We start from the raw sequence: 59,945 nt of genomic DNA, 5'->3' as shown, positions 1-59,945 counted from the left end.
GGTTATTATGTACACTAATCTCTGTACAACTGGAAAGTATTTCTTCACTGCTTTGTTTACTTGCTAAAAATACACCTTTTTTTTAACGATTTATGAGCACAGGTAACATTTGGCTGCTGCACTATGAAGTTTCACACATTAAGTGCTCCTAGAAGATCTGACTGAAAAATTCCTACAAATCACAGCAGGTTCCTCAGCCTGCTGAAGCCTTGCACACAGGAGCGACGCAGTCACACTTTCCCACAGGAATGCCAGAAGGATCACGTTTTTAGTAAGTTCCTGTCCCTCCGTACTCCCAGCTCACCTGCTTCGGCAAACACTGACAAGCTGCCTGACTGCTGCCCGCTTGAGAGCGTGTTTGGCTACTTTCAGCTGATCAGAAAGACTCTGACTGCCAAAACTGCTGCTGAATTGAAAAACTAAACAGATTTTCTCATCTCAGTAAGATTGGTTTAGGCCAAGATCACTGCAGAGAAAGAGATTCTGTAAAACTTAGTGGGATGGGGTTAGTAATTTTCCAACCCATGGTATTTAATCGCGTTGTTCCTAATGACATACAAATGTGCAACAGGAGAGTTAGATTCCAATTCAGAGAGGAGTATGTTTGACTCCATTTTATGTTAACAAACAAAAGTAGTAACATACTGTTTTGTTGCTGTAACTCAAACTCCACGACCTGCTAACTGAAGTTATGCTGCTTGCACCAACAGGTTCCTCCTCCCCTCACACCACAATGTGAACGACCTGTGCCCTCCCCAAAACTGTGCTAGCTTCAGCACAGCTGTACAGGCTGTAGAACAGCTCAGGATTTAGCCTACAGCAACTGGCAATTCCACTTTGAGGTGCAGTTCCTACAGAAGAACAATAGCACTTTAGAATTTTATGTTTTTTAACTAAGAATTTAGGTACCAACACACAAATGCAAGTTTTAGACATTAAAAAAACACACAACCCCCCCCCCAAATAAACTCAAATTCCTTAACTTCAGACTACTGTAAAAATAAACATTGATTTACATGCCTAAGCATTTACATAGTAAATACACAGCAGAAAACCTAGAGGCCTTGAAGAGAAACTTCTGATACGTAAAAACTGAAGATAACAGCCCAATGAAATTACTACTGGAATGCTGACTGAGAACTGTCTTGATTTTGTTGACTCAGTATAGAAACACCTGCATTTTCTTGAAACTATTCTTAACCAGCTGAATAATTCCTGTATTGGTCTATCTGCTTCTTAACAGAGGAGACCGATTGTTCTTCTTTATTTCTATGGTTGACTTATTTTACACAAGTATAAAACTGTTTTGGTTTGGTTCGCTGTCTCGGAACACAGCATATTGTTTTCATGTAACCCAACAATGCCATAAATCTATTTCTTTTAGCAATAGACTTCACCGTCTGGCAGGTTTGGGCATTATATAAACTTTGACAGGTTTGCTGAAGGGTATGGTCCCCTCTATGCCATTTTCAGATTGTGGGAGAGCCTCCAAGCTCTCGCTCCAGGTAGATTTAGGAATTTTAGCAGATGCTTTGCTCCTGTTGGAATTGTAAGCCAGCAGCAACCGCACTTCAATCTGACACGGCTCTGCAGAGGAAAAAAAACAAACAGAACAATGCAAACATGACCATCATCACACAGGGAACAACCAACACCGAATGAAATTTTATCTTGTGTATGCTGGGTAAAGCACAGAGCCATTCTGGGCTAACCAGAATCTGATGTGGTGTTTGAAAATACAACTTTGTCCTTACATTCAGCACAGCAGAACTAAGCACCATTTCAAACACCCTCCCCTTTGTCATAGCTTAAAAAAAAAGAGTATCACGACTAACAAAGTTATTTGGTTATTCCAACCAAATAAAAATATAGCTAGCAAGACCTGCTAGTTCTATGGTCTTTTATGATTTTATTATTTATGGCAGGATCAAGTAAATCTAGATGATGTCTGGTAAGACTCACAGCACAGGAGGCTACTTGAAGATTCTCCTCTGTTGGAGGTTTTTACACTGCAAGACAGCCTTTTCCCCTCCTTAAACATCTCAGTGGCTAGACAGATATTCCTAATACTGTCCATAAGATGATTTCAATTTGTTCTTTTCCCAGTGGTTGTAACAAAAATGGGCTTTCAGTCCACGTAGTCCAGCATGCTGCTCAGAGTCGTACTATATGCCCATCAAAATCTTCCTTTCTAGACTGAAAGATGTAATTCCTTTAGGTTTTCTGTGTGTACTTGTACTGGTTTTGGCTGGCATAAAGTTAATTTTTCTTCATAGTAGCTCGCATAGTGCTATGCTTTGGATTTGTGACCAAAATGGTGTTGATACACAGGGATGTTTTAGCGATTGCTGAAGAGCGCAACAACCACAAGTTTTTGCACTTTTACTCTTCTGATTCTCTGCCCCATCGCGCTGTGGCGAGGAGCGAGCGACCACCAGGCAGTGTGCGGGGCTTAACTGTACAGCGGGTTAACACACGACAGGACTACACTACTGAAACCTAAATCAAACCTACTGAAACCCACAGAATTTTAAGAAGCGATGCAGTGGTACTCCAGCTGAGACATCATCAGCACCAGAGAGAGCACAAGAAATAACCTTGTTCCACAGTTACCCCACAGTTCAGCTAAGACCTCCCCGAGACTCACCTGTTCACCATACTGTCAGCTCTTATTTGTAGCTTGCAGTCACCCCTGTTGCTTCTGCTATACACCTGTCAGTCAATCTGTGCTTTGTATTGGGGCATTCTCCTTCTTAAGCACACACTTTTTATTGGCATTCAGTTAAGTTTCAATGTCTTGAATTAAGGCAATTTCTCCAGTTTGAATTCTCACCCTGTCCTCTGAAGCCCTCCCAGCTTGGTGTCCTCCCCACGTTTTATATACCCAAGTGCCAAATGTCAAAGTGAATAGTTAAAATAATGGTATGGGGAGACACCAGAACAAAATCCCTTAGGGCCATACTTAAAATGCCCTTCCAGTGAACGCTGCAGAAGTAGAAATAAGGACTTGATTCAGCTCCCTCTGAGACAGGATCAACCTTTAAATCCAGATACCTCCAGTCATAAAAACAATACCGTTTTTCCTTCTCCAAAACAAAACAAAGATAGCAGGATAAATGAGTACACCATGGAAGTACATTATAAATACGAGTACATGAAAGAACACGGCACTAAACAACTCTGTTGGTTAAAAGAAAAAAATAAATAAATCACCAAAACCTATTAATAAACTGCTCAGAAAATAAAGTACTCATAAAAAAAAAAGCCACATTTGAATAAACGTGAAGGGATTAAAAGAAAAAAGGACAAAGGGAGCTGCAAACAAATACTCCCTGCTTTTGTTGTTTGAAGTCCACCAGCCAATTACTGAAGCACTTTCAGGGGGAAGTGTGAATGCCAACTGGGGCCGAACAGGAATGTTGGAGTCACACATTTCACCAGACCTAAAGGGTGTTTTTTAGGGCATTAAAAGGGTGAAAGTTTAATCAGCAGTGAAATTATACTGTTGAGTACACACAGTTCCAAAGGTTCTCTGCCCTGCTCAACTACCTGTCAGATCTAAAACAATGAATTACAATGAGTCAGCTCACCATGACACCCTGCCTTTGAATAAGGCTGCAGACCTGACTCCTACAACTGATCTTGCTCTGCACAGGAATGGGTAACCTCACCTCGAAGACGTGCTCCTGCGTAAGGGCTCCCAGTGCCGGAAGACTGCGTGCGCAGCCCCCAGCACCTTCTCTCCCATGACAGCAGCCCTGTGAGCCAGGGGGATGCAACTCCTCAAAGGCAGAAATCTGAGCAACACTAAGGGCAGCACCAACAACAGCCGTAGACTCCAGGATCCTCGAAGCCCCCAAGAAGACTGTGGGCTTGTATGTCTTACGTGCAGGAGACCGAGATCAAGCAAGACACATTCTTATCTTAGAAAAATGCAGCAACACCATCACGTGAACTTGTATCATTAGCATTACCTGTCCAGGCTGTGTGTGAGAGGTAAACCTGAGTTATCAGCCTGTGCCTTCCAGGACCAGGATTTCGAAAGTCAGCTGGTTTAGGATGGATTAGCTGTGCTTGTCCATCTGGATATAATACCTATAAGAAACAAACAAACAAAAAAGGAAACAACTGAATGACAACTGGACTGGGGATTTGCACAGCGTGCATTATTTAGTGTTTTCTGTTTGAGTTGGGAAGGCAGAGATGTGTGCTTTAGCTTGGAGACAGGAGTCCAGTAGCCCCAGATTTAACAGCCACACGCTGGGAGAAAACAGCAGAGGGGAAAAATGTGCACTGACATCAGCTTCTTCCTCTGCATTGTAAAAAGGTTTTAATCTCTTTGTTACACAGTGAATTTGCATCTTTTACTTGGCATCATACCACACCTACCTCCTCAGCTGCATTTGAAACTAGTGATTCAGCAGTGGGAAGAAAGACAAGTTGTAAACAGAGAGAGCCAAAAGCTTGTGTATTTCTGTACCACATAGAACAGCTTATTTTGCTCCTCCTTCTCCCACTACACAAGCTGGAAGTTCACCAGCACTTACTTGTGCTCATGTCAGTAACGTGCCCAGACCATGTGAAAACCACATATATATGAAAACCACACCAAGCTGAATGGTGCAGTTGACACGCCTGAGAGACGGGATGCCATCCAGAGGGAGCTGGACAAGCTTGAGGCATAGGCCCAGGTGAACCTCATGAGATTCAACAAGGCCAAGGGCAGAGTCCTGCACCTGGGTCAGAGCAACCCCCAGTATCAGCACAGGCTGAGGGTGAAGGGATGGAGAGCAGCCCCATGGAGAAGGACTTGGGGGTCCTGGTGGGTGAAAAGCTGGACATGAGCCAGCAATCTGCACTCACAGCCCAGAAGTCAACTGTGTCCTGGGCTGCCCCCAAAGCCGCGTGGCCAGCAGGGCGAGGGAGGGGATTCTGCCCCTCTGCCCCGCTCTGGGGAGACCCCCCTGCAGTGCTGCGTCCAGCTCCGGAGCCCTCGGCACAGGAGAGACATGGACCTGCTGGAGTGGGGCCAGAGGAGGCCCCAGCAATGCTCCGAGGGCTGGAACAGCTCTGCTGGGAGGACAGGCTGGGAGAGCTGGGGGGGCTCAGCCTGGAGCAGAGAAGGCTCCGGGGAGACCTTCTTGGAGCCTGCCAGTGCTTAAAGGGGTCTGATAAGAAAGATGGGGACAGACTTTTTAGCAGGGCCTATTGTGATAGGACAAGGGGTAACAGTTTTAAACAAAAAGAGGGCCGATTCAGACTAGATCTAAGGAAGAAATTTTTCACAATGAGGGTGGTGAAACCCTGGCCCAGGTTGCCCAGAGAGGTGGTAGATGCCCCATCCCTGGGAACATCCCATGTCAGGTTGGACGGGGCTCTGAGCAACCTGCTCTAGTTGAAGATGACCCTGCTCATGGCAGGGGGGTTGGACCAGATGGCCTTGAAAGGTCCCTTCCAGCCCAAACCATTCTATGAAAGCACAGAGTAGTGTGTGTGGAGCACAGAATGGCATCAAAGTGCTCAAAGCAAACTCTCAGCAACTGTACACAAGTCAACTCAACACACTATATACAAGCCAGTTTCTAAACATGTGGCTAAAATACAGAAATCCAACACTGTTACTAATAAAGTGCACAATTATTTGCAATTTAGAAGTATTGACATCCTTAAACAAACTGCCCCCAAGACACGCTCCTGTTTGCATTTATGTCAAGCAACAGCTTACCTGCACTTTAACGGTTCCTTGGGGATCCTGCACGTGTTCCAGAGTTGCATCGACATCCAGTGCCACTACCAACCCCGATGTAAACCTCAGAGGATTATCAGACTCACCGGTAGGCTCAATGATATTTGCAGTAGCTCTGTGGAGCTATTAGGGGCAAAGCGGTTGGCAAAAATAAGGTGGGAGAGGCAGAGGAAGAAAGAAGAAGAAAAAGACAGTCATTACTGTTCTTGATGGAGAAACGGCGCATCAACTTTGGATCCTTTTAGATACTGCCAGGAATTACTAAGTCTTCTGTATTTTTAGCAGTAGTCCTGAGGATGCTAGGTAAGAAGAAGAAAGCTTTTGAAGAAATAACACTTGGGACTGACCAGGAACCCAAATCCTACAAGCTTCATGGTATATTAGAAACTAGTTGGATGCTAAGACAGCCTGCAAGGATAGTGCATTTTAATTCTCTGTGTTAAACTGACCTGCTCTGGAAGAGGAAGGTGGAGGAAGGTACTTTGTCGCAGTGTTGTCTGAAGAATCTTGACCACTTCTGAAGGCTTGGATGTCACAAGTCTGGGCATTAAGTCCAGCAATTTATCTACAAAACTGCCTTGCATATGTGGGAGCTCAGAGATGAAACATCTGTGTTAAGAATAAATTAAAAATCAAATGCTTTTTTCCCAACATTTTCAACAGTATTGTTATTTTCAGCCAAGCTACTTAATGCTTATATTTAGTTATAATGACAGAATTAGATGTGTACATTCCTCTTCTGATGCACATCTCATAGATAAGATAAAGATGATTTTGGATAGCTATGTTGAGACCATACCTTGTGCTCAAACTGACAACATGAAGGGCTATGCAGGACTTACTTCTTCGGTCCTTCATAAACACATAGCCTAGCAGGCAAAGGAACCTAGATTCACAAAAAAAGAGCTACAGACATTGAGGTGCTGAACACCACCACATTAATGAGAACCAGAAACTGCAAGGATTCGTCTGCTCATTGCACATGCAGCTGTAGTGCTATTTAGATAGTAGGAGTGATAATTAAGTGAGACCACAGGCAATTCCAGTGCTCTGCATTCAATCTTGGTGTCTCAACAAAGACAGACAGCTGGGTGAAAGAACTATTCCTACTGGCAAGTTGCCTGGCAAACTTCTGGAATTGGTACTTCTCAGGGAAGACCTGCATATGCCTAATTCTTCATGCTGTGCACTTTCAACTGGCTACAGCCCTCAGCACAGGAGAGACAGGGACCTGTTGGAGCAGGGCCAGAGGAGGTCACCAAAATGCTCCGAGGGCTGGAACAGCTCTGCTGAGAGGACAGGCTGGGAGAGCTGGGGTTGTTCAGCCTGGAGCAGAGAAGGCTCCGGGGAGACCTTCCTGCAGCTGCCAGGGCTTAAAGGGGCTGATAGGAAAGATGGGGACAGACTTTTTAGCAGGGCCTGTAGCGACAGGACAAGGGGTGATGGTTTTAAAATGAAAGAGGGTAGATTTAGACTAGATCGAAGGAAGAAATTTTTCACAGTGAGGGTGGTAAACCAGTGGCCCAGGTTGCCCAGAGAGGTGGGAGATGCCCCATCCCTGGGAACATCCCAGGTCAGGTTGGACGGGGCTCTGAGCAACCTGCTCTAGTTGAAGATGTCCCTGCTCATGGCAGGGGGGTTGGACTAGATGGCCTTGAAAGGTCCCTTCCAACCCAAAGATTCGATGATTCTAACTGGAGAGCTGACTCATTACAGGATCTAACATACCCACACCCCCAATACGCAAGTTGTCTGACCTTCTGCTCAGCAAAGTTTCTAGAATGGCTTTTTCTCTACCAATATTTATAAGAGTATTACTTATTACATACGAGGAGAGGAATTTTAACAGTAAATTGGAATGGGGGAGGTGGGGGGAAGCTACTGCTAAAGGTCAAGAACAGAGAATAGAATCCACTCTATAGCTTGGGACAACAGCCTCTCACAATAACAGCATTTGTTTTTTCTTGTTCTTTATATAGAAGGGCTACTACTCTACATCCCTGTGTGCAGAAGACGCTTCGTTAAGACTGAGTCACTGGTAGCTTATCTGTTTTTATCAGCAACTTTTGTTGTGTTTAGCAGTTTTGTAAGCCTCATAACTACTCATGCAATTTGGTGAAAAAAAATGCAGCACTTCTGTAGGCAAACAGACTTGTGAACAACGGGCTCTCCTCCCCACTTGTCAAATCCAGTGTCATGCTCTACCTTCACCTAGAGTTGAGTCCATAAAGCCTGGATAGGAATATCAGGCATGCCCAAAATGGCTGCAGGTCCTACAGCCCTAGAAGTGAGATTATTTTCAGGACCCTGGTGGTGCTTTATAAGAGCTCATAATCCATAATTTCAGGCCCCTCACTACAAGAAGGGCACTGAGGTGCTGGAGCTTGTCCAGAGAAGGGCAACGAAGCTGGTGAGGGGTCTGGAGCACAAGTCTGATGAGGAGCAGCTAAGGGAACCAGGGTTGTTCAGTCTGGAGAAGAGAAGGCTGAGGGGAGACCTCATCGTTCTCTACAACTACCTGAAAGGGGGTTGTGGTGAGGTGGGTGTTGGGTCTCTTCTCCCAAGTAACCAGTGATAGAACGAGACAAAACAGCCTCAGGTTGTGCCAGCAGAGGTTTATATTGGATATTAGGAAAAATTTCTTTATTGAAAGAGTGGTCAAGCATTGGAATGGTCTGCCCAGGGAGGTGGTGGAGTCACCATTTTTCAAAAAACATGTAGACGTGGCACTTCGGGACATGGTTTAGAGGGCATGGTGGTGTTGGGTTGATGGTTGGACTTGATGATCTTAAAGGTCTTATCCAACCTTAATGGTTCTGTGATTCTATTCTACAGAAGCCTCTACCACCAGATTGGCAAGGGTGGAGAGAGAAAAAAAAAAAAAAAAAAATCACATTCTCCTTTGTACATGGTGGCCAGGCAGGACTACACATCCTTGTGTTCCTATGACTGCCACTCCACAGACAGCAAATTTCAACTACTCCGTCATGGGATGCAACTGAATTCTGGCATGCTCAGGCTGCACAACCTAGACACAGGGATTTCACATGTCCAAGCATTTATAGGTGACCTTACAGCTCGCTGACAAGATCTATCATCATCCAGATTCTCTTTTGTGGAATTCATCACTGCCTGTAGGAGTTACATTTCTGAGAAAAAGTGATGTGTTTTGCTGATCCTGAGACTCATGTGAAGAACACATACAAAGGAAATGAGTAGTTCTAGTCATTAGCTACTAAATAAGCTAAACATGAGGGAATGGGTAGATTGGGCTCCCTTTTCTCATCCCTTAACCAGCCACAATTGCCAAGCATATGGACCACAAATAAATGAGAATTTAATCAGAACTAGAGGCAGAATTCTGCTCACCCAACTCTGGATACCCATGTCTCTGGGCTAGCTATCCAATTCCCTTGTGAGACAACAGAAAAAACCTGGGCATCCCTAATCTGACCTACTTTAGACATCTAGATTAGGGGGCAAGATGAAAGAAATATCTCTCCAGTGAGAGGGGAGCTGAGTGAGTGCTTTGTAAGCAGTGGTCTACAAAGAAGCGTCAACACCTGGGTGAGGTAACTCCCACCTTCAGCATGTAGACGGTTCACATTCTCATTTACAATTTAGAAATTTAGAAAAGGGAAATTCCCTTTTTTGTCGTACTCCCAGGAAAGCTCTTCCATTAATCGCACATTTAGGATGGAGTTTACTTCTTGCTTTATCATTATCTCACGACAGTAGTCCCCGACGTGGGACAGCAACAGGGGAAGGGAGATGCCAAGAGATGCAAAACAAATGGAATATTCCCTGATGACAATGGTGGGGGGAATTTCTAACAAAGTGAAGAAGCAATGGAGTTTCTCACCTCTGAAAGGAATCCACTTCCTGTAGGAATTTTTCACACATCCCAAAAAGGGGTTCCACTCTGTAATGAAGATAACATTCCTTGCTTTAGTTTTGAAGAAAATTGGCTCTATGGTTATAAACATTTAGGTGTTTTGGAATCCAGTTCAAGTTCCTAAAAACTAAAAGATCTTACAAAGTTAAGGCCAGAAAGGTGTTCCCCACAAAAGGAGAAATAAAAATTGCTATCTTCCTCCCCACATCCATATCCCCCTCCCACAAAAAGTCATCTGCATAAGGCACTAATTAAGGTCTGAAAGCCACTGCTAGAAAAATACTAACTTTCCACCTATAAAACAGGAGGTTAAGAGAAAAATACATGTGGCAACACAGTAAATTGATGGCAACAAACTGGAAACAAAAGTAATCAAGTTAGGACACTAACCACCTTGCTCTGACTCCACCAACAATTATTTCTAATAGTTCTAATTCTACAACCATCCAAACCCATGTGTAACTTCATTGACCTTGGCAGCCAGAACGGACCACAAAGAGCCTCTCGTGTTCCCTAAGCTGTGCATACACATGAGCATTTTGTGTTTAATTCATGCGAAGATTAGCTGCAGATCAGTCAAAAAGACAATTATTTCTGATACTAAAAACTCAGCAACTAATACTTAAGGAAGCAAACACAATTAGTGGATTCTTTGGTAAATGACATTTCCTCATTTAAATAGGTCCCAAATATCAAGACACACTCTACAACATTTTTAACTATTTATATGTTCATAGCCGAGAGAACTCAACCCCCTAAAACATGTCTTCCTAATAATTTTGTCATTTAATTTAGTATTGTGCCACTCTACAGCTACACCAAAGGCAAAAGAAGGCTCTTCATGCTGGTAGTTTAAGAAATGGTTATTGGCATGCCGTGATGTTTTCTGTGTCTAGTTTATCCTTGCTGGTGGTTTTTTTTTTTTTTTTTTTTTTTTTTTTTTTTTTTTTTTAAACAAAGCTTCAGGAAACTAAGCTCACAGTTAACCCTACGAAGGTCCTTTCACCAGGTCATCCTTACCCTCTAGTGGTTCGCGCAGTCACTATAAGCTGTAACGCCTTCGCTTGCAGTCTCATGTGGTGAATAATGACCACTTGTCTACTTTCCACACCGCTGTACATGAACTCCATTTTATAAGTTTCTTCCAAGATCTGTCAGACAGACGCCGCAGGGGTAGCAAACCATCAGACTCTGTTAAACTTTTGCACAAGCATGATCACAAGATTCTGGCATTTTTCCTCATACTGAGGAATATATTAATCCATAAGCCTCATTCTTTTGGTGAAATTTTTCACAGTGTGAAGTGGCACCTAATCCTAAAAGGTTATCTTGGCTATATTAAAGAAACAATTCATGAAACTTGGCCTGAAATCAAGCACTCCCTCCATCGGCAGTCTATTTTTTGACATTGCATTTTAGATTTCTAGGGGTAGAGCACTCACCGACTCCCGCTGCCTAGTCTGGAACACAAAACGTGAGCAGCACAACAGAGCAACCTCAATGGTCCTGCTCAGGTTTACATTTTTGGAGGTGTATTTGACAAAATTCTCTTGGAAACAACTTCACATTCAACAATGCTTTGTGTACTGCAGCTGGAGATGGGAACTATCACAAGATAAGTATCATTCTGGGTTATTTCAGATACACAACTAAAGGCTTAGACAGCACATTGCAGTTTTAGTCATCATACTTTATCTGTCGAATAGATAAGCTTAAGTAGACAAGAGAAGTGCTCAAATTAGTAACAGTTGAGTTCAGTATGACTGTATAGAGACCAAGAACTTGCAAGTCATTTAATAGGAAATATCTCCTCACTTTGCACTGAGGGGAAGTGTTCCGTGTTCACAATAAACTTCCCAGGGCATTCACATGCTACTGAGAAGGGCGCTCAAGACACAGTTCAATTAGAGAAGATACAAAAAGCTCATCGGCTTTTGCTTCTCCTATTGCTGGAGACAGCTGTCAACAGCATAGAAGGTTTTGATGCACAGCAGTACCTGCCTCTTATTACATCTTCATTAACTGAAGACTCAAAATGTCAGCATAGTTTCCCAGCAGATCCATGAACTTGCTTTTACCCTAGATTTGTTTCCGGATTATTTAATAGCTTACTTTCTCCTTTACCTTTTCCCAGTGCTTAGTTTCAGTTTTTCCAGGATCAGATCACATTTATACATCACAGAATCAGATTGACTCAGGTTGGGTGGGACCTCTGGAGGACATCTAGCCTGGTCCTCTGCTCAGAGCAGGTCTAATTAGACCCAGTTATTCCGGGCCACATCAAGCTGTGAACACTTCCAAGGACAGAGATTCTCCCCACCTCTCTGGGCAACCCGTTCCAGTATTTTAACCTCTCTTACAGTAGATTTCCCTCCGCCTTGTATCTAATCAGAATTTCTCATGTTCCAACTTGTGTCCATTGTCTCTTCTCCAGAGCAGTCTGGATCCATCTCATCTGTATCCTACGATGAGGCAGTGGCAGACAGCAGTAAATCCACCCTAGAGCCTTCTCTTCTCCAGGCTGAACAAGCCCAGTTCTCTCAGCCTCTCCTTGCAGGGAATGTGCTCCAGCCCCTGACCACCTTGGTGACCCTCTGCTGAACTTGCTGCAGTTTGTCAGCAGATTTCTTCTACTGGGGAGGCCAAAACACAACACAGCCCTCCACACACGGTGTCCCCAGAGCTGAACAGAGGCAAAGGATGACCTCCCCAGACCTGATGGCTACATGCTTGCTAAGACAGCCCATGATGCACTTGGCCGCCTTTACTGCCTCATGTTCAACATGTTGTCCACCAGGATCTCCACGCTGAACACCATGAGGTTCCTGTCATCCCAATTCCCCAGCCTGTCCAGAGCAGCCTGAACAGCAGCCATGCCCTCCAGCATATCAACTGGCTCCTCAATTTGGAGAAACCTTATCACCCACTTATTCAGCCAGAATCCTGCCAGCCTGGTGAAAAGGAAACGATGGGACAAAGCATCAAAGGCTTTGCTAAAGTCAAGGGACAGGACATCCACTGCCCTCCCCTTGTCCGCAGCACCAGTCCCCTTGTCAGAGAGCAATGACATTGGTCAGGCACAATTTGCCCTTGGGAAATGCATTTCGGCTGTTCCCAATCACCGTGTTGACCTTCACTTGTTTAGAAATGTCTTTTAAGAGGACTTTGTCCATAACTTTCCCCAGGAATGAGGCGAGGCCGAGCAGCCCAGTTTTCTGGATCTTCCTTTCTTGCTTTTCTAGAAGAGGGGTGCGATGTTCGCCTTTTTCCACTTGTCATGAACCTCCCCCACTCGCCACTCATCTTTTGAGGATGAGAGAAATTACTCCACTTTGGGGAACTAAGATTTACTTGGACAGACTACAGCAGTGGAAAGTCAGAAGTGTATTATTGTTGCATGGCCAAGGAAGGGCTCATATCCAAAGACTCGCCTCCACACAGCCCCAGCTGCTTCTACCTCACCTGTTTTGCTGCAGCAGACGCTAAAGCATTCTGTTTCAGGTACAGAGGAGCTGCCACGTTCCACAGCTTCTCCTGCAGGGCCTACAGAAGAAAACCATGAAATGATGATAAATACTCAGTTCAGTCTAAATATTATAACCCTCTGCTAGATGGGCTTAGGAGCAGGGAAGATGCCCTGTCTCTCAGCTGTACATCAACAGGTTGTTTGGAAAAGCAGACCAAAGTTTTCTTCTGTGCTTTTAAACACAACACGGAGAACAAGGCCTCCAAAATATGTATTGTTCTACAAATACACAGAGATACCTATACAACTATAAAATACAAAACAGAAGTTGAGACTAATATTAACAAAGCTATGAATTCAAGACTGGCTGAGCCAAACTCTTCAGTGCTTTTTAAGGAGAACTTTATGCAGAATGAAATATGAAAAACAATAGCCTACTGCTTTATCACCTCCCTGAGACCAAGATCAGGGCAATCTCACATTGCAGGCAAAAAGTGGAAATAACAACAACTGTCCCCAGAAACACATCTACACAGGCGTATTTCTGAACTTCCCTGATGACAGCCTCTGCCCAACCAAAGATCCTGGAGTTACTAAGAATAAGTGTAAATCAGCCACTGATATCTGTACTATAAAAAAAGCCAGAAAACCCAACCACACCCTATTTGCTTTCTGATTTATGTTTAAAAAAAAAATTAAGAAAGCTTGAGTGAATGATTTAGATCACTGCCTCCTTTTTGAAGCTGCTTGTCCTTAGATACAGCTACACACAGAGTTGGCTATAGGCAGAGCTCAAGAACATACAGCCTAGGCTGGCCCCAAAATCCCAGCTAACTACCCCTAAAAATCACCACGTATGTGAAGCCTTTTAAGGTCTGGAACCTTTTGAGCTTTGAGAGGCTGGGAAATGAAGATACTCTTTTCCCCAACACAGCTTCTGTTCCATTGGGGAAAGAAGCAATTGGAAAGAAATCTACTGAGAAGGGCTGCTCTGACATTTGGGTTCTCTGCCATATCAAAATTTTTAATTGCATGATACTATGAGTTACTTTTCATTTCAGTCACATCACTGATGTACTGATTGTTCTACAACCTGAGCCAAGAATGGCTTGTGCAGCATTTACCCCACTTCTTCCAAACAGAGCACTCCGCCAGACACACAAGCCACCTGGTTCACTCCAGCCAAACTCTGGAGGAGGGCAGCAAAGCCACCTCCAAATCCTAGTCCTTTGCCTGGACAGCACATTTCACTTTTGCCAAAGTTTTGGATTTAGCTAGGGTTGTACTGAACTGTAACACCACTCATCTAAAATACCTTCTCTGGGTGATAAATGTATTCCAAGGATTTGAGGGCTGCCATGAGATATTCCAAGCAGCAGCTATGCATTTAGCAGTGAAACTGAAATCTCCTCCTGGTTTTACATAACAAAGCTTGTAAGTCCCTTCTGGAGACCTGTTTGTGAGTTCTTGCTTTACATGTGTACAGATTACATTCAGAATGCTAAGTTAGTCTCCTGACATTCTTTAAATATTACCACCAGTTTATAGCTTGAGAAGTGAAGCAAAAAAATCAGTTCCTGTTCACAGCAAGAAGCTAACTTTGAAAAGTGTTGCTGTCATAGTGTCAAAATAATGACTTCACCTACTAATACCAAATAGATAGATCGTTTTAGCACTGTAGAAGAAAGCACGACTGACATTTTGCTCAATCAAGTCTAAAGAATTCATTTGGCATTGATGCCAAAAAAAGCTGTCTACAAAACATTGTCTATAAAAACTTCGCTTATAGCAGCAGTTTAGCAAAAAGCATTCCAGTGGCCACAAGCAGAGAAAAGTTACTCTCGTAACATAAAAGGCTACAGAGGAGTTGTCTCCATTGTGATTTCTGTCAGAAAATAAGCTCTGCAGTGGCAAAATGCACATGAACCAACATAAGTCCCGGGTACAACAGCAGAGATCTGCACTGGCGTACTCATTGGCAAAGTTACTACCTAGATTATTTGCCACAGAAGGGAAGCGGGAATACAAGAAATCCATGGAACCTGTGCTTTCATCAGACATCAGTTTTCAGCAAAAACAACAAAACATGAAAGTGCCCTGCTAAGATGGACTGGGGGCATTTTTGAAGAACAGCCCAAATACACAGATGAAGTCAAACCTTGATGAGGAGCAGCTGACACTGAAGGTAAGTTGCAGTGAAATCTGCCATCCCTGCCAGTTCTGACTGCAGTTCTCCAAGCCTCTGAAGATCACTGAAGCATGTGGGGGGAGGAAAGAGAAAACAACATTGAGACAGCAAGCAGATTAATCTACATGCACTCAGAACGCAGCAACAGTGACGCTGAAGCCAGCTATTCCTGCAGCTTGCTTTTTCTTATCCTTAGAACACGCACCAGAAACAGCAGCAAAACACGCGCTGCAAAACAGTTTGCACCTTGGGACTTGGCATCTCCTTTCTTCCTGGAGGCTGACAGGAGCACAGCAGTGGAGGCAGTAAGTCTGTCAACCCACATTACTCTGCAGCCCTACGGGAACCATACAGCCTAGCCGTTCCAGATTTAACTTAAAACACTCCAGACTTCTACAGCAACTAACGACCCATTTGTGTTACACTGCTGGGAAATCTAACTATTGGCTAGGAAAGGTTGTTTGGAACATGTCAGGCTCACACAACCAGGCATGTATGAAAAATATAGCTGCCTTTTTACAGCAAGTTGAAATCTGATGTACTAGTATTTGCCCAACTAGCTGTTGTGTGTTGTCTGGTATAAGTATTTCTTGTAAATCATACAGCAATAGAAGTAGTTTTTAACCTGATACAAAAAAAAAAAAAAGACAGTTAATAGAACCCAAAAAGGCTTTAGTTCTCTAAGACATGTTTTAACATCAAAGGTGTGTAATAAGAAAACAAAACTCATTTTTTGTTACAGAACTGAAAATAGGTTGGATGATGTGGTTTCAACACATCTCTGTTCTCCTCTGCATTTTGCTTTGATCCAAAGTGTGCTAAAATTGTCACGCTACTTCCATATTTTTAATAATACAGTAGGAAACATTTTTGCTTCAGAGGACCTTTTCCTTTTGTTTATTTTAGATTTATCTTTGCATTTATGATGCAATTCTGAAACTGGCTCTGCCAAACCAGAAGGTTGCTGAGGGCTGACACATTCAAAAAACCCCATGACATTATCTGTGTGATTTGCAGTCAAAAAAAAAATCTCTCCTAAGCAGAGGGGCTGCGCTTTCCTTAAATGTGACAACAGTAGAACCAGCCTGAGCCTTACACAGTGACTCCATTTCATTTCTTCCCAGAGAGAAGAGACTCCTGGGTGCTTAATTCCCATGTCATACTTAACGCATCACAACACACTAACAGGGCACAGGATGTCATCTCTCAGCTAACAGCTAGGCCGATATTCCATTTCCCAGTCCTCTACAGATCCCAATTCCACTAATTCCATTTCCTTACAAATCTTAAACAGATTTCAACATCCCTGCAAGACAAAAAAATAAACTAAAATCTTGTTGTATAGATGGAGAAATGAAACCACAAAGATCGATTTGCTAAAAAGCTTGTCTTGCAGTGTCAGCTGCAGAGCCTGGGGGAAGAGCGTCCAACTTGAGCGTGGTTAGAAATGTAAGTCCTAAGTAGACACCAGGGTTGTGTTACTTCCCCTGATGACAGTAATGATAAAGGAGGAGGGAGTTATGTCCCACCGCAGAATCCACTGCAGTGAGCTTCATCTCCTCTCAGCAACCAAACTGTTGGTGCAGTAAACTCTCGCCCTCTGCAAAATAACCTTTAACATTTTTGTTTGTTTGTTTTTGTCTTAAAGCCTCCCTTCTCTTAAGGGTGGAAAACATTAGCTGGTTTAGTACAGTTCCTGGGTGGTGATCCCAGCAGGAAAAAAGCCAAGCCAGTAATTTCCATCGACTCCAAAGCATTACTGTCCTTTATTGCATATGTCACACATGCAGGCATCTCCGACACGGTTCCTACACTCAAAAACATTCACAGCCTGTGAGGTTTCCAGACCTTCATCATGCCTCTAAGATTCTGGATGCTCTGCCAAGAGATTACCTGGTTCAAGCATTTAGTGCATTAAACACTCTGAGGCACTGTTTTAGGCTGCACATAGTAGCTTCAAAACAGCTGAAGACAAACCATATAGTTTTCACAGTGGGGTTTTCTGTGGGGAGCACACTGCTTGTTCACCACTGCAGGTGGGTGTGAAAGCGATTTACAGCTACACGTACAGAAAAGGCAGCTATTCGGGGGGAAGGAAAAGCATAAAGCTTTTTAGAATTCCATGTTCCAAACAAAGGATTTTAGATTGTTTTTCCAACACTCCAAATAAGGCTCTTTTCCTCTTACCAAGCAGAGGAATCACATTGAAACACTTTTCAAGTGCTTTTGTGTAAGTTAGTCTAGAGATGAAATGGAAGACACAGCATAAACCCCACATTCAGAAGCCATCCTGTACACCCTTCTCTATACAACAGCAGGCAGCAACATGCAATAATATTGTCTATTCCAGGAAAATCTCTCTCTGATTTTCAAACTGATAAAGAATGCCGAAGTCCTTTATAAGTGGGACTGGTGATAAGAACCCCAACAAAACACCAGAAGCAGGTCCTATCCTGCTGAATGAAAGACTACAGGACCTAGAAATTAGAAGAGCAAAAGGGGACCACCTCTCTCTTCCTGTAAAAATGAAAGAAAAAAACCCTGCACACGTACATTAAAAATAATATGATCAAAATGAGGGACTCATACAGGGTCAGAGACTAAGAATGACACATAAGGCTGTCTTCCTGAAAGTGTATTTTACCATAAATGAACAGTCCAAGCAGATTGCCCTTACCTGACTCTTACCATGCTCTGAAAAGATGTTCCCCTAAAAACACACACTGATTATTCAGTGGGGCAGAGCCAGAGCTGAGACTATCAGGTTTGTTTCAAACAGGCCATGAATATCTCTTTATCACAATGCTCTCTAGAAGAAGTCTCAGGCTAAGTGCTCGACAGCAAAGTACAACACATATTCAGAAGCAAAGCACCTGCTTCAGAGAAATTGTGAATCCTAACCCATCTTCCCATGAACAGGTCTTGTAGCCTTACCGGATGGTAAATTCCAGCAGCTCCTGTATGCCCTGAGGGTCCAGGTGCTGAAGGTTGTAAACCCTCTCCAGGCTCTCATGCAAGAACTGCTGGGAAGGATCTTCATGTGGTGTAATACTGGGAGAGACAGGGGAGGACACCAGCTTTCTACCTGGCAACTAAGCAAGAAGAAACACATGCGTACAGAAATGTCTAACACAAGTAACAACGCTGTAAAATGCTACCTCATTATTTAATTGAGAGCTCTGATTTATTTCTCAAATTCAAAATTTATAGCAAGGATTTCAAGCCTACATCTTTTATCTTTGTTAATTAATACTCTCCATTTTATAATCCACTTGCAGCTAGAGATCTTCAGGTTAAACTTCAACATCCCTTTGAGGGAAACATCTTCCTAATCTATGAACTATGACTCTGTGAAGGCAAGGGAAGTCCAAGACCACACAAACCACAATTCATTTTACGAGCTGTAATAAGACTTACAACCACCCTCAGTCCCACCTGTACTTCCATGCAGGAAAAACATGCTTTAAAGCAGCAGGGAACACACCTCACCCGCGAGTAAACTGTTTAGGTAGGACTCAAGTCAAATGTTGGAAGATCTACAGAGGCTAAGCTCCCCTTCCCCACACAGTCAGAGCTACAGAAAGCTCTCAGAAACCCTGTGCTCCCAGTATTCTTTGCTAATCAGCAAACTATGTGCTATTCTCACTTGAATTCTTCCCAAAATATTACAAAATCCATATTGTTACAATTTAATATTTGGCTCTCCTTACTTAATGTACGTTTCAAGATTCATGCGCTGCTTGGGAGAAAAAAAAACCCAAACTTTTAGAATCAAAGTGTTACACACTGACAGACGTGGAAGAGACCAGCAATATTCGTAACAGAGTGGCGAAGTGCAAACCAAGTTGGTTCAACTTACTCTTAACGGAGGGACCAGATGAGAGAGACTGTCCCGAAGATAGGCATAATGTCTGAATGTATGATCAGAGAACAGGGCAGGCATTGTTGGGCAACTTTTAGCAGCGTTAAAAATCAGAACCAGAACAGCAATGTCTATTGAAATGGACTGTTAAAGAAAAATACACAACAGCAAGAAGAGCTCCTTGGGGATGGCAAGTTAAAACAACTCCTCAACAACTCTTTCTTTGCTGGAGATTGTTTAGGAAGTTCTTTACAGTTGGCGAATGCTGAGCAAAGCCCAAAGAGGCAGCTGTCTGAGCAGATGAAAGCCAAGTGCAAAACGCAAACATTACAGGATGGGCCATATTGGTGGAAGGATGCTACTGCCAACGTGGCATGGCTCAGAGGCAACACAAAGGACAGGAGCCAGGGATCAGAAATGCAGAACACGCTCATTAGGTGGAGTTTCACTCTTCCTAAAAGCTTACACTGTCCTTACCAGTTTGGTACCCAGACACCACCTAAAATTAAACATTCACCCCCAGCTCTCTGAAAATTGCTGCATTTCCTGTGAAGCCCTGAAAAACATCCCTCTTACACAAACTTGGAACAAACTAAAGAATCAAACATGGGAAGATAATTCTGGAATAGAAAAACCATTTTCACAGTCCGAGAGCCTAAGAAATACAGAGGGCAGCTAAAGGCTTCCATCAATTAGCCCAAAGGCTGGGGCACTCACCTGCAACAGAGTGACCTCAAGTACAAGACCTCTAACAGAAGAGTGTAAAAGGATCCCAACACAAAACCTACGATTGTCTGGGCTCTTGCCTGCACAGGGAAGAAGTAGGTTCAGCCACAAAAGGTACTGAACCCACGTCTCTCACCTCCTGAAAAATCTTCTGCATCCATGGGCTGCCAAGCTTCCACTTAACAAACCAATTTCTCCTCTTTGCCCAAAATTCATTCCAAATTTTCAGCTGAAGCTATTCAACTAATCTGATTCAAATTTGCTAAGTGCTTGGAATTAAACAAAACCATATTTTTAATTAACAGTTTACACTGGAAACATACCATTCAGGTCTACCTTGTAGCTTCTGGCTCCCAGGCCTGCCTTTCACAGAATTTATCTCCATAAAATTTGGTAGCAAGTTACCTCCAGAACATTCTCTCAAATAATATTCTTTGCCCCAGGGTAGGAAGGTGCATTGAGCTAAATAACAGTTTTCTCCCCTCAGCATTGTTCCTTCAATTTTCAACTCATAGGGCAAGTTTACTACTCATTATTACTCAGCTATGTGATTAGGGATTAATCTTTCTCTCCACCTGACTCTAGCCCTTTTAAATTCTCACAAATTCTATAATCTGTATAGAAGTTCTAGCTGATGGCCTGTAACTGGTGGGAGAAATAAGGAGTAGCTTCACAGAGGAAGAGGGTTGTTCCAGTCTAACTTCTCTCAGCATGCACCAGAAGTAACATTACGTTCTGCAATCGCACAGAAGGGAAGCAAGGAGAATGAACAATGGGAAAACGGTATGTCGCATTTGCAAGGCATCTCCTATTGTTAAGGATAATGGTATAACAATAAGAGTTTGTGTTCTAAGGCACTAGAAGAGCTAACATTAATATAAGGATTTCTGATTTTGAATTCTTTCAAAAAGATGATAAATTTATAGTATTATGGGGATTTGGCCACTGCTGTACTCTTAAGAGATGGTGCTGTTCTATACACTGCACAACAGTGAGGATAGCAGAAGTTTTACCTAAAAAGAAATCAGGCAAGGAAAACCACTCTTCTTCATTAAAAGCTATAGCATCTTCAAAATTAGTGCAAACTAGACAGATGTTTTCACATACAAGGACTCAGCTGCAAAGCCTAAACCTTGACAAATTGCTTGATAAACAGCTTGTTCATCACAGCATAAAAAAAGTACCACATTGGTATTTATGAGGATGGTTCCAGATAAGAGTTATCCGACCACTTGCTGGGTAATAATACTAAGTGGTAAAAGGATTCAGAAACAGCTACCAGATTGTTTGCTACAGTTTGAAATGGTTTAACAAATGCAAGCATCAGGAAAACATAAATAAAATCTATTACAGTCAAAACGATCACGTGGCTTCATGAAAAAGATACAGGCTGGGTCATCCATGTCTGGTTCTGGAGTGTCAAAGAACGGATGTGTGCTCAGCAGCTCAGGGACTAACGGAAGCACCAAAGTGGGGTGCCTACTTCCCAAGAACTTCAAGCATCTGAAAATACACAGATTGAAATATTTCTTAGTAAAAGCATTGCAAAATACAACATTTTAAAGCATTATTACTTTATGTTGCAGCGGCACTCTAAGGTGCTGGTTAGCATCAAAACCCTACTGTCCAAGCCTACTGTCTCTTCAAGGCTGAGTATTTGCATTGATACTCAATAGGATCAAAGAAAACTGAGAGGACAGCTTGAAAAAGCAAGAAGTAATGAAAATTGTTTATTTAAACTGCCCAAGAAATACTTAACACCTGGAGATATACAACCCAAGAAAAACTTTCATACTAAACGTTAACAAATGAGTGTATTTTTGTCTTCAGAAATAAAGGAGTGAGGAGGTAAAAACCTAACCAAATAACAAAACTCGAAAATCCCAAACTCCACAAACAATGTAAGAGTACACTGGAAGACAAAGCAGACTAAAATAAGAGCTTCCAATAATACCCAAGAATTCCATCTCAAACCATGTGTGCTGGAGAATCCCTTCCTTTGTTGCTTCCATTAAACAAGCAAAAAAACCCCACACAAACATTCATTATTTTTGCTCAGACAGAAAAAGACCCTCCAACAGCACAATGCCACATAGCCAGTCCACTTGTCACAACTGATACAATCAACTGGTGGTAGATATTACTATTTAATGCAGTGTCCAGTAAGCACAAAACATTAGTTGCATAGAAGAGGTTTTAAACTGAAGGGTGAATTCATCTTTTCTGGGAATGCTTTGAGTGCTTATAATAGAGGGCTATTTCCAGGAGTGGTCATCAGTTCTGGATTCCCAGTACAAGTATCAACAGGCAAAAACAGAGTTTCTACATTAGTCATGAATATGTACAATGCTTAGTATAGCCACTATTCCAAATATATATAGAATAACAGAATTGTATACCTGCAATACCTGTTACCTCCTTAGCTACCTCAACATTTGCCTAACACCTCAATTATGAAAAGCATAGGAAAATAAGTAGACACACAAGGACACCGAACACACTCACTTCCATATGGATTCTCTGTCTGTGGGATACTTAGTCAGGTTTTTCAGCAGCTCCACCAGTGCAAGATGGATGCCTTCTTTAGTCGAGACATTGGTGCAGCACAACAGTTCATGAAGCGCTTCCCGAATATCCCTTGAAGAATCCTAAAAAAACCAACCCAGGCACCTTTGAGTGAAAACAGAGAATATGTGCTTGCATATACAGTTCCTGTTCCTTGGCTAAATTAGTACTAGAGGCATCTGAAAAAGTGCACGTTTCTAGTTAGCATGGCTAAGCACAGATGAAGTGACAGACCAGGCAACTGCTGCAGGGTCTCTTGCTGGTCTCATCCACCCACGTGCTTTATTTACTGGAACGAATGGGAACTGCTTCACCGCTGACCTGCTCAAGCAGAGCAAGAATAACTATTTGGTTTGGGTGATGTTGTGCCCTTAAGCATAGGTAATAACTGAAAACGAAGGCACTGGGTAGCTCAGCAAAACGATCACCAAAGATTGTTTTATTGTCCTCAGAGAAGCTGTTTATCATTTCAACAGCTAAAGCTCAATTCCACAAGCTTGTAACCCAGTCACCAGCCTCCAGCGGGGTTGTGTAAGCATTGAGGACATGTCAATGCCTGGACAGACTAGGTAACAATGATCATCTATAGGATAAAGGAACTTAACCTAACTATGCGTTTATAGATGGACAAAAAAAACCAGAACACACATGCAAGTTTGGTCAGGAACTTTGTTACGATCATGTGGGATCCCTAATGCACCACTTCTGAAGTCACACTACACCCATTTTACTTTTTTAGGCCAGGGTGACATAGTACAGAGGAGCTTATGCAACCTCCAGGCAATATTTTTAGAAGCGCTATGGCTGGACTGCAGCTTAATTAATCGCATTCTTTCTGCCAAAAACCACCTTGCTTTTCCATACCAATGTATTTACGCTTCCTTGCTATCAGCATTTGTGTGGCACTGCTGGATAGAGTGTGAAAATTTGACAGGATACAAGAACTGGATGTGTTTCAACAGTGGATTTTTTTTTTTTTTAATTATAATTTGCTAAGTATCAACAGCTCATTCGTCACTGTCTTACACAAAGGAAGAAAGAGCAGTCCTCTTGTAAAGGCTCTTAAATGACAGCTACCACACACAAATGATCAAAGGAGAAAAGCACAGCAGGGCTGCTCAGACATTCCTTATTTTGGTGGTAGAAGGCAGACTATGAGAATCACAGAATCATTAAGGTTGGAAAGGACCTTCAAGATCATCAAGTACAACCGTTAACCCAACACCACCAAGCCCCCTAAACCATGTCCCGAAGCACCACATCCACACGTTTTTTGAACACTTCCAGAGATGGTGACTCCACCACCTCCCTGGGCAGCCTGTTCCAATGCTTGACCACTCTTCTCGGCAAAGAAATTTTTCCCAATATCCAAACTAAACCTCCTCTGTCGCAACTTGAGGCCATTTCCTCTTGTTCTATCGCTGGTTACGTCGCCACAACCCCCTTTCAGGTAGTTGTAGAGAACGATAAGGTCTCCCCTCAGCCTCCTCTTCTCCAGACTGAGATGTACTCTAAGGACTAGAATGAAATGACCATGGAGATAAAATGCTGCAGGCAAGTTGCATGGACCACTGGAAGGGCAGTACAAAGACACGCGAGGCAGAACACTTATGAAGGGACAGAGAGGAGCACAACTCAACAGAAACTGAGATCAAGGACAACAAGGAAAGCAGAATCCAAAGCTTGGTCAGAAAACCAAGGAATAGCTGCTAGAGTTATTCCACTAAAGTCAAAGTGGTGAGGTGAAAACAGAAGTTACCCCATCCCCAGCTGTTCCATATTTACACTCTTGGAACAAATTTAGGCACTAAAGTTAATGCTATTTTTCAAAATCCTTTATTTTGGTACTGGAAGATAGATTTTACAGAAAGCAAGCAAGAACCTTTCAGAATCAGACAAACCCATTAAAATGTTAGTGATTCTCACACTTTAGCTATCCTAATACCTGATAATTATGATAATATAAACCATAATACATGTATGATCTATCATACATGGTAAGTCAACACAAAAGTGTAAGACAGAACCCCAGTCTAACTACGACATTTTTATACCTTGATGCACAGGTCCCCAGCTTGAACAAATGTAAATCAAATACATAAAAATGTGAGGCACCTAAAACTCATTGCTGCATTTGCAAATTCAGATCATCCTCCCCAGCATTTGTTAATTTGTTAATCAGTTGCTCCCCACTGATAAAACAGGTAAGTTAGTTTGCTCCTTTCTGGGGCACAATTGAAAGAAGCCACTGTTGCCCCAGGTCAAGCCAACAGCAGGTAAAAGGACAGAAATGGTGGATTTGCAGCACCACCCAAGCCTGAGAGACTATGCAAAAGCAGCAGAGACTTGCCTACCACGTGCAGCAGAACCAAAAAATCATGCCCTAAGGGCTATAGCTCAGCAAATAAAAACAGGTTTGAGGGGAAGCACAAGCACTTTGGCAGAGCACTGTTGATATAGCTGAAACCTCTTCCCCTTCCTGGATCAAACCCATCAACCAGGAATGGCAGCTGACTCACGCTGTCCCTTGGATCCTGGCTGAGCACTGACTGGTTGGGAAAGGCCAAATCTATACCACAGAGCATGCTAACAAACCCTCTGAACAGTCAGAAGGGAGATCTCGAGCCCATGCACTGGCTCTGCTTGGTGACCAAAGGTATAGCCAAAGCAGCTGAACAAAGGAAATAGAAAGAAAATGAAGTTGTATTCAACATGAAGTGGTGCAGAGTGCTGGACCACAAAATGAGACAGAAGGCAACAGCAGAGTCATCAAGGGAAGAGTTTTTATATGAAATGAATCCATTTCAGAAGTATTCTGTTGTCCTGGAGATTAGAAGCTACTAGACCTTAAGAGTCTTTGGGGGTGTTCAAAGGAGAAGAAAAAAACCCACACCAACAAAAAAGATGGGCAGTTTCAGCTCAGAGGAAGGGGCTGATTAGCTTTATATCATTGTAACACCTCAAAGAAAGCAGGAATGCAATTTTTTCCCTCCTCAAGAATTTCTTACCTCCAAGACAGCTAACACAGTATCCAGCTGGTCTTCCCGCAGTGTGATGTTGTTGGAAATTTTTCTCATTGTGTGTATTGACTGCAATCTCACCTCCTCAATTTCGTCATTGAACATGTCAACCAAAAAATCCAGGCATTTCTCCGCAAAAGAAGGTGAGGACTGAGCCAACATACAAAGCGCTTCAACGGCAGCAATTCGAACCTCTATTAAAAGAGAGGGAGGGAATTGTTAGTGCTGTTTAAAAGGACATAACTACCCAACAGACAGGCATCATAATACTCAAGGACCAGGCTAAGGGCAGGAGATGCGAAGGAAACCCTGACAATGATGGAGACCAAGCAAAGACCCATGCCATTAGGGACCTTTTCACAGGCAAGTCTTCAAATCAGAAGCCTCACCTCTAATAGAGCGCGCGCGCTGCTGTCGTAAGCATTTGCAGAGGGACTTGCAGCTGAAAAACAGGTCTCCTATCCAGCAATAAATATTACGTATTTCATAGCACGTTTTGCAAGTGTAGCTATAACCCTGGTATCTTAAGAAAACTAATCTAGATAATTAAACTCTCCTTGTTTTATTCTTCCTGACATTTTAATTGCTCAGAGCATTCACTGCATTTTTAACTTGCTATGTAGCACTTTATGAATTGCTGAAAAGCCCTAGAATATCGGCATTTCAGCAGTAAACAGAATTAAATTCCTCTGCTTCATGACTTTGGATTCCTCAAAAGAAAGGAAAAAGGTGCTACCTAATTATTAAAAAGTTATTCAGAATTTAAGCAAAAAAGCATCAAAAGGTGTCCAGAGTGCATTCATGCTGTGAAACGTAGCAGGAATTTGAAGAATACCCAAATATAACAAGCTTAAGTGGAGATGAGAGTCTCTTCCCTGCAGCCATCCTCGCTAGCTTCCATAACTTTTTTAGGATCCTGGCACATAAATAAGAATTAATCTGATGTCTTGCAAACATTATTGTTTTAAGCATACTTTTATTTTTCATTCAAATTAGCTCATCTTGAAAACATTTACTTAAATTCATGTGTAGTTTTTAGGCTTATTGTTCTTAAAGAACATATTTGATTCCTGATGATTCTGATTAAGTAGAAAAATGCAAACACAGCCAAGACCCCTGCTTATTCAGTAATGAAGCTTTTGTCACAGCTACGAGTCTCCGTGGTCATTAAGACCAAGGTATTAGAGAAGAAAAACATTTTGCCAATATTGCTTTCATAAGCTCACACACTAATTTAGATTTAAGTTACAACATGGAATTCACGAAATGAAGCAGCTTTGCAAGCAAGGAAGAAGAGAGCTCAGCAGTATTTAAAAATGCTGCAGTGGAGGAAGAGATGTACATTATTTAAAGATCTGTGTATATTCCACATTTGTCCACGTTATCAGCACCCCCTAATAGCACCGTACTGCCACAAGACCTACGGCACAGCAAACCAGAGAATGTGCTTCACAGGTCAACGGACTGAAACAGTGAAAAATTTTTTACTCTTAGTCAGGAAAAAAAACAAAAGTTGCCTTTTTAGACTTCAGGGAGAGTTCGGCTATTAGGAAAACAGGCTTTTATTTGCAGGAGTCATGGAACAATACACCAACTTTTACAACACAATCTACAGCAATATTTTTGTTATGATGGTTTTGTACTTTCTAATTTAGCGTCATCCTTCCAGTAACATTAGAAGCAAATTCAGGAATAACATTCAGAGCTTGGCATTTTCATGGTTCTATGCAAATACCAGCCATTCTCAATAGCTTTAAGAAATACAAATCTTCACTTTACCTACAGGAAAGTTGGGCTAGAAAGGGTAGCACACAGACTTCCCTGAGGCCATCAGCATGGTCAATGCTCCAGCCAAACCTAGGAGCCGAAGAATGCCTGTGTTCCAGTTTGACACTCACAACAATTCACCCTGCTTAGAAGAACAGATCAGATATAATCTGCTGGAAGGAGACTATGGTGTCCAAGTCTATCATAGCAAGACCACAAGAGACCAACGCAATAGCACTGTGGTACAGGTAAGTGTGATCTTAGAACACAGGTATTACCATTACCAAAACCAATTATCAATAATATTGCTAAAAATGTAAGCAAGACCTCACCTGAAATTTAAGTACCTGAAAACATACAGATCTAGTCACCAGTTTTCAAGAATAACACATTCTAGCTGGCCAAGAGGAAAGCTTTTAATGGTTTGGGTTGGAAGGGACCTTAAAGATCATCTAGTTCCAAGCCCCCTGCTTTGGGTGCAGCTCAGGATATGGTTGGCTTTCTGCACTGCAGGCACACGTTGCTGGCTCATGTTGAGCTTCTCATCAACCAACAACCCCAAGTCCTTCCCCTCAGGGTTGCTCTCAATCCATTCTCCAGCCTGTGTTTGTGCTTAGGATTGCCTCGATTGATGTGCAGGACCTTACACTTGGCCATGTTGAACCTCATGAGGGTCTCATGGGCACACTGCTCAAGCCTGTCAAGGCCCCTCTGGATGGCATCCCTTCCCTCCAGTGTGTTGACTGCACCACACAGCTTAGTGTTGCTGGCAAACTTGCTCAGTCCCACTCTCCATGTTGCCAAAGATGCTAAACAGTGCCAGTCCCAATACCAACCCCTGAGGAACGCCACTCATCACTGGTCTCCACTTGGACATCGAGCCATTGACCGCAACTCTTTTGAGTGCAACCACCTAGCCAGTTCCTTATCCACCAAGCAGTCCATCCATCAAATCCATCTCTCTCCATTCTAGAGACAGGGATGCCATGTAGGACAATGTCAAATGCTTAGCACAAGTCCAGGTAGATAATGTCAGTCACTCTTCCCTTATCTACCAACACTGTAACCCCATCGTAAAAGCCCATCATTTATGAGGCACAATTTGCCCTTACACAATTTGCCGTGTTGGCTGTCACCAATCACCTCCTTATTTTCCATATGCCTCAGCGTAGTTTCCAGGAGGATCTGCTCCATGATCTTGCTGGGCACAAAGGTGAGACTGACTGACTGACGTTTCCCACGTCTTCCTTTTCTCCCTTTTTAAAAATGTGGGTTATCTTTCTCTTCGCTGGGTGAGGAACTGGCTGGATGGCTGAGCCCAGAGAGTTGCGGTGAACGGCGTTAAATCCGGCTGGCGGCCGGTCACAAGCGGTGTTCCCCAGGGCTCGGTTCTGGGGCCGGTCTTGTTCAATATCTTTATAGATGATCTGGATGAGGGGATCGAGTGCTCCCTCAGCAAGTTTGCAGATGACACCAAGTTGGGTGGGAGTGTTGATCTGCTGGAGGGTAGGGGGGCTCTGCAGAGGGATCTGGACAGGCTGGATCGATGGGCAGAGGCCAACTGTATGAGGTTTAATAAGGCCAAGTGCAGGGTCCTGCACTTTGGCCACAACAATCCCATGCAACGCTACAGGCTTGGGGAGGAGTGGCTGGAGAGCAGCCCGGCGGAAAGGGACCTGGGGGTGCTGGTTGACAGCCGGCTGAACATGAGCCGGCAGTGTGCCCAGGTGGCCAAGGCGGCCAACAGCATCCTGGCCTGTATCAGAAATAGTGTGGCCAGCAGGAGTAGGGAAGTGATCGTGCTCCTGTACTCGGCACTGGTGAGGCCGCACACTGAATACTGTGTTCAGTTTTGGGCCCCTCATTACAAGAAGGATGTTGAGGTGCTGGAGCGTGTCTAGAGAAGGGCAACGAAGATGGTGAGGGGTCTGGAGCACAAGTCTTATGAGGAGCGGCTGAGGGAACTGGGGTTGTTTAGTCTGGAGAAGAGGAGGCTGAGGGGAGACCTTATCGCTCTCTACAACTACCTGAAAGGGGGTTGTGGCGACGAGGGTGTTGGTCTCTTCTCCCAAGTAACTAGTGATAGGACAAGAGGAAATGGCCTCAAGTTGCTCCAGGGGAGGTTTAGACTGGATATTAGGAAAAATTTCTTTGCCGAGAAGAGTGGTCAAGCATTGGAACAGGCTGCCCAGGGAGGTGGTGGAGTCACCATCTCTGGAAGTGTTCAAAAAACGTGTGGATGTGGCGCTTCAGGACATGGTTTAGGGGACATGGTGGCGCTGGATTAATGGTTGGACTTGATGATCTGGAAGGTCCTTTCCAACCTTGTGATTCTGTGATTTCTCCTTCTCCAGTCAGTGGGAAGTTCACTGGACTGCCACAACAGCAGAGACTAAAAGGAGTCTAGCCTGTTTAGCCCCTTGCAAAATGAAAGGTGTCTATTAATTCATTAGGGAAGCCAGTCCCCGAGAAAAGCAACAACTGTTTAATCTGAAGCCTACCACTAGCTAAGAACAAATAGGTATAAATCAGCTAAGGATAAAATTGGGTTGGAAATTAGAAGAAGAAAACTTCTGTTTGTTGTGGCTGTTGGATTCTGAAATATTTTGAAAAATGTGTGGGTTTGTCTCCACTAGTTCTAACCTTTGCTAGGATGGAAGCTGCTGATCATTCATTCTGTTTACAGAATGAATGATTACTGGGCTCCATGGACACAGGTTTCTTGTAATGCCATGTTTTAAACAAGTTCTATAAAATTCGATTTTCCTTCCTGCAGAGAAAACACCAATTTCAAACAGCAGCAGCTGATGCTGCCAATTTAGAGCCACATGAAACTGTTAAATTTAAGTCAGTTAAAAAAAATAAACCCAGTGGGTTTCTGAATAACATAAGCAACCACTTCTTACCAGATATTTTATGAAAACTTTACCATTTATAGAAAGCTATTTGTTTTTGGCTACTCAGTGGCTTTTCTATCCAAAATTCTATGCAACACTCTAGCATCTCTGAAACAACTGCCATATCAGAGGTCACAAAGGAATAAAAACCCCACCACTCTAAAGTCATGATTTGTTAAAAAAAACCCACACACAATAGCCAAGCAATCTATTTTGACCAAAAAACCCCAAAGCTTATTAGCCAGCACACATATCCTCCTTCAGTCACTCCACAGTAAATTAACACTTACCATACATCTCATCTTCCAGGCCATGAACAAAGGCCCCACAAGCTCCTGATTCAATCAAGTTTACAGCACCCGTATCGATTTCTTCTTTGGGAGCATCGTCTCCCCATTTTCTGCCACTTGAAAACTCTCCAGAGCTGTAGAGTTCTTTGGCTCGTTCATGTGCAGTGCGCTTCCTCTGTCCAAACAAGTTTTTCAGTTACAACCACAGTAAACTTTAAAGATGACCAAACAAAATATTAAATGTCTTTTTTGGATTTGAAAATAGAAGTAGCTAGAGGCTTAGGCATTGACAGACACATGCAAGTGCTAAGAAAAGCAAAAAATACCTTCTCTTCTATGAATATTTCTAATTGCCAGTAACACTTTATACTTTTGATATTGGGAAAGGATAATAATTGATGTATCCTGAGCTGCATCCAAAGCAGCATGGCCAGCAGGGCAAGAGAGGGGATTCTGCCCCTCTGCCCCGCTCTAGGGAGACCCCCCTGCAGTGCTGCATCCAGCTCTGGAGCCCTCAGCACAAGAGAGACATGGACCTGTTGGAGCGGGGCCAGAGGAGGCCACCAAAATGCTCCGAGGGCTGGAACAGTTCTGCTGTGAGGACAGGCTGGGAGAGCTGGGGGGGTTCAGCCTGGAGCAGAGAAGGCTCTGGGAAGACCTTCTTGCAGCCTGTCAGGACTTAGAGGGGGCCTACAAAAAAAGCTGGAGAGGGACTTTTTACAAGGGCGTGTAGTGATAGGACAAGGGGTAATGGCTTTAAACTGAAAGAGGGTAGATTTAGACTAGATATAAGGAAGAAAGAAATTCTTCACTATGAGGGTGGTGAGGCACCAGCACAGGCTGCCCAGAGAAGTTGCAGATGCCCCATCCCTTGGAAGTGTTCAAAGCCAGGTTGGATGGGGCTTTGCACAACCAGGTCTAGTGGAAAGTGTCCAAGCCCATGGCAGGGGATTTGGAACTAGATGATCTTTAAGGTCCCTCCCAAACCATTCTATGGTTCTAAAATATTTTAATTAACATATTCTTAGACATCCATTACAAGAACAGCCAAATTGGGTCATTTAAGTATTCAATAACTGATCAACAAAAAAAGAGATGCTATCACTTTGCAGTTCAACTTGTTAAACTGCAATTAAATTCTTTAATGACTATTGATACTTCACAACATTCAGCAATTTGTAAAATGTGATATTCTTTCAGCATGCTTGCTAGTCCATCTCCTTTCCCCCTGCAATGTAAAAAAAGCTGTGCAGCACTTTCTTTAATGGACTTTACAAAGCACCTCACAAAAACTAGCAGCTCTAGCTTCATCATTCTTTCATAAACGGAAAAACTGAATGTAATACCTCGAGCAAGTTGCTTAAGGAAGGAATTTTACTGAAGTTTTGCTCATAGGGCTCAGGAGTCCCAGCCTCTAGCTACTCATGTCTCTTGAAACATGTGTAGGTCTACCAGTCAGATCTTGCAGGATGTTTCCATAAGCTTGCTCCTATAACTAGGATGCAGTCTTTCCGTACACAATAAATAAAGCTTTTAGCCAAAAGACTGTCAGAACACCACAAACGTTTACCTCTCATCTGCGAAACCTGAATAGCCTAGAGCTGTTTATTACATTCTTGGATAATGAAATCTAAAACTAGCAATTGCTTCATTGACTTTAATCTAAAAGAAAACTTGTCATCATCAATTAACTCTCAGCAGCCCTAAGGCAAAGACATGGTAAATAAACACACTCAACACTAACATACCTGTTGTGCAATTTTAGTACACTACACACAGTAAAAACAAACCCAAACATTTACATACCCTCAGATCGGACATAAGCTTCTTGTCAAGGGTCTGCTCTAAGAAATGGGAGCTAACTTGTTGCATGGAACCCTAAAGAAAAAGAAGGGTGGGGGGGGGAATCAAACGGAAGAAACAAGATTATTCTAAATTACACCATATAATTTCCTGACTTATCCCAACATGGAATCAAACTTTATCCACTCATTCTAATAGCTTTACACAACGCCTGACACTACCGTATGTCAGAGTCTAAATAAGTTTACTTAAGACAGTCAGAACATCTTATTTTCCCACTGAGGTTCATATGGTCTTTCTCGAGTTCAGTTGATTTACATGTCCTGTGCTGGAGAAGCAGAGGGAGAGGATGACGACAAGTATGTGCTTTTTTCTTGGATACTCAACCCTCTACTCTCACGGAAAGAATCGCTGCAGAGTTCAGCTGAGAAACTTTCGGGTCTCCTCAACCTCCCTCATTTCTTTCTTCCCAGAATTTTGCTAGAAATTTACCTATACAGTTTTTAAACATCCTCCCATTTCTTTTCAAATATACATGAAAAGTAAAGTAACATAAGATGAATTATTTTCAGATAGAGAATAACTTACCAATAACTTAGCAGCTTGTACTCTAACAACCCAGGAACCATCGCTAACCATATGACAAATTTTTCCAAATGCATCATCAACCAAGCGAATTTCTTCGTTAGAAGAAGGAATCGGGACGATGCTAACATAGAGAAACACCAATGAGTATGTTAATCCTATGCCATGCTGGATGGCATCAAGCAAGAAATAACTCTGTGGAATTCCTACGGATGTGCAAAAAATATCAAGAACCGCAACTTAATCCGGAGCAGTGCATGTTTATCGGGTATCGGCAATTTGTGCACATCAGTTTTCTAACAGCTACTCCTGAGACGCACTGGCACAAAACTCTCGTGATTAGGGTGGTTACTGTGCCAATCATTTGAGTCACTTTGCATACACCACATACCTTTCAGGGTAAAGTTGACTAAGGACCCAAATTAGCTGAACTGCAGCACTGCGCACTTGCTCGTAATCATCTGCCAACAGCTTGCAGGCCTGAAAGAAGATTCACAGTCCAATATACCTGAAACACCTCCACCTGAGCTGTCATTCACTTTCCACACTGCAGTTAGTAACCTTACCATGAATCAGTTAGGACAGATTATAAAATTCAGTCTTCCATTCCACTCCCTAGTATTTCCACATTTCATTAGGTAGACTAGTCCTAATAAAGTCCATCAGGCACATGCTGAAGAACTCCAGAATTGCCTGTACTATGCAGGAAGCACAAAATGTGAATCTGTACTAGGACTACCTTGATACAGGCTTCAGCTACGCAACCTTACTGACGTAACAAACATAGGCTTAATGTGTACTCTCCAATGAACAAGGCTTTAAGACTTCAAGATTGCCAGATGACAGTAATAACTGCATAATGCCTTGCCCTTCCTATGATTATGTCCCCCAATAAACAGTGTATTCCAATCAAAGCATAGGCTTTAGTGCATTTAGGCACAACAAGACGCAAAACATATTTTTATTTCCACTGCCATAGGACAATAAGGAACACAGGCAACCTAAGTGCAAAATACTCCACCTCTATTCAATGCCCTCCTCCTGTCAAAGCACATTGTCACAGAATCTAAAAAGCAAGATATGCAAACAAGTACAAAATAAATACAAATTAATACAAGGTTTTACCTGACTGTAAATAGCCTGCTGTAATTTTAATCCTCTTTCATGAAGCTGCAGCTACAGAAAAAACAAAAAAACCACAAGAAAGTTTAACTATAGGTTTAAGTGACACAGACTAAGTTTTCACTGCTGTTTTTTCTGCTTTGAGTAAACTTAGTTGCTTGTATTTCTTCATTGCTGCTGTAATTAAAATATTTCATTATCTTGGCCATAGGTATTTTAAGTAATAATCTTGACTTCAGTATAATTTTTTTTAAATTTCACAGCCATTCATACTTTAATTGATTAGGAAAATACAATTTATACAAATACATAGTCTGCCCATTCTCCAAACCTTCAAACAATTGTTTAATGTTAGCCATATTCAACTAAAATTACAACAGACATAGGTATCTTCAAAATAATTAGTTTACTACCACTCCTGTAATACGGACCCAAAAGTAGCATTGCCAATGAGTTTTCATTCCCTGTAAACCTTTTCAATTACCAAACCAGAGGAATGGCAAAAACTGTCCTAATAAACATTGCTTCTATCTGGAATAAAGCAGTATCATGAATCTGACTTCTAAACAAAGGGATAATAACTGGTTGAATGCTATCAAGAAGAAAGGAAACGGTTGCTTTTCTATATCCACTTCTTCAATAGTAAAGCATGCCACTGCCAAAATTCAAGGAAAACCAAACCAAAACAAATACAACAAAGACCCACACACAGTAGCAAGGAACCCTAGAAGTAGTGACCATGAATTCATTCGGGGTGTTTCCATGCTTCAAACTACAGACAGACAGTTGACTTTGTGTTCTAATTACAAATTCAAGGTCATAAATCTTGCTAAGGATTTGGTTGAGTGGCATTGTAAAAGTCACTCAAATGACTTTAAAAAAATTGTACCAACAAAAATCGTAATGGAATGAAAATGAAGGATGAGGGCAACCTCCAGCAGAGGGAGATCCCTGACAGATTCAAGTGCAATCTGATCTCCTCAAATGCATCCTGCTTCTTTCGTTGCAGTTTAACATCATTAACTCAAATACCTTTGTTCACACCATTGTGTCAGATGGGACACTGTTACAAACTGTAAGGGTAATTAGAGAAACTTCTATATACCCACATACAACTCACATTAAGCAGAATTCTCAAGTGCGTGGGTTTTGCTTGCATTTCTGCAAAGCTAAAAACTTCTGAAGGGTCACGACACTCCAGCCCACATGAAAACCAGTAAATCTCAGAAACAGTTAGAGAGTGCTAATGAACATGGGCATGGGGCAAAACATAAATGTTGTTTAAAAACAACCAAAACTCCTTCTGGTTTTATCACAGGTTTCCTGTCATAAGCAGCTATCTATTGTTTGGAGTACTAGTAGCTTATTGTTATTGCGGTAACCAATGCTGAATTGAGAAATACAGATTCCTCACTAAAAGTAAGAGTCTACATACACTCAATTTAAAAAAAAAAAAAAAGAAAATATCAAATTGAATAGCTGCTTCAGCTGTAGCTGAAACAGAAATCGTTATGCATCACTAAAATGCCCTTTGAGATCTCACATTACTCTCATATTTCAAGACCTAGCTTATTTTTCCAGGTAATTTTGATACGTTAAATGGACTTAGTTACTAAGTTAATTACATACTGTCTAATTCAAACATCTTTGGATCAGTTTGCAACCCCTTACCAGTTTCCTTATATAACCCCAAACAATTTATTCCACTCTACCAGCAATCCTTACCATGGCTTTTATAGCTGCTGTCCTAACACGAGGGTCCTGGTCATTAAAATGATCTCCTATTATCTTCTGGACATCTTTGGCAGCCTGGCTTTCAGCTTCTTTTGCAACACCTTTTTCCACTGGTCCAAGACAGCCAATTAACTGAAGACACTTATTTCTTACACCATGGGAAGAATCCGTCAGATGCTGTGGCATGGAAGAGAAGAATGGATGTAGCTGGATTCTTATTGTTCTTTCACCCCTTCAAAACAACTAATCATTCTAAGATTCTTAGCAGTTAAAAAATGTTAGCATCATAACAGTTTGTTGCGAAAAATTAAAATAATTTAAACACTGACTACGTAGTTTTTTTCCCCTGCCCCTGGGAGGCCACTTTACCTTGCAGGCTACCTCTACCAGTCTCATTCTGACAGACGGATTCTCTGTGAGTTTTGTGCCAATCACCAACAGGGTGTCCAACAGCTGAGCAAGGACTTGGTGAGACTCTGCAAAACAAAACAGTGAGAGGCTACATACCTCTTTACTGAGCTCCTCACTAGCTACAGAATCACTGTAGGTGATGTAGACTCCTCCAGGTTGGAAGGTCCTCCTGAAGCCTTCTCCTTTCAAAGGGCAAAACCAGCCCAGTTCCCTCAGTTTCTCCTTGCACAACATGTACTCCAGCCCCCAATCACCTCAGTGGCCATCTACAGAACTCGCTCAACCTTACCAGCACTCATTTGGTACTGGGGAGCTCAAAACTGGATGCGGTATTCCAGATGCGGCCTAACCAGTGCTGAGTAAAAGCGAATTATCTCATCCCTTGATCTGCTGGCTACACTCCTGTAGGTACAGCCTGGTATGCAGTGAGCCTTCACTGCTCACTCGCACCTACCCTATTGTGCACCTGGACCACTGCAACATTCTTACCTCTAAATTGGACAGATAAGGGTTTGACAGATTGACCATTAGATGGATAAGGTATTAGCTGGATGGCCATGTCCAATGAGTTGGTCAACAGCTCAGTGTCCGAGTGGAAACCCGGAGCAAGGGGTGTGCCTCAAGGGTGTGTACTGGAAACAATACTGTTTAATATCTTCATCAATGACATAGACAGCGGGATCAAGGGCACCCTCAGCAAGTTGGCAGACAACACCAAGCTGAGTGGTGCAGTTGACACACCTGAGGGACAGGATGCCATCCAGAGGGACCTGGACAACCTTGAGGAATGAGCCCTTGGGAATCTCATGAGGTTCAACAAGGCCAAGGGCAGGGTCCTGCACCTGGGTCAGAGCAACCCCCAGTATCAGCACAGGCTGGGGGATGAAGGGATGGAGAGCAGCCCCACAGAGGAGGACTTGGGGGTCGTGGTGGTGGGTGAAAAGCTGGACAGGAGCCGGCAATGTGCGCTCGCAGCCCAGAAGGTCAACCATCTCCTAGGCTGCACCCAAAGCAGCGTGGCCAGCAGGGTGAGGGAGGGGATTCTGCCCCTCTGCTCCACTCTGGGGAGACCCCCCTGCAGTGCTGCGTCCAGCTCTGGAGCCCTCGGCACAGGAGAGACATGGACCTGTTGGAGCGGGGCCAGAGGAGGCCACCAAAATGCTCCAAGGGCTGGAACAGTTCTGCTGTGAGGACAGGCTGGGAGAGCTGGGGGGGTTCAGCCTGGAGAAGAGAAGGCTTCGGTGGGACCTTCTTGGACAACCTATACTTTCCTGTCTAATTACAAAGCCAATGCTAATCAACTAAGGCCTTCTTGCACTAGCTCTGATGAGCTGGGCCACAGCATGATAAGGAAAATACTCCAAAGAAGATTCCACTGTAAGCAAGACTGTCCTCTGAAACAGAGCACCTCAGAAGCACGAGCTCTCACATGGCAATGCAAAAGCAAACTTTATACTCCCTTAAAACAAAGGTATATGGCAGGCAGGTCTGAGGAACATTTTTCTCCTCCTCAGAACATGGTATTGTCTGTCACCATTCACAAAAGCAGAAAATAAATACTGAGCAACAATTCCCAGATATACACTTCAGATTAAAGGCGTTGACGCTGTCCTCAATGCTTAAAAGACAATGTGATTCTGCCTTGACCTCAAGCACCACCTGAAAAGCAAGACTTACTCTCATTTTGAAGCGTGTTAATGGCGTCGTCCATAATGCAGTCTGGGGAAAATCCTGCGGTCTTCGATAACAAGCCCAACAAAGAAGCAATCTTCAATCTTACAGAGGCATCATTCTCCTGGAAGAAAACAGCAGACACCCTCATTTATTTTCCAGTGTGAGGAGCATAAGACACTACACACTGGCAGGACCCATATACAATTCAGCACAAAGGTCTGAATTTTACTGTCAGGCTACCTCCTCCTCCATATGTCCACAGCACACCCCACAGAAAATTAACCGTACTAGAAAGTTTATGTGGCAGCTTCCAGTACATTTCAAAATGATTCTTGTACTCATAATTACACAAAATTACATTCATATTGTTTGAAAAGTTACAGTTTAAATAAACCAGGTTTTCAAGAAGCCGGAAAATTCAATGTCAATAATGTTAATATCTTTGCAAGTTTTTAACAAACAAATGGGAGAATTTTAGAAGATGAACTGAGACTGATAGTCTCTTGACCTTTGCTAAGCAGCAAGGTTATGTGGGATACAGAAAACAACTGTTTCTCTTAACAGCGGGGAGCAATCCTGCCAGTCTTTTTCAAAAGAAACCCAACACAGCAATGTAAAAAAGAAAACAATAGAAGCATATGTTCATGGCATACATCTGCTCATTTAAGCAACAGCAAAACCTGCCACAGGTGAAAATTACAGTAATAAGCTTCACAAATTAGTATTAAATTTAAATTCATTTTAAAAGTTCATGCATTTCACAGAGTTATTATTTTGAGTCTTATACAGACTCATGCACACAAGACTTGTGGTCATAACTGGAAGCTCTCTCTTTCACTGTACTGCCAAAGATATCCAATATCAGCTAGAAAGACAAGAAGTCTGGATTTCATACTTAGGTCTTACCAAACAATTGTGCAACATTGAACACAGAGGTGCAGAAATATTACAATTATAAATATTACACCTTTCAACAGGTGCAGAAATATTACAGTTACAACTTTTACATCTGTCAACAGTGTTTAGGAGAGACTTCAGCGTCACACATCCCCCCTAAGTGACAAATATGATACCTGTGGGAGTAATTTCTTCAGTTGAGCTGAGAAGCATTTTCTCTTTTCAGGGTCAAAATTACGTGCTTGAACAATGGTTGCGGTCACTGGACTACTTACATCAGTGGTAAAATGCAGATTTCCACAGTATTGTGGTGTTTACACATCGGTTGTACTCTCCATTACTCACATTCTTTTAATAAAAGGACAACCCCCTCCATGAATACAGAAGTCGTCAATGATTTTGAAAAGGACACTCATAAAGGCACTTTTAATAGCTTTACAAATAATGTCTGCAATGTTACTATCGAGTTATGAGTAGCATCCCACCCCAGAGGGCATTTTCTCCCTCCTTCTAATGGTTTGTCAGCAGGAAATTAAAGAAACTTTTAGTTTACAGGTCTGATTGCCATATCCACAACAAAAACACCAGGTCGTGAAGGTGCCTCTGACCTTCAATCCTCCAAGCTGACCACGCTCAGGAGTCAGGAACAGACTTTCAGGACTGCCTCATGCATCTGTTTGAGGACACACCATTGCTGATGGCAACACCAGCTTACAGCATCCTGTCACCCTGGCTTTCCCCCCAACACTGCAACATGCCCCCTGCTCAGCTGTGTTGATTCAACTGTTGGCAGGGCAATGGGAAAAATGGGTGAAAACTGGAGAGAAAAAAAAAGCCAGATTATATTTCTGATCCATTTCAGAGGCCATCAGGACTGTTTGGGAACTGCCCTAACATAATATAAAGGGACAAAGGAGCAGGAGGCTGCAGCACCACCTTAAATGAAACAATGGCACTACAGACAAATACATTGTTACAGAACTTCCACCTCGGTTACAGCTTCCAGGCTTACGTTTCTGAAAGATCAGTTCAAGTGCAAGTTTTATGGCGATACTAAAAAACAGGTTCTTCAGAAAATTTTGTCCTTAAGTAAGATAATGTCAGCTACAGGACTGCAATGTTTTTTAAAAGCTAGTTTCTGTAACAGGTTGTGCACTGAAACTGTGACCTCATCCATAGATTTAAGAGTCTCTCTGCTAAAATAGGCTACAACACAAACTTCAAACACAAATAACCTGTGCTATTTCATCAGGAACCACAGTTTTCTTCACAGAAGAAATAGGTTAGGTTCTCCAAGTTGCACACTCGTTTGAGTGGGGACTAGTCCAAGGACTAAAACAAGTACCCTTCAAAAAAAAAGGCAAAACAGTCTCAACATACAAGCCAAAGCAGGTAAAGTACAGAAATAGATAAAATGCAGCTTAGAGTTTTAGTGTTCAAAGAAAAGTTCAACAAAAAATAGACTCAACTGCAAAAAGACAGACAGAATAGCACAAGGACATTTAGGAGAAATGTTTCAGCCTACAGTACAGCTTTGTCAGATGCAACAAAGTTTTGCTTTATCAAGTGAAGGATGAATATCTGGATACTACAAAGCATATATTACTTCTGTTATTTATTTGTTGTTTAGCAGTTAAGAGGTTTTTTGTTGAGTTTTTCAGAAGTGTCATTTTAAAGTGCTTTGCCCACAGCATAAGCAATAGCTAAAGTTCTCCACTACTAGAGGAAATTAGGAGCAAAGTAAGAGATGAAGTTAAGGTAGCTCTGGGCAGCCAGGTTGCCTGGAAAACTTGTCACATCTTTGTCCCTCATTAAGTTAATTTAAGACTAATCATGCAGGCCACCTGCAGGAATAACATAGTCACATCCCTGTCACAGGCTCCTGAAACCGTCAGCAAAGGGACCAAGTAACATGATCAGGAGTCACTCGGGTAAAGGACCACAGTCACTCTCCTCACACAGGGCTTCCAACAGCCCACGCTGTTGGCAACTGAGGTAGGACCAGGAGACTGTGACTCTCTGTTTCACACTCAATCCCAAGAAAACAAGACCAGAAGGAGGATTCTGGAAGTATTGTTGGCTCACAGCTTCACTACCTTGTAATAATGCTCCAGCAGGATCCTGACAACCCCTTCCACGCTCTCCACTTCCACAGGCTTCCTGGCAAACTGCAGCAGGTACTGCAAGGCGTCTGCAGGCGAGGTGGCTTTGCACAGGTCGACATGGAGCGCCGCTGACTTGCTGGGCTTGGTCAGCCGCAGCTTCTTTGCGGACAGGTCCTCATGCTGCTGCTGTGGGCAGAAAAAATAGTTCAGAAATGCAGAGCAAATCCTGACCCACTCCTTTTCAGAGCGAACACTGTCTCAGCACCAAGCCCGAGGAAGCTCTTCTGCCCCACAGTAGTCACTGGCCTCTCCCTTATCTATCTTTGGAAGGAACGCATCCTCAGCCCCCTGCGGCTGCTCCTATCCCGCCCAGCTAGCCCCTATCCCCGGGAAATACTGCCTCTCCCCACCACAGCCTGAAACAAATCCCACCCCTTCCAATCCCAGACAACCACCCCACGGAAAACATGGCTTCTCCCATGTCCACCAGCCCAGAGCATCCGAGAAGCTCACTGCCGTCCCCCCAGCCCAGGTTGGGGGAAGCCGCGTCCTCCTCCCCCCGGCAGTCGCAGCCCTCCGCAGGTAGCTCCCTCCGTGCCCTGCGGGGAGCACTACCCTCCCCGCACACACCTTGAGGCAAGGCGTCCTTCCCTCCAGGCAGCTCCGACCTCCCTACACCCGAGGCCAGCCCCATATGGGCCGCCCCGCTCCAAGGCGGCGGGCAGCAGTCCCGGGCTAGGCCCCGGGCTAGGCGGGCGGCTTTGTCCCACAGCTCCGCCTCACGCGCCGCACGGTAGAGCTCGGGGCTGCCCCGCTCGGCCCGGCCCAGTGGCAGTGCGTTACCTGGACCACCTTGGTGAACTCCTCATACACCCGCTTCTTCAGGTGCGCCGCCATGCTGCCGCCTGGCCCTCCGCGGCCACCGTACGCGCAACCCGGAAGAGAAACCACAGAGTCGCCCGCAGTGAAGCGGCAGAAGGAATGTCCTCTCTTTCTAGCTGGAGGCCGCACTCTATGGTCAGGCAGCCAGGCCCTGGAAGGGGGCGGGCTCTCGTTGCCATGGGAACGGGTGCCCGACGTGGAGGCCGCGGCCTGGCCCGCTCCGCAGCGGAACCCCACCAGGGGTTCAGCCCTGTCAGCCCCGCGGGGGCCGAAGGGCTCAGTTTTCCCCCAAACACCCGCCAGTTTCATTAGTATTTTATGTTAGACCTTACAAAGACCAAAATATAAACAACATGGCTTGAGGTTTCCAGGCAAGCTTACGTTAGATACCCATGAAAGCTTAGCATGGCCTTCAAACATGTCTCCTTTGAAGAGAAGGGAAGGAGACCCTGCTACCGGGGAGCCCTCCTCACAGACCTATGTCTAGCTAGATGACAGGAGACACTGGCAGCAGCTGGGTCTGTGATGCTACATGGCTAGAGGTAGCCAGGGGCAGCCACTGTTTAGTTGCATCTTCATGACAAGGAGATTTGGGAAGGGTCTGTAGGGTCCAAAGGAGATGATCAAAGGTCTGGAGAACCTGCCCTACGAGGAAAGACTGAAGGAGTTGGGTCTCTTCTCCCTGGGGGGACCTCAGCACAGTGTTCCCTGTACTAAAGGGCGTCCACAAAGAGGATGCTGTCTCTCTTTTTCAGAAGGAGCCATGTGGAGAAGACAAGGGGCAATGGGTGCAAGTTGCACCAGGAGAGGTTTCTTCTCAAAATAAGAAAGAAATTTTTTACAGTGAGAACCATTATTCACTGGAACAACTTCTCTAGGGATGTGGTAGAGTCCACATCACCAGGGGTTTTCAAGACGTGACGGGACGGGTGCTTGATAATCTTATCCAGGCTCCCTTTCCTACCAGAGGTTGGACCAGGTGATCCTTCGAGGTCCCTTTCAGCCTGGACTGTTCTATGTGACCATTGTTCATAAAACTATTAAAGTTTCTCATGGCAGCAGTCCTGTAGTCCTAGGAGGTTGGTTTGTTTGAAGCTTTAATTACCCTATAATTAGATTTTTTTTCCTAATATCTAATTTCAATCTCCTTTGTTCTGACTTAAGCCAGTTACCCCTTCTTCCACCCTTCCTGCATACTAAGAGTAACTGATCTCCTCCTTAAAGCAGCGTTCTGTCTATTTGAAGACTTCCTCAGTCTCTCTTCTTCTAGGCTAAGCACCACCAACCACTTGGTTGTGATCATAGATATGATCATAGACCCTATTTTCTAAACTTTTTTGCGATCTCTGACACTGATTGTATCAGTTCTTGGCAAGGTTATAAAAGCGAGAGGTCTCAAAGAGTCCCCTCACACCTACAGCAGAACTGCCCTAAGGTCAGTGGCGTGACTCCCAACTTTCACTGGGGGGAAATCTGTGCTGGGATGAGCACATCTGAAACCAAGCTTAGTTAGGAATGATTCAAATCTGTTAGCATAAAGATAAAACTTCAGGTCTTTTGAATTAGGAGTTTTAGAGGAGGGGAAGATATCAGTAAATAAAGCACTTCTGTACCATTCAAAGAGGTTTTAAACGTTATTTATGAAACATTCCAGAGATTATTGTCCCTAACTGGAAGAAATCCATGTTTTGAGAAATAAAGGAAATATGATCATAATCAAATTAGCCATTATGATTTTCAGAGTGATTAAAACCAAGCTAACAGCCATCTCCAGTATAAAAATAAAATTTCTAATACTAAGATTTTTACAACATGATGTGCGACGCAGCTCGTGTTTTGTAGAGGAGAATTTGCACTGAGGTCCCAGGCTATCGCTTCAGTAGCGTTTCCTTCCAGTCAAATCATGGTGGGTTTTCCCTATTCTTCCAGAAGCTTATATATTTAGAAACAATATCATAATAATAATGAATGTCACAAGAAAAAGACTGCAATAGTGTGGCATGAGAGAGGAGTGCATGTCCTTAGATTACAAACTCCTCAGCTCAATGATGGTATTTTTACCTTTTGTTGATCCTGGACCATAGCTGAGGTTATCTGTCTTTCCTTCAGAATAAATAATAAATAATGGTAATAAATATATTGGCTAGAGAGTAGGCTATCTAATGGAGGAACAAGGATAGACCACGGGACACTGAATCCTTCTTTTTAACCTAGGTTCTAGTGTGGAAAGCAGTGAGAAGAAGAACTTTTGCCTTCTTATTAAGGATTCAAATTTAAGTTGAGCACGTGTTAATGCCGTTGTCAGTGATTCCACTGGGAACTGCACGTATGTGAACTGTTGCTGTTTGCACTGAGACCAACTCCACAGGTCCAGGAGACATATTTGGCATTATTCTTTTCTCTTGGGTCGAGTGAGGTTGGCTTGACCCTCAGATCTGGCTCTCTGAACCTAATCTAATAGTCAGCAATGCTGAAAGCATAAAATTCCTCCTTTTTCTGATACCTTTTAAATCATACAATTATCCCCTAAAGCCCAAGTAAACAGTGGCTCTTATATGCTCTTTAATTTGGCAGAGGACCAAAAGAGATCCTTTTGTTGGCCCAAGCATTTCTTCCTGTCCCTCTGGCAGTCCATGGCTTAGTCTCCATGGCCCAAGTTAATTTGTTTTAATAATTGCTTTCTTCCATTCCCCATTGAAGGTGGCACTTTGCTACCACCAAGTGAACAGGAACTTGTAGAAGAAGTCGTGCGATTTGAAGCGAAAACCTTTTTCAGCAATGTGGGGCTGAAAGGATATTTTGTACCCCTTGGCTTCAACATCCATTTGAATGCAGTCCAGCAAATCAGAAATACTTGGTGCTGCTTTCCAGGGGCCAAACTTCACCACAGATTTTTTATCCATGTCCAAGCTGTTCAAGGCATCCTGACATCTGGCTGCGTCCTCCTCAGTTCTGACCACGCACACAATGACACTGGACCGGCGGGATGCCACCGCTTCTGCCCTCGCGATGCGGATCATCAGTTCGATGTTCTCGCTGTAGTTGGGTACACGAGCCAGAAACTGCTTCCTTGCCACGAGTTCCCCAAAGATCTGTGGGGAGTCCTCTAGCTGCTTGATTAGAGGTTCGATGTCGTAGAACAATGCCTCCTTGTAGACATCCTGGATGCACTGGGTGGGCACTTGGTTACTGCGTAGGTACTCCAAGATGTATTTGAAATAGGTGCCTGGCCTGTCGATGAAGAACCTCCCTTCGGAGTCAGTCCTGAGTTTGGGCTGGCCAGTGAACATCTCTGCCAGCTTGGAGCCAGGGTGTTTCTTTAAGGTGCTCAGCGTTGTCGTGTACATCTCCCCTCCGACGTTTAACTCCACGATTGGTGACAACTGCAAGTATCACAAGGGGACAAAAAGCCATGTGCATTACCTGTCTGAGGCTGTCAACATGGAAGTGTCAAGGAAACAGAAGAAAAATGTGATTGTAGCTGGAAATTGGAATGACGATGTGAAGAGTGGTATAAGCACCCAGCCCTTGGGGGACAGATGGGAACATCCACCGCATTTATTGCTAAAAGAGATGCAGGATGTTTATACAGCCCTCATAACCAGAGCAGCAGAGACTCGGACATTTCTAAATGGCTGAGATCTCACTTCATCTTCGGGATGTAGAACAGTGTCGTTTTGCCAGTGGGGAAGAGGGACAAGGAGTACCCTGCCCAGGGAAGCCATCAGTGATGACAGGATTTGACGCTGATCTCCTAAGTCCCACACAAGCATTGTCCCTGCTGGCCTCTGTCCTTCCAGCGAGAGCGACCTGAGCTCTCACCCTCCCCACGTGCAGAGGGACAAGGACCAAGCTCAAAGCCATGCAACTCCATTCTTCTCACCTGAGCTGGTGTTTTCTCTTCAAAGGAGGAACTAAAGCTCTTTGAAACTTTAGAAATGTCTGGAATTGGCTTCCTCTTGTCTGGGGTTTTAGTTATAAATACTGAAGAAAGACACAAAAATCCAGCATGTCAGAAGTAGAGGACAGAAGCTGTTTAGCAAGGCGCTTCAAAAATGTCTGATAGCTTTAGCTAGGAAGTAAAGGAAATCATTCATGCAATTGACAAGGATTTAAAAAGGAAGAACATAAAGTTTGGATTTTTGTTTGGATTTATTTCATTTCACCATGCACTAACACCACTGCTATCTGAAACACATTGGAGGAGGTCCTGAATGCCCAGAAAGCTGGACTTGGTGTCTGGTCTGACCCTCCTGACAGTTCAGTGCTGAAGAGTTTTAACACTTCACTCCCTTTGGACTTGGTCATTTTTTATAGTACTCAGCAGAGAAAAGGAGAGGGAAGAAAGCAGGCAGTTAATTTTCCCTCCTGCCGTCACTGCTGTAACGCAAGTCACATGCCTGGCCGGAACCACACCTGCCATTGGGAAGGCGTGAGACAATAAACAACCTTTTTTTCCAGGAGCTCACCTGCTCTGTCTTGGATCCGATCACACAAGGATCTGCTTCAGTGCTGCTAGTCACATGCCTCAAGTGAAGCATATACTTAAGTGCTTAGCTGGATCCCACAGGTACGGGCCCATGGGATGACGTGAGCTGATCTCACAGCTCACACCAAGAGAAGGGGGAGCTCCTGCTGCCCTCTCCCCTTTCCATCCTTGTACCTACGTACGGGCTTCTGTTGCTCACCTCACACCAGCTCTGCTTCTCGTTTATCTCACTGAGCTGAATTGGCTCACAGGGGGTTTAACAAGCAGGAATTTGCTAACAGCCTAGGCAAGCCAGGGAAAAAACAGAAGATTGAGGCCAAAGACCCAGCTGGAATATTGCTTTGCCATAGTGTGGGTGGCTTCATCTCGAGGCCAAGCATTTACACTGGGTCCAAGGAGACATAAAAAATCTGTTGATTTCCACCCACTGAAGAACATAGCCCAAAGCTGTTTCTGTAGTAAGGCCTCTCAGTTAGGAAATTTGCCTTTAGTCCAAGTGATAATAACAGCTTTCCCTGGCAGGGATTATTTGACAGGAAAGTCTCATGCGTTTGAGTTCCTTTTTCAGATGGCAGGTGAGATATTTCATGCTCTTTGTCACTAATACAAATGGATAACGTGTTCTTCGTTAGTACAGTAGCCCAAGTAACCTTATGTTCTCAGATCTGGATTAACGGTTTTGGCCTGGGACCGAACTGGTTCCCAAGCAGACTGGGAGTACTGGCACCAGCTGATTCCCAGCTCTGTAATTAACCAGCAAGGTGACACTTAGGAAGTCATTCCACCTATCTGTGCCCCAGGTTATTAATCTGCAAAACCGTTACCTCCTTGGAGAAGCATTTTGCAACCTATACCTGAAAGGTGCAACACAAGGAGGTTGGATTTGTTAGAGAGGTTGGGGGGAGAGGCTGTACAGCTACAGCAGAGAAAGCAAACTGGTAAGCAATAGACTGAGGGCAGAGGAGAGGACAAGGAAAACATCACCTGATCTCGCCACTAATTTCTGCCAGGTAATATGCTGCTTGCGTTGAGATTGCCATTTGTTTTCCTTAGCGCTAGAAAAACTACTGCTCCCAGCTGATGATTCTGCACGTCTACAGCAACAGGGCAGCTTTTGCATCATTAGAGACTCTGAGAACTATTGAAAACCCCCAAAACTCATAACAGGCTTTTATTTAGGGATCTGAAATATTCAAGTTCACAGCAAATTATTTCCACCTCTTGTCAAAGGAGAAGAACCACCACTCTGGTTATTTCCTGCTGCCAGATCTTGTATGCCCTTCTGTAAGCACAGTGGTGCAAAGAGGTTAGAGTCAGGCACCGCTTTTTACCTGGACTCCTCTTCTTGGTGACATATCTGGTGAGCCCTGGTGTCTTCGGAATAGCAGATGGGAGGAAAAACCCCCTCTGATATAGCCCAAAGGGGATTCTCTGATCCCACAGGAGGAAACTGTGCCCCCGAGCCCGTACCTTACTCACCGTATGCAGGCTGCCGGTGACCTGCTTCCCAAGGGGCTTGTGCTCAGATGAAATGCTCATCTCCCCCAGGTGATGACGGCTGGGAGGTGTGGGAAAACCTGCTGCTCAGTGCTCGGGTCCTGCCCCACACGCAGAATGGCTCCTTTTGCTGTGCTCCAGTCCTCTTTCACTTGTTTTTTTTTTTCAGTGGGTCAGGTTTTTTCCAAGCTCCCAGCGCAGCCGCTGCCCCAGAGGCCCCAGTTTGCTCCAGGCACAGCCCTGGTACAAGTTGCAGGTGTAGGGAGAGGGGAGGGAACAGCCTGAAAGCTGAAGTATTTGCTCATTAGTTTTCTGGCAACCAGGAAGGTGCAGGGTGGACTCGGGCTGGATGCCAGCACACACCTCCTGTAATATTACCTGTGCAGTGAGTAAGAGCCAAATAATTCTTTCCGAAGGAGGCACAGTGCCCAGAACACCTCTGAGGAGCCCCGCAACGTGTGCCTCCGTGACCGTGTCTGCCTTATGAATCAGTTCTATCAAAACCAGTAAAGATTTTCACGGTTTTTGGCCTCCATGTGCTGCTGTTTTAAAGCAAATTTTATCCCAAACCACCTCATTGATCCCATTTCTCATATGTATCGATGTCGGATCAGGGTGTCTACAATCTGTCCAAGGTGGTGGCATTTTTTTCCTTGCCAGTACAATCTCTGGGCACTGAGTAATTTGTGCAAGGTAAATAAGACCAAACCTGAATCTCTGCTTGAGCCTGAACTATTCTTTTCAATTGGTCATAAATATTTGATTAGTATCTTTGCATGACATTGTTTTCTAATACCCTGTATCCACCAAGTATCGAAAGAGGAGAGCACCACAGATTCAGCGGTAGTGGGACTGTTTCTCACAACACTGAAACACATGGGCATCTGTGTTCATTACATTTTTTAAATGCAGAGGTTCAAATCAGAGTGAGCCTAAATATAACCTCTCCAGAACTATACTAAAGGCCTGCAGAATCTCCTTGCTTTTATTCTCGGTGTTTCTGAATGCACTGTTTCTTTCAAATTTGTCTTCAGGCCACTCATCACTTCTGTGTCTTTGTTCCATTACGGTGGCAAAATTGCTGTGGTCATGATTGTCCAGAGGTGTAAGTCAATGTTTGCAATGAGAGACAATACCTTCTATTAGATTAGCTGATATAGATGGATAAAAACATCCATGCTTTAGGGTACATGAGGCTTTCTCAGGTCTATCAGCTTCTGTTTCAGCTTGCTTGGGTTTTTTTCCCATTTTTTCCACAGTTTTACAGTTTCTGTTGGTCTAAAAAAACCAAAGTGTTATCTTCTCTACCAGCTTTGCCTCACTTTCTCTCATTTCAAGCTACTTCCTGATATCAGCAACCAAAGGGAAAATTCTCAAATACAGCGCTTCCTAAAAAACTTCCTGGGGGAAATTTTGATGGTGAAAAACAACAACATGGTATATAAGGAAACCATTTGCACAAAATCTGCATTGTGCTTGTGGACACCAGCTTTGCTGGTTTTGCATCCTCCAGGGATTTTGCTGGATCTATATCTTCCCAGAATAGAGCATCAATCTGACCAGAAGCTTGAGGCACGGAGCAAAAACTGTTATAATTTGCACTGATTCACTCTCCTTGAGAATAAAGCCAGTCCTCACCCAAGGCACCATCAAAGCTGGACCCAGATTCTTTTGAAGGCTTTGTGCATTTGGGTGAAGGTCTCGTCAAACCCAACTTACATTTTGCTTGTGCTGCCGTAAAGCATCCTGAGGGATCCTATCTCTGAGTTATCTCTGCTTCTTTTGACTAGAAGGGTTGAATTTATGACACCAAGTAGGGTGGGAGTGTTGATCTGCTGGAGGGTAGGAGGGCTCTGCAGAGGGATCTGGACAGGCTGGATCGATGGGCAGAGGCCAACTGTATGAGGTTTAATAAGGCCAAGTGCAGGGTCCTGCACTTCGGCCACAACAACCCCATGCAACGCTACAGGCTTGGGGAGGAGTGGCTGGAGAGCAGCCCGGCGGAAAGGGACCTGGGGGTGCTGGTTGACAGCCGGCTGAACATGAGCCAGCAGTGTGCCCAGGTGGCCAAGAAGGCCAACAGCGTCCTGGCCTGTATCACGAATAGTGTGGCCAGCAGGAGTAGGGAAGTGATTGTGCCCCTGTACTCGGCACTGGTGAGGCCGCACCTTGAATACTGTGTTCAGTTTTGGGCCCCTCACTACAAGAAGGATGTTGAGGTGCTGGAGCGTGTCCAGAGAAGGGCAACGAAGCTGGTGAGGGGTCTGGAGCACAAGTCTTATGAGGAGTGGCTGAGGGAACTGGGGTTGTTTAGTCTGGAGAAGAGGAGGCTGAGAGGAGACCTTATCGCTCTCTACAACTACCTGAAAGGGGGTTGTGGCGACGAGGGTGTTGGTCTCTTCTCCCAAGTAACTAGTGATAGGACAAGAGGAAATGGCCTCAAGTTGCGCCAGGGGAGGTTTAGATTGGATATTAGGAAAAATTTCTTCACTGAGAGGGTGGTCAGGCATTGGAACAGGCTGCCCAGGGAGGTGGTGGAGTCGCCATTTCTGGAAGTGTTCAAAAAACATGTGGATGTGGCGCTTCAGGACATGGTTTAGGGGACATGGTGGTGCTGGATTAATGGTTGGACTTGATGATCTTAAAGGTCCTTTCCAACCTAGTGATTCTGTGGTTCTGTGAATTTTCCCTTTGCCAGACCAGAAGAATTAATAGTGCTGGATGCACTAGTGAGGTCTGCTTGGGAGCCCAGGTTTTGTGACCTGTGATAATTTTTTAAAAATCAACGGTTATTGGAAAACAGGGAGGGCTGGAAGATCTGCATGTTCTGGGCCTTTGATTCCTGCAAATCCCATTCTTTGGGCTGTCTCACAAAATATCCTGGATATAAGTGACAGAGGTTTAGTTCAGACTCGTTCTATACAGCACGTCTTCGACGCTGGAGGTGATAACCTTTCCTTCTGCAGCTGCAGAACTGGATAGACGGGTGGACCGTCTATCCACAAGCTTTTCACTAAAGGAAGGGTGAAGAGCAGTAGCAGAGGTTACTTTGTTCAAAAGCTCATCTGGAAGGTTTCCCCAAGCCAAAATCAGGGGTGGCTGGTGGGGTTTGAGGCCAAACCTTCAATGCAGCAGTGCAGATCCACCACTGCAGCAAAAGGACTAGTTGTTAGCTGATGTCTGCGACTCTTTTCTACTGTTAGGCCAACCACAGCTGGTCCTTCAGTCTGAGGAACATACTGGTCTGATTCCCCCACTCTTTTACTCATTTTTTATATCTTGGCCACTTTTACTGGTACATTATGGGACAAAGAATCAGCCTGAAAGTCTGTGAAGTATTTTGGCTGGAAGTCACCATGTATGTGAAAAGTCTGATTGTTATTATTTGTGCTTCTTCTGGCACTTTTTAATCCCACCAATTTCATGACTTGCTTTAAGATGGCATTTTTCCTTCCTGCTATACAAATTACTCCCAGTTGGATTTTTTCCCACTTTTCAATAAGGATTTGATTTAAACTGCCAAATTCATCTGATCTCAAAAGAGGCCTTGGGAAGAACATCTCACAGCCCAAGCCATTGGTGTATCACTGCCTGCCCATGGGGATTTGGTGCCTTTTTCTTAGGTGGTCACACCAGAGGTGGCATTGTGGATTATTAGGACCGACACATCTGACCTGCTTGGTGTCACAGCTTTGCTGGGCAGGCATCCAACTCTGCATCAAAGCCCTCTGTGCCTGCACTAAGTGGAAACACTCGCTCTTGCAGTTTGTCAGTCCTTTTACCCCACAGTCAAAGCCATGCTGAGGAAACCAGTGGGTGGGGAAGCCGCCCATGGAAAGCAGAAGTGGGATCAGGGTTTTGGAGGGAACCGGAGGAGGCAGCTCCGACAAGGCTCTCAGCAGTCCATGCTGCTCGTAACAGCTAGCTGAGACTGGTTTGAATTTCATTCTTCTCTTGTAAAGGAAATAAAATGCCAAGACCGTGAAAGTCTCCATAGCCTTGGGCAACCAGGGACCTGAGATTCCCACAACCAGCAGTCCCATTGTAGCTGCTGCTCCACACCCCCTGGAGTGGTCTTAGCCTTTGCTGTGCTGTTTCAGGGAGGTTAGTGGGGATTCTCCCTTTCAGGAGTGGGTTTTGATTTGTATTAAGCTGGAATTTTCACCCATATTTTGTTAGCAGTTGGCCTGGATCCCTGAAATCCTTCATCCTTTGTGCCTTTTAAAGCTGTGTCTGATGCACCGATGGTCAGTTGGGGATCCACCTGCTTGCTGTCGAGCAGAGAAAGAGAGCTCAGAGGAGGTTTGCAGAGGAGATCAAGCAAGATCAGCAAGGTCCTGTCCTCAAAGATGAGGCTGCTGAGACCTGTTGGAGAGGCCGGCTGCCCAAATGGGTCATGGAGCCATGAGAAGAACAAGGAAGAAGAACCAGTTAGATGTTCTTCATTCTTCTCCCAGCTCCTCAAGCACAGCGATGCTTCAAGCCTCCTGCCTATTCTGCTCAGGGTGGCTACTGGCCCTGACATTTCTTTTGTAGACATTTCAAAAGTAGATTTCCCTCTGCCCACATGTTTTTTTTAATGGAAGAGGGATATTTCCAAGACTGTAAGCTCTTTCAGGCAGGGACCATCCTTTCACTGTCTTTTCACAAAGGATTAGCCTGTGCCTGGACCTTGTTTGAGCAACCACAGTATGAATCATAAGAATAATCATACTAATGCTGAGAACTTTGTGTCTGCCAAGGAATGAGTAACTTGACAATGGCTTTGTGGGGAACAAATATGTGGTTTTTGAAAATTGTGTAAGTATGTACATAACAATGAACTGGAACATCTCTATGCTTGTACATACATCAGTTTCGGAAACAGTATTATCCATAAAAGCATTTTTAACAGATTTCCATAGCACATTGAATTGGCAGCTTCTGTTCAAGAGAATTAGATCAACAACATTCAGATTTGGGTTTTATGCCCTAGTACATGTAAATACACTAAATCCAAGGGGAAAAAAAAGAATTCTTGCTTAAAGCATGAAGGGAAATAAGAAGTTCGGATGTGGGGAAACAGCTGGGAGCAGCTCCTGTTTGCCTTTCTCCTCTTGTTCCCTCTTCTCCAGTATCTCAGTTTCTCGAGGGGATAAAGCTCTTTTGCTCTGGACCGTTTGCCTGGAACATGGAGGTGACAATCCATAGCTGATCTCCACCCGTCATGGTGTATTACAGCCACTTAGCATTATCACTGCTGGGCATGATGATAAATCGACGGAAAGGGCACCGGAAGTAGCTGATTCCCAGGACCCATCTGCTGCAGGGCATCTCAGTGGAGGAGATTGCTGTGGAAAGCTAGGGAATGAGCCAGGTTATTTTAAACAGCGGTGGATGGATTAGGAAAGAGGAGAGGCAACAAACTTGGCGCAGCTCTTCTGAATGCCCATGCGGATAGTATTTGCTCCAGCTGGGACTTGGCAGGACATCCCAATCTCTGTCCTGGAGTTTGCCAGGGGATGCACCAGGACAAGCCAGGTCTCTTGCAAAGAGCACAAGAAAAACAGATTTTTTTTTGTCTTTTGAAGCACAAAATCACACAGAATCACAGAATCACTAAGGTTGGAAAGGACCTTCAAGATCATCAAGTCCAACCATCAACCCAACACCACCATGTCCCCTAAACCATGTCCTGAAGTGCCACATCCACATGTTTTTTGAACACTTCCAGAGATGGTGATTCCACCACCTCCCTGGGCAGCCTGTTCCAATGCTTGACCACCCTCTTGGTGAAGAAATTTTTCCTAATATTCACATTCGCTAACTCCTGCAAATTGCCAGGTTGCTCTGGTGACCTGTGGCCAGCCGGTGCAATTTGTGAAGCATCTTTTTGTCACCTCTCACGAGCACTTGGGATCCAAGAGCTCACTCTCCTCACATCAGCTCTCACTGACATTGCTCCATCTGTATCCTGCATGGGCAGATCCTGGGGATTTGTTCCTAGTGGAGCCAGCAGCGCCCAGCGAGGGGGAGACCCACATGTGGGCAAACTTCTAGCATAGCGGGGCGAAGCGTGATATGGCTAAAAAGCAAAACCACCAGCAGTTTGCTTTAACTCTGCTCAGGAATTGCACCGGTGCAGCTGAGCTGGTGGCTCTGCAGTCCAAGAGCCACTCCTAAATCAAACAGCCATGCGCTGTGCAAACACCATCAGCATTTTTACCCGCTGCCTTCCAGCTGTTTATCAGCTCCACCCACCTTCACAGATCTGGGGAATGCATGGCTGGTGACTTGTATTGAGATCTGAGCTGGCTTTGGACAGGCTCCAGGACACCATCAAAAGCCAAGGGAGCAAAACATCTCCTGGCCAAGCAAGTGCCTGCACCATCCCAGGCATCCTTACAATACAGACTTAACCACTCATATTGCCATCAGTTAAAACAACCCAACAGGCTCATCAGTGTCCACAGTCCTGAGAAACGGCATTATTCTCCTGAACCTCATGCCCATTGACTTCTTTCTCATGTTTATATCATGTTCAGCTTAGGTTGTAGGCTTTCCTGGAGCAGGAAGCTAAACTAGATATAACAGTGCTCTCTTCTTGCCTGTCTTTATCTCCTCACATGCTTTCCCTTCCTGAGTTCTCCCCCAACTCTTGACATGCCACATAGAGGGTGGTGGGGCAGAGCTGAGTGTATGGGTGCCAGGTCCCTGTCACACTTCTACTGAAGGTGTTGGCATGGGTCCATTCTGTTGGTCGCTCCATCTTGAGGGACACTGGGTTGCCTCCAGTCCAAATTCAGGCTAATGCTGTCGGTCTAGCCAGGAAAAGGATGATCTGCAGAAAAGACGATTATTTCAATGTAGTCTATGAAGGATGGCAGCCCAACCAGTGGGCTTATGCCTGGTCCTGTTGCTGAGGCTACAACTTGCTTCTTCCAAGCTGGTGGTGGGAGAGGAGAGGCTGGGCTAGTCATGGAAAAGCAAGGCTGAGAGATAAGACCATTTGCTGCCAGCTAGATGCACAGAATAAAGAGGGAAAGAGAAAACACTTTGACTGTGTATCTCTGGGACCCTACGAGACCAAGGCTTTGATCAAGAGGAAATCCTTGGGCATCTGTGATGGAAATAAGCTGGTGGGGAGCTAGAGAAAGAATCTATGCTTTTGAGGTCCCCTCCAGGTATTGGTGGCAGATATGCCTGTCACCTGGTGAGATGCTCCTGCCAAGGGATATGTGGTTTCAAGGGTGTTGATGAAATTAGATGGTTTATACAGTCCAGTCCTCATTTCACGCATTATTCACATCTTGCTCACACTTTCCACATTACAGCAGCTCAGACTGAGGGGAATAGGAGTATTTCCCAACATTTGCCCTGTTGCAGAAATGCCTTATTCCCTTTGGGGACCTTCAATGCAGTGATACGCTCTGGTTTCTACCCACTCCTGCCCTGTTTCCCTGATGGGTGCTGGGACACAATATTTGCAATAGTTTATGGATACCTTAATTTGTCCTTGTGCAGTGCTGGGCCTTTCAGGGAGTATCTCTCTCTAAGAAACCCTGGGAGAACAGGGTGCAGCAAACGAGAAATTGCCCTTGCTCTGCATATTGTGTCTTCTCCCTAAGTCAAAGCTCTGAATGAGCATTAACTCTTAAGCAAGGAGAAGAGGAAGCTGAAGACCAGCCAGCCAAAAGGTTGACCAGGATCATACCAGGAGTGCTGGGCAAAAAACATACCGTTCAAAGGTCCTGACTTCTATGTCATAAATAATTCCCCTCCAAAATCTGAGTTTGCTCCCTCCCTATGAGAAGTTTTGTCTGAAACAAAGATTAACATGTATGTGTATATATATATATAAAAAATATGGAGTGTATCTCTGTATAAGATGTGCATCTCTATCTTACAAATAGTTTTGTCCCCTCCCCATGTATATGTGGAAGTTGTTTTTATTTGCATTCTGGTTTTGAGCTTTAAAATGATGGCATAGCACATTTTAAGATAATTCTTGATCACAAGGGGCAACAAGTCTTTTTCTTAAACAAATGGCTAGATAATCATCTAATCACATGGATGAACACCGGGCAACAGTTAAGACCAGGAGAGCTGGAGATGCTGCAGTGCTTTGCTGCACACATCAGAGACACCCAGACATACCCAGTTATAAAGCTTTAGTACCAGCCATACACTTTAAACTGGTAATGCCTCTCTACCACCTACATCAGCATCTTCAGAGCTGCGGCTGGGCAAGATGTGGGAGTTTCTCCCAGATCTCTGCCTGGTTGATAGACAGGCTACAGACAGACCTGGGTCTTCCAGCCCTTGGCCCTCATGGCCACAGCAGGAGAGGGCTGAAGAGCAACGGTGAGACCACCAGGCTTAAGTTATCCTCCTTGCTGAGACACTTTCCCAGTCTTATTGCCCTACACGGCACAGTCTTATCTTTTCAGCCTTGGTGGGTCCCTGAAGATTCAGGGAAGGTAAGAACAAATGGGAAAACTGGGCAAAAAATAATTTGTCTTTTCTTTTGCCCAGCACCATCAGTCAATGCTTCTGAGGTGTTTCTGAGACTGTGTAGAGATTTAAGCATGACTGATTTTGAGATAGATAGCATCTACCATTGCTCAGGATGTCAGGGCAGGGGGTGTGGTGGGGTGATGCTTTGAAGCTTCAGTGCATTTCGTTGTTAAATTGTGATACAGGTTTCCTCTTCTATTTTCTATGCTATTAGAGTTTCACTAAAATAAAAGTAAGGGATGGAGCTCCTGCTTTCCTGCTTCTTTACAGTGCTGTGGAGCTTCAAAGTGCTGCTGACTGGTCAGGGCCCCACTAAGAGTGTTAACTCATGAACCCATGACCAAGGCAAGGAGCTGCCTATGCGTGATGGGAAGAAACAGGGGAACCATTTGCAGAAGATTTGCTCATTTTAGACTGAGACTTTTATTGCTGATGAGTCTCTGATTTCGGTCTGAAGGATGTTATTTCACTGTTGTGTTATGGCAGATTTGGAGAACACATGCAACAAGATGTGCAACACAAGTGGAGCCTGCAGCCCAGGGCATGGTCACGAACTTCCTCTCACCACAGATGCTCAAAGATCTCCAGTTTCTTTAATGAAAACTGCAGAGCTGACCAGTGTTTGTTCAGCCCAACAGTTAAATTTGTTTTCAAATGGCCTGAAGAGGCAAGAAGACATCTCCCTCTAGTGCCCAGCTTGGTAGGACTTCCCCAGGTGGTGTGTCTGGGAGGGAAAAGTCACCTGAAGGTGTGCCCCAGCCTGTGCTGAGGATTCCAACCCTCCTGCCAAGGGCTTGTAGCCCCTGCCCACCACTCACCCCGTGAGGACTTTGCCCCTGTCCCCCCAAAACCTTACAGGGATTGAAGGTGAAGCCTTCCCACTCACTCCAGCTGAGCATACCCACATCCTCCTCTGTCCTGACTGTGGAGAATGCCATGGCCAAGTGGGGATGAGGTAGAATTCCCCCCAGCATTGCTGGGGCTAGTGGGGATTGCGGCAGGTTGTCCCCAGGGCTGCATATGGTGAAGACTGTGCTGCATCTGAAGGGCTGGCTGAGCATGGGCCAAGGGAAGGGACGGGCATGTACTAATGGGATAGAGGAGCTGAGAAGTTGGGAGTCCAGGAGAGGAGGGGATGTTGGGGAAGGGAAGGAAGGATGCTGGGGAGCAGGTTGGATCCCAGCACCCAGCACAGGATAATGGAAGGATTACACCAAGCTTTTGCAAGGCATGAGAGCCAGAGGGCTGGGGGAACTTCCATCCTAATGCAAATCCAATTCTTACTCTCCGATGGAGAAACCCAGCTCATCCCCCTGTACTGGAGTGTGGCCCCAGTGGCCAAGGTCCCCCCATTGCCATGAGCTCGAGGACAGTAGCTATACGGAAGCGACAGCTGGTAAGAAACACAGGACACTTTTGCACAAGACTTTGTGTTTCATTTACATTATCAAAGAGACCAGCTGGGGGGTGTAGTCACACACAGAAAAAAGCATTGCTTCAAAGTTACAGATGTCTTCAACAAAGCAATAACACGAAACACTCATTTCTGCCCCGCAGAAATCCCCCTGGGACAGGAGTGAAATGAAGCAGCAAGATTGCCGGCTGAAGGGCAAGTCGGATGGTACAGGCAGTGCCCGGCGGGCAGACGGCCAAGCTCTGCACTGCTCATGAAGGACGTTCCTCAGTGGGACTTGGCGCAGGAGAAAAAGTGCTGCTGAGCTGCAGATGAAGGATCACCCTGTGGGAATAACCAACACAGTTTGGCTGGGACATCCTCATTCCTGGCTATGTTTCCCCCAAAACAAGCATTAACATTGCAAAGTCCCCATGAATGCTCCCTGTTGTTACTGCCACCTTCTACACTCTCCATTTCACTACAGGGAGCTTGGCCATGAGCCCCATCTCTGGTGGGATACAGGGATGTCTCCTCAAAAGTTCTCAGAGATTAAAGTCCCACCAGCATGGAGAATGGGTTTCCATATCCCAGGCTAGGGGACAATTGAAATATCTGAGATGTTTACATGTGGCATGTCAAATTTAGACATTTGGAGACTTGAAAGTGCCAAATTTCTCCCTAAAAATGACTCTGTTGTGGTTTCCATCACAGAGAAAAAGAGAAGCAGCAGGAGCACCAGTGTCTGGCAGCTCCCAGAGTCCAGAGCTCAGGGTCCTCTGACCACATGGCCCTTTCCTCCCTGAGATCTTTTGCCTCTGCCCAACAGCAGCCAGAAATTGGCCTATGCTGCAAGCCAGGGAGTCTTGGGAACAACGTGGAGCTCACAAAGTGACCTTTGTTCAGTGGCACAGCTTGCACCAGTGGGCAATTGAGAAAGACAAATCCAGGAGGAGGTATCTGTTGAGCAATGAAGTGCAGACTCATAACTCCTGGGATTTGAGGGTATGGTGCAAACATTGGAAAGCTACCCGGCTGGCAGGGCAAGAGGACAAAGTATGTTAGTCCTCAGCCAGCTCCTCCTTGGCACTGCATCTCCTGAGGCTCTTACCTCAGAGGCTGGGGGTGCAGGCTCAAGAGCTGGGCTGATCTTCACTGAGGTTGATCTGCTCCAGGATCTGGCTGTACCGCCGGGTGAGGGCTTTCGTGTTTTTGGTGAGGTCTGTCAGAACTTGCTGCAAGCCGCTGACATGATGGGACAGGCGCTCTTCGAGATTGCTCTCTGCACCTTCATCTAAAGCGGTATCAGCATCGGTGCCGGTCGGGCACTGGTCATTGACGGAGGCCAGGCCTTTCTCCACCACGGGCTTGATGGCCTTGAGGAGCTGGTAGCGCTCGTAGAGGTCGGTGTGTCCGCCCGCGGCCGGGGCCGCCCCCTCCTGCTGCGGGAAGACCCCTCTGAGCAGGCTGGGGAACATCACCTCCTGCTCCATCTTCTGGGTGGCCGAGAAGTACTGCTCCATGGCCCCGCTCCCACAGCTCCGGCAGCGCTGGGCTGGGCTCTGCTCGGCGTGCCGCCTGCTCCCCGTCCCCACCGAGGGCTTTTTATGTGGGGCCGGGGCACGTCCCTGCTCCGCTGTCCTCTGCTGTCCTCGCAGCCAGCCCCGGGCCGGGCTGGACGGCCGCGGGGCCGGGCCTGGCTCCAGCCCAGCTGGGGCTCGGCCACGCCGCGTCCCTGGCTCTGCGCAATCTGCCCTGGCACGGCCTCCCCGGGACCTTCGCCCGAGCTGGCCGGGGGTCCCACTGCATGCCCCCACTGGTCGGGGGTCTCACACAGCCCAGCGTTGGCTAATGGCCTTGATAACAACCCCTACTAAAAGAAGGAGGTGGTAATGACCAGGTGATACTTGGCTGAAGGGTGTTGGCCCAAAACTGGTTATGTTAAGGAGGCAGATGACCATCAGCTGGATTAAATACTGACCAGGAAATTACAAAAGGGACTTTGAAACAAAGGAGGAGTTTGGATGAAAGGAATCATTGACTCCCCCGCTATGAGGGAAAGACCATGGCAGGGCAGTGGCAGGAATCAAAGTCAGTTGGTCACTGCTGATATCAGCCCTGCCAGCATCACAGCCTGGCCGTGAATCTCCCCACCAGAGGCCACGAGCAGCCTGCAGCCAGCTCCTGGGCTGACAGCACGGGGGCACCAGGCAGGGACAGAGTAAGAGACAGCGTTGGAGGGGCTGGAAGGCAACTCTGGAGACCATCTAGTCCAAGCCCTACTCGAGCAGGGTCAGTGGTGGGACTGTGTCTGGTTGGGTTTTAGATATCTCCAAGGATGGAGATGCCACCACCTCTCTGGGCAGCCTGAGCCAGTGTTTGACCACCCTCAGTTTTGGGCAGGGTGGGGTGGGGGGTAGTTTTTCTTATGTTCA

General features: G+C 44.7%; 3 protein-coding genes across 3 annotated transcripts; all 3 read right to left on the bottom strand.

The window, feature by feature from the left end:
* Positions 1-1,393: 1,393 nt before the first annotated feature.
* INTS4 (integrator complex subunit 4) lies at positions 1,394-41,650 on the bottom strand (the record flags this gene model as incomplete). Its single annotated transcript, XM_082014229.1, has 23 exons — positions 1,394-1,587; positions 3,975-4,095; positions 5,726-5,869; positions 6,196-6,355; positions 9,609-9,668; positions 10,662-10,792; positions 13,104-13,184; positions 15,266-15,359; positions 18,230-18,387; positions 19,155-19,288; positions 21,271-21,386; positions 22,389-22,531; positions 25,457-25,662; positions 30,423-30,597; positions 32,229-32,300; positions 32,814-32,934; positions 33,202-33,290; positions 33,936-33,986; positions 35,658-35,843; positions 36,036-36,142; positions 37,755-37,872; positions 40,745-40,936; positions 41,597-41,650. The coding sequence occupies 23 exons, from the start codon at positions 41,648-41,650 to the stop codon at positions 1,394-1,396; spliced, it is 2,907 nt and encodes a 968-aa protein (XP_081870355.1).
* A 2,696-nt stretch (positions 41,651-44,346) lies between these two features.
* Positions 44,347-47,663, bottom strand: KCTD14 (potassium channel tetramerization domain containing 14; the record flags this gene model as incomplete). Its single annotated transcript, XM_082014381.1, has 2 exons — positions 44,347-45,018; positions 47,604-47,663. The coding sequence occupies 2 exons, from the start codon at positions 47,661-47,663 to the stop codon at positions 44,347-44,349; spliced, it is 732 nt and encodes a 243-aa protein (XP_081870507.1).
* Positions 47,664-58,643: 10,980 nt separating this feature from the next.
* Positions 58,644-59,479, bottom strand: LOC309416751 (mid1-interacting protein 1-B-like; the record flags this gene model as incomplete). Its single annotated transcript, XM_082014110.1, has 1 exon — positions 58,644-59,479. The coding sequence occupies exon 1, from the start codon at positions 59,031-59,033 to the stop codon at positions 58,644-58,646; it is 390 nt and encodes a 129-aa protein (XP_081870236.1). The 5' UTR covers positions 59,034-59,479.
* Between the last annotated feature and the right edge of the window lie 466 nt (positions 59,480-59,945).

The sequence above is a fragment of the Phaethon aethereus genome, assembly GCF_964289735.1.
Source record: "Phaethon aethereus genome assembly, chromosome: 1".
NCBI classification, from domain to species: domain Eukaryota; kingdom Metazoa; phylum Chordata; class Aves; order Phaethontiformes; family Phaethontidae; genus Phaethon; species Phaethon aethereus.
This window is presented reverse-complemented; position numbering and strand designations above follow the sequence as displayed.